Here is a 72089-nt window from a genome sequence, read left to right on the forward strand (position 1 = left end):
GCATAAGGTGGCTAGCGGGTGTCTGTCTCTCCCACTTTAGTCGGATCGGATTCGATGAAAAGGGTCCTTATGAAGGGTAAATAGCAATTGGCATATCGCGTTGTGGTTTTTGCGTAGGTAAGAAACGTTCTTGCTAGAAACCCATAGCAGCCACGTAAAACATGCAAACAACAATTAGAGGACGTCTAACTTGTTTTTGCAGGGTATGCTATGTGATGTGATATGGCCAGGAAGAATGTGATGAATGATATGTGATGTATGAGATTGATCATGTTCTTGTAATAGGAATCACGACTTGCATGTCAATGAGTATGACAACCGGCAGGAGCCATAGGAGTTGTCTTTATTTATTGTATGACCTGCGTGTCATTGAACAACGCCATGTAATTACTTTACTTTATTGCTAACCGGTAGCCATAGTAGTAGAAGTAATGAGTTGGCGAGGCAACTTCATGGAGACACGATGATGGAGATCATGATGATGGAGATCATGGTGTCATGCCGGTGACAAGATGATCATGGAGCCCCAAGATGGAGATCAAAGGAGCTATATGATATTGGCCATATCATGTCACTATTATTTGATTGCATGTGATGTTTATCATGTTTATGCATCTTATTTGCTTAGAACAACGGTAGTAAATAAGATGATCCCTCATTAAAATTTCAAGAAAGTGTTCCCCCTAACTGTGCACCGTTGCGACAGTTCGTTGTTTCGAAGCACCACGTGATGATCGGGTGTGATAGATTCTAACGTTCACATACAATGGGTGTAAGACAGATTTACACACGCGAAACACTTACGTTGACTTGACGAGCCTAGCATGTACAGACATGGCCTCGGAACACAAGAGACCGAAAGGTCGAGCATGAGTCGTATAGTAGATATGATCAACATGAAGATGTTCACCGATGATGACTAGTCCGTCTCACGTGATGATCGGACACGGCCTAGTTGACTCGGATCATGTAATCACTTAGATGATTAGAGGGATGTCTATCTGAGTGGGAGTTCATAAGATGAACTTAATTATCCTGAACGTAGTCAAAAGATCTTCGCAAATTATGTCGTAGCTCGCGCTTCAGTTCTACTGTTTAGATATGTTCCTAGAGAAAATTTAGTTGAAAGATGATAGTAGCAATTATGCGGACTAGGTCCGTAAACTGAGGATTGTCCTCATTGCTTCATATAAGGCTTATGTCCTTAATGCACCGCTCAGTGTGCTGAACCTCGAACGTCGTCTGTGGATGTTGCGAACATCTGACATACACATTTTGATAACTACGTGATAGTTCAGTTAAACGGTTTAGAGTTGAGGCACCGAAGACGTTTTGAAACGTCGCAAAACATATGAGATGTTTTGAGGGCTGAAATTGGGATTTCAGGCTCGTGCCCACGTCAAGAGGTATGAGACCTCCGACAATTTTCTTAGCCTACAAACTAAGGAGAAAAGCTCAATTGTTGAGCTTGTGCTCAGATTGTCTGAGTACAACAATCATTTGAATCGAGTGGGAGTTGATCTTCCAGATGAGATAGTGATGTTTCTCCGAAGTCATTACCACCAAGCTGCTAGAGCTTCGTGATGAACTATAATATATTAGGGACATATATGATGATCCTTGAGATATTCGCGATGTTTGACACCACAAAAGTAGAAATCAAGAAGGAGCGTCAATTGTTGATGGTTAGTGAAACCACTAGTTTCAAGAAGGGCAAGGGCAAGAAGGAATACTTCATGAAACGGCAAATCAGCTGCTGCTCTAGTGAAGAAACCCAAGGTTGAACCCAAACCTGAGACTAAGTGCTTCTGTAATAAAGGGAACAGCCACTGGAGCAGAATTACCCTAGATACTTGGTAGATAAGAAGGCTGGCAAGGTCGATAGAAGTATATTGGATATACATTATGTTAATGTGTACTTTACTACTACTCCTAGTAGCACCATGGTATTAGATACCGGTTCGGTTGCTAAGTGTTAGTAACTCGAAATAAAAGCTACGGAATAAACGGAGACTAGCTAAAGGTGAGATGACGATATGTGTTGGAAGTATTTCCAAGGTTGATCAAATATCGTACGCTCCCTCTACCATCAAGATTGGTGTTTGCATTGAGCATAGACATGATTGGATTATGTCTATCACAATACGGTTATTCATTTAAGGAGAATAATGGTTACTCTGTTTATTTGAATAATACCTTCAATGGTCTTGCACCTAAAATGAATGGTTTATTGAATCTCGATCGTAGTGATACACATGTTCATGCCAAAAGATATAAGATAGTAATGATAGTACCACCTACTTGTGGCACTGCCACGTAAGTCATATTGGTATAAAACGCATGAAGAAGCTCCATGTTGATGGATCTTTGGGCTCACTCGTTTTTGAAAAGTTTGAGACATGCGAACCATGTCTATTGGTGTATATGCATGAAGAAACTCCATGCAAATGGACCATTTGGACTCACTTGATTTTGAATCACTTGAGACATGCAAATCATACCACATGGGCAAGATGACTGAAAGCCTCGTTTCAGTAAAATGGAACTAGAAAGCAACTTGTTGGAAGTAATACATTTTGATGTGTGCAGTCCAATGAGTGCTCAGGCATGTAGTGGATATCGTTATGTTCTTACTTCACAGATGATTTGAGTAGATGTTGAGTATATTTACTTGATGAATCATGAGTCTGAATTATTGAAAGGTTCAAGTAATTTCAGGGTGAAGTTGAAAGATCATCGTGACAAGAGGATAAAAGATCTATGATATGATCATAGAGATGAATATCTGAATTACGAGTTTGGCACAGAATTAAGACATTGTGGAAATTGTTTCACAACTAATACAGCCTAAAACACCATAGTGTGATGGTGTGTCCGAACATCATAACTGCACCCTATTGGATATGATGCATACCATGATGTCTCTTATCGAATAACCACAATAGTTTATGGGTTAGGCATTAGAGATAACCACATTCATTTTAAATAGGGCACCACGTAATCCCGATGAGATGACACCGTATGAACTATGGTTTAGAGAAACCTAAGCTGTCATTTCTTAAAAGTTTGGGGCTGCGACGCTTATGTGGAAAAGTTTCAGGCTGATAAGCTCGAACCCAAAGCGGATAAATGCATCTTCATAGGACACCCAAAACAGTTGGGTATACCTCCTGTCTCAGAACCGAAAGCAATAAGGGATTGTTTCTAGAATCGGGTCCTTTCTCGAGGAAAAGTTTCTCTCGAAAGAATTGAGTGGGAGGATGGTGGAGACTTGATGAGGTTATTGAACCGTCTCTTCAACTAGTGTGTGGCAGGGCACAGGAAGTTGTTCCTGTGGCACCTACATCAATTGAAGTGGAAGCTTATGATAGTGATCATGAAACTTTAGATCAAGTCACTACCAAACCTCGTGGGATGACAAGGATGCGTACTACTTCAGAGTGGTACGTAATCCTGTCTTGGAAGTCATGTTGCTAGACAACAATGAACCTACGAGCTATGGAGAAGCGATGGTGGGCCCGGATTCCGATAAATGGCTCGAGGCCATAAAATCCGAGAGAGGATCCATGTATGAAAACAAAGTGTAGACTTTGGCAGAACGGCTCGATGGTCGTAAGGCTGTTGAGTACAGATGGATTTTAAAAGGAAGACGGACAATGATGGTAAGTATCACCATCAAGAAAACTTGACTTGTCGTTAAGATTTTTTTCGACAAGTTCAAGGAGTTGACTACGATGAGACTTTCTCACTCGTAGCGATGCTAAGAGTCTGTTGGAATTATATTAGCGATTACTGCATTGTTTATGAAATCTTGCAGATAGGATGTCAAAAACATTGTTTTCTCAACGATTTTCTTGAGGAAAGGTTGTATGTGATACAACCGGAAGGTTTTGTCAATCCTGAAAGATGCTAATAAGTATGCAAAGCTCCAGCAATCCTTCTAAGGATTGGAGTAAGCATCTCGGAGTTGGAATGTATGCTTTGATGAGATGATCAAAGATTTTGGGTGTATACAAAGTTTATGAGAAACTTGTATTTCCAAAGAAGTGAGTGGGAGCACTATAGAATTTCTGATGAATATATGTTGTTGACATGTTGTTGATCAGAAATGACGTAGAATTTCTGGAAAGCATATAGGGTTATTTGGAAAGTGTTTTTCAATGGAAAGCCTGGATTAAGATACTTGAACATTGAGCATCAAGATCTATAAGGATAGATCAAAATGCTTAATGGTACTTTCAAATGAGCACATACCTTGACATGATCTTGAAGGTGTTCAAGATGGATCGTCAAAGAAGGAGTTCTTGCCTGAGTTGTAAGGTATGAAGTTAAGACTTAAAGCTCGACCATGGCAGAAGAAAGAGGAAGGACGAAGGTCGTCCCCTATGCTTTTGTCATAGGCTCTATACGGTATGCCATGCTGAGTACCGCACCTGATGTGTGCCTTGCCACATATCTGGCAAGAGGGTACAAAGGTAATCTAGGAGTAGATCACCAGATAGCGGTCTAAATTATCCTTAGAGGAATAAGGATATGTTTCTCGGTTATGGAGGTGATAAAGAGTTCGACGTAAAGAGTTACGTCGATGCAAGCTTAACACCTATCCGGATAGCTCTGAGTAGAGATACCGGATACGTATAATGGAATAGCTCCAAGTAGAACGGTTATTTGAAATGGCTCCAAATATAGCATAGTAGCTGCATCCGCAAGATGACATACATACGAATCTGAATGTTGCAGACCCGTAGACTACAACCTCTCTCACAAGCATAACATGATCAAACCCAGAACTCTTTGGGTGTTAGTCACATGGGGATGTGACCTTGAGTGTTAATCACATATCGATGTGAACTGGATTATTGACTCTAGGGAAAGTGGGAGACTGTTGGAAATATGCCCTAGAGGCAATAATAAATTGGTTATTATTATATTTCCTTGTTCATGATAATCGTTTATTATCCATGCTATAATTGTATTGATAGGAAACTCAGATACATGTGTGGATACATAGACAACACCATGTCCCTAGTAAGCCTCTAGTTGACTAGCTCGTTGATCAATAGATAGTTACGGTTTCCTGACCATGGACATTGGATGTCGTTGATAACGGGATCACATCATTAGGAGAATGATGTGATGAGCAAGACCCAATCCTAAGCCTAGCACAAAGATCGTGTAGTTCGTAGCTAAAGCTTTTCTAATGTCAAGTATCATTTCCTTAGACCATGAGATTGTGCAACTCCCGGATACCGTAGGAATACTTTGGGTGTGCCAAACGTCACAAGTAACTGGGTGGCTATAAAGGTACACTACAGGTATCTCCGAAAGTGTCTGTTGGGTTGGCACGAATCGAGACTGGGATTTGTCACTCCGTGTGACGGAGAGGTATCTCTGGGCCCACTCGGTAGGACATCATCATAATGTGCACAATGTGATCAAGGAGTTGATCACGGGATGATGTGTTACGGAACGAGTAAAGAGACTTGCCGGTAACGAGATTGAACAAGGTATCGGGATACCGACGATCGAATCTCGGGCAAGTACAATACCGCTGGACAAAGGGAATTGTATACGGGATTGATCGAATCCTCGACATCGTGGTTCATCCGATGAGATCATCGTGGAACATGTGGGAACCAACATGGGTATCCAGATCCCGCTGTTGGTTATTGACCGGAGAACGTCTCGGTCATGTATGCATGGTTCCCGAACCCGTAGGGTCTACACACTTAAGGTTCGATGACGCTAGGGTTATATAGGAAGTTTGTATGTGGTTACCGAATGTTGTTCGGAGTCCCGGATGAGATCCCGGATGTCACGAGGAGTTCCGGAATGGTCCGGAGGTAAAGATTTATATATGGGAAGTCCTGTTTTGGTCACCAGAAAAGTTTCGGGTTTTATCGGTAACGTACCGGGACCACCGGGAGGGTCCCGGGGGTCCACCAAGTGGGGCCACCAGCCCCGGAGGCTTGCATGGGCCAAGAGTGGGAAGGGGCCAGCTCCTGAGTGGGCTGGTGCGCCTCCCACAAGGCCCAATGCGCAACTAGGAGGAGAAGGGGGAAACCCTAGGCGCAGATGGGCCTAAGGCCCACCCTAGGGCGCGCCCCCCTCTCCCCCTCTTGGCCGCCCCCCCTCCATCCCATCTAGGGCTGCCGCCCCCCTAGGGGTGGGAACCCTAGAGGGGGCGCACCCTCCTCCCCTTCTCCTATAAATAGTGGGGGTTTTGGGCTGCCCAAGACAGACGATTTGATCTCTCCCTGGCGCAGCCCTACCTCTCTCCTCCTCGTCTCTTGCGGTGCTTGGCGAAGCCCTGCTGGAGTACCACGCTCCTCCACCACCACCACGCCGTTGTGCTGCTGCTGGATGGAGTCTTCCTCAACCTCTCCCTCTCTCCTTGCTGGATCAAGGCATGGGAGACGTCACCGGGATGTACGTGTGTTGAACGCGGAGGTGCCGTCCGTTCGGCACTAGGATCTCCGGTGATTTGGATCACGACGAGTACGACTCCTTCAACCCCATTCTTTTGAACGCTTCCGCATAGCGATCTACAAGGGTATGTAGATGCACTCTCCTTCCTCTCGTTGCTGATTTCTCTATAGATAGATCTTGGTGACACGTAGGAAAATTTTGAATTTCTGCTACGTTACTCAACAGGTTTGAGGGGTTCAAAGCCGTAATATGCGCCGTATGACATGATTTACGTACATGTGCACCCTTGTTTTGTACAAAAAAGAGAAAGTGATAAGAGGTCACATGCCGCGGAGGTAGTGCAAATGTATCAACCTGGGGAGTCGTATGATTGTTCATTAAATACATTGTGTGCGTTCTTTGGTCTTCCAAGGCTTTAAGAGCATCTACAATCGGATTTCTTAAATCCGTCTCAAACGCTCAGACAGGCCGTCTAGCCATTGTCTGGTCATGATTTTTTGACCCAAACAAGTCTCTCATACGGTCCTCAAACACCCGGACTAGCCGGCACTCTCTATATCCAACCCAAATAAAAGGCAGATATGGGGCACCCGGGCGCATCCGGACACGCCCGCCACGTCGAACTAACGGAAGGGTCCCAGCCGAAAACGCCCACAAACCGGCGGTCCGAAACTCGTCTCCTTCTTCGGACCGGTGGCGCCGCGTGGTGCAGCTCCGGCGGGCCGTGTAGTGCATTGCCCGACTATTTAAGTCGACCAGCGGCACCGAAACCCTACCATCCATCCACATTTGTCTCCTCCTGTCCGCCGCCGCCCCCACTTTCCACTTCAACCGTCCACCTAATAGCCATGCCCCCACGCCGCCGGGTGAGGAGCGAGCCCTTTCTGACGCCGGAGCGCCGGCTCGAGCTCCTTGAGCAGATCCGGGCAAGGCGCGAAGCCCGGATCGCCGCGGGGCTACCTTCGGATGCAGTGGATCCGAAAGAGGAGTTGGAGGAGAAGGAGGAGGATGAGGAGGAGGTGGAGGTGGAGAAGGAGGAGGAGGAGGCGGAGGAGGAGGATGTGGGGACACTGGTGACGGGGATCTGCAGGCGGAGCAGCAGGCCATCCTCAATTCCCTCCGGTCAGAGTCCGGTGCGAAGTCAAGACGTCGTCGCCGGCAGGAGATGGAGGTGCAAGAGGCCGCGGACGAGGCGGAGATGTTCGCCTACATGGATGAGGTCGAGTAGAAGGAGGATGAGCCGGAGCCCTCCTACCCGCCCGTCCAGTCGGCGCCCGGCACCGTCGTCGTGGATATCTCCGACGACGAACAATGGCTAGGGTAGTACATAGATGTAGTATGTAGGATTACTTTGACATGTTTTATACTATGAATTTAGAAGGATGAAATATGAGAAAGACGGATGTAAAATGGTTCATTTGAGGTGCCCGCGCACGCGAGCCGGATTTGCAATGTCCGAGTGTAGATGCTCTAACGACAGCCATTACGCCACTGGCCTGCCCCTGCACAAACCGTTGCTGTCACGCGCACGGAGCGGCGCCGTATTTTGTGTCGCGGCGCACGCACGGAGAAGGTCGCCCGCCACCCCGGGGATTCGCCCTGCCGGCCACGCTTCCATGCATGCACTTCACAGCCGTGCGCCTCGACACTCCGTTACTGCGTGCACGTAACCAGTCTGTACATGTCCGCCTCCCCGACACCGGTTGACCATCGCCCAACTCATCCAGCCGAAACCCCGTCGATTTCGAGCTGGAGGTAGCCACTCCGATCAGGAAATATCTGGACAAGATCCTGATGTCAACTTCACCGCGTGACCCTATCCTGTCCGGCCCCGTCCGTTTGGGATAAAAGGGACAAAAAAAACGGTCCAGCGCGCGGGAGCAAACGGACTTTTGTCCGCTTTGTGTCCGCTTTCGATCCATCCCTGGCTCAAACCTGCGCCGGTTTTAGGGTGAAACGGACAACGCGCGGACGGGCGGGACGCGCGCGCTTGTCCTACCCTGGCCCGCCTGTCGGTGGGAGAAACCAAAAAACCCCCGACGGCCATTTGGCGCCATTTACCCTAAACCCTCCCACGTCCCTCCCCCCTCTCTCCCCCGTCCATGGCCGACGCCCCGCCGAGTTCCGGCGGCCTGGCCGTCGACCCGACCGCAAAGGTGAAGAAGAAGGCGCCAAGGAAGCCGCGGTCGGAGTACACGCGGGGGAGATCGCTAAGTTGGACGCGGAATCGACGAAGAGGAGGGAACGGAGAGCGGCCGTCAAGATGAATGCCGCTGCGGCCAAGTTCACCGCCCAGCGCGAGGAGCTGGAGGCCGCGCGGCGCAAGGCCGCTGCCGACGAGAAGGAGGACTTCGTCAACAAAGCGCACGCCATCCTCATGCTTGGCATGGGCCATCCGGCGGGGTTCCATGCAGCGGCCGTCGGCCCGGCGAGCACAGGCTCGTCGGTCGCCCGGCCTACGCACTGCCAGTCGCCGACGTCGCGCGCCGCGCCCATGTCGCCCGGCTTTCCTCCACCCAGGCACGACGGCCAGACCCGTTTCTCGGCGTCGCCGGACGTGGGCTTGTTCGCGCCGTCCACACCACGCCCCGCGGCCGTCATCGACCTCAACGTGGCGCCTGGCTCCAGCAGCGGCGGGCGGCCTTCCGTCGAGATGCAAATGGCCGTCGGGGCGTAGGCCGCTGGCTTTGTTGCCGGCGTGATGAACTCGGGTCGTGAACTGGGGCTTGGCATTTGAAATGTTTTTTTTTAAATAGACGCGGACAGGATGGGGCAAAAGAATGCGGCCGCGCGCTGGGCGCACGGCCACCGCATCCCAGGACAGGCCCGGATATGATTCTAAATCCTTATCTAAAGAGACAAAAATCAGGCAAAACGAATGTACGTTTGGGATCGCGCGGTGAAGTTGGCCTGAGGCGGAGCCCGACGTCGAGGCGAGGCGCACACCCCGACCCAACAAGCCCCACGAACTCCCACACGCAATCCCGCCAATCCCCACGCAACACGGAGGGGCGGCGCCGCAGCAGATTCCAGATCTACTCCACTTCGCACAGTACATGTTCCAGGGCCTGCCAGAGATTCCACCCCACGGACGGGAACGGGATCCAACGGAGAAAACAAAACGGAACGCATGAGCCCAGCCAGAGCCAGCACAAGACATCAATCATTACTCGTTGCATTCTTTAACAATGGAGCAGCAGCAGTACATTAATCTTACAGAAGAAAAAAGAATAAGTAGAGATTACAAAAATCAGCCCAGCCGAGGGAGCCGCCACGGCATCGCCACATGCACGCCAGCCTTACTATACATACAGTTCCACTCCATGGTGGGGGCAGGAGGCGGTAGTACCCTAAAATACTACGTGCTCCGCCGCTTATTATTGGCGTGGCGTGCCCCCGGTCCCTCCCTCCCCCTGCGTGCATGCATCCCTAGGGCTCACATTACACATTTAACTAGCCCTGGGAGCAACAATGGCTTATTTACTTACCATATTATAACAGTAGTAGTGGTGGTAATACACAATTAAGCATATTAATTTAATGTAATTAATCCAATCCCCATTTGAGAACCCAGCGCCTGCATCTGGAGCTACTTAATTAGTCGGCCATTTTTTGATTTTTAGGGTGCATTTTTCGGAGCAGGTTTTCAGGCGCGCCTTTTGGTGGGCGCGCCTGCCGCGACGCCGGCGTCGGCCTGGGCCTGGGCCTTGGCCTTGTGCGCGGCGGCCTTGGAGCCGCTCCAGTTCCGGCCCTTCCTCTTGGGGTGCGCGGAGCCGGGCGTGGACCGGGGGATGAAGACGCCGGTGCCCTTGCTGCCGCACTGTTGTTGCTGCTGCTGCTGAGGTTGCTGATGCTGCTGGTGCTGCCACGTTCTCCCGGCGTCGCCGGCGCTGTGGTTGGCGCCGTAGCTGGCGGCGTGGTGGAACAGCGTGTAGGCCGGTGGCGCCAACATCGACGGCACATGGGGCGCCATGGACATGGAGAAACCCTGGACGATTCCGAATCAAAATCGCATAGCTGTTAGTGTCGAGCTGCTGCACATGATGTGATGCGATGCGATCATGCCATCGTGCATGCATGTAGTGACTTACTTAAAAGAAAGTTAAGAAAAATCGGGCGTCCAATAGCTGTATAGCAGGAGGCGGCAACTAGCTCATTAAGGTCGCTACTAACTCATGGCAACTTGCGTGCATGCAAAGATTTCATCTCAGCGCTAGCTACTCGATCTTGTCACGTAGCAGGGATTTTATTCTATAAAAAAAGAAACGAAAAGTGCTTGAAACATCATATTTGTACGTAGAGAAAAGATTTTTTTTGTGTGTGTGTGAAAAAGGAGGCTTGCCCCCGGCCTACGTAGAGAAAAGAAAAGGGGAGGAAACAGCGAGCATGCAGTACGAGTCGCATGATGAAGGGTTTGTGTGCAAGCAATATGGAGTAGACAGATTGGAGGCTAAGCAAAAGTCCAAACTCCAAAGCAACATGGATGGATCACTTGGTCGTATGCAACATGATAAGTGTCTGGACGATCGATTCTACTCCTAATCCTACTGGTAGTTAAAAACAATTGATTCTTTGTCAATCATGCAGGGTGAGTGGTGACTGTGCTACTACTAATTCGCACCGTCTACGTATGGGCGACGGTAACTAAGTATTAGAGTAAACTGGTTACTTAACGAGGGGGTTAAAAGCTACTAGTAATCTTTGGAGCGGTAAAGTACGTGGTAATTACGCAGCGCATGGTAGAGAGAGGGACATGTGCGGCGACGACGCGGATCGTCTACAGCCATGCGTACGTGGGGTTGCGCGGGCGGGCGTGCCTTGCAAGCTTCTACTTGAGGAATGGCTAACGAGAGGGACATATGTTTCTTTCTCCGTGGTTCTCAACACGAATGAGTATCACTAAGTGCACTGCACATCAGGGGCTGGCCCTTTCCTAGCTAATTAGTTGGTCTCTACTCCTTCCTTACTGGTGATGCCAAGCTCACTTGAGAACTTGAAGCTTACTACTACAACACAACAACAAAGAGTGCCGCTCACACACAACTCTTTCAGAATTTCGGTGGATTAATGCAATCTAATCCAATCCAAGCCAAGCAGGCTCTTTATTACCAAAAATGCCAGACATACAAAAATTTACAAGCTTTTACAAGCTCTTTCCATCTAACAACCAATCACAAACTTCTCCTTCCCTGATTTTCAGGGGGTGGGCCGTCCTGCTCATTTGTTGATCAATAAAAACTAACCCATCTGTAAAAGCCTGTAAACTGTTTATTCGTGTAGCATTGCCGCTTTATTACTAGGCTTAAATAAAAAGGATTTGTCCGCCGTGGCAGAGGGCCCCACCCCCGGAGCAGGATTTGTGAACAGCAACTTACGAAAATGGTCAATTTCACAGAAAAGGTGTTTGGTTTCCTCTAAATGCACCGGCTGTCGTTCACTGACGTGCGCACGAAAGGTACATCCGTGCGCGCCCATGTAAACTCCTGGCTGGCTGATGGCAGATGCTTATCCATCAAAAATTCTGCGCGTGAACGAAATTCTGCGCGTACGCTCATGCAACTGGGCCAGCGACAGGCAGAGGCAGCCACTCCATCCCCGGATCCGCGCCACGACCATCTCAATCAATCAATCATCTAACTAACTACCACCGTAATTCACAGCGGGCGGCGTAAGAACAACACACACACATGGCGCCTGCGCACATGAGGATGCTAGGTAGGTATTTATTGGTGGGACAAGGCTGTTGCTTATGCCAACTGAAGAACTCTTGACATGGTTGGAGACCACGAAGGAGGGAGGAATGAACATGGCCGCTCATGCATGAGCTGCCTTGTCTTCTTCAGCTTCGGCTCTCCGCTTTTAATCGGGGCAACGGAAAAGTATGATGGTTTGGTGTGATTTGATTTGGTTTGGCCGTGTGTGCAAGCGCAGCCATGTCGTGTGGCCGTGCTAGCCGCAACTAATAACAGGTACCAAGTTGGTACTGGCGCCACCAACTAACTACCATACCAATCGAGGAGAGAAGAGAAGCCCCTAGCTAGCCAGCCAGCTGCAAGAACCTAACGGAAAGAAGCAGAGCTAACCAACCCGGTCGATGGATCGAGCAAGCGATCGAGCTCGGTAGCTCGGCGCACACGACATGCATGCCCAGTGGCGGGAGAAATGGCAAGACAGGAAGCAGGAAGCATGAAAGGGATGGAAGGGTGGAGGGCTCACCGGTGGGAGGTGGACGGCGGCGGGGAACTGCGAGGCGGCGAAGTCGGCCTCGTCGTCGTCGGTGATGAGGAGGGAAATCCGCTTGCTGAGCTCCGCGAAGAAGAGGTCGTCGTCCAGCTGCATCTCCACCTCCATCTTGCTCCTCTCTTTGGGCTGAGGTTGCTTGCCGGAGTTGGGGCGGTTGCTTGACAGCAGAGGACGGACGGGGAGGTGGAGCAGGGGAACAGAGAGGCTTGGTGAGCTCGGGCGCAGGGGGGCGCTTTAATAAGATTTTTCCAGGGCAAGGGCGAGCTCCCTCGGGGCTGGGCCGGGGTGGGGTGGGGCCGGTGGAGCAGTTGGCCAATCCCTAGTTGGAAAGGTGGTGGGCCCTACGAATGTGCGGGCGCCTGCCGCACACACAATCTGGTCTCTGCGGTGAGGTGCGCCCCACATCATCGCCCGAGACACACGGGGCCCCGCGCGTCAGTAGTATTTCTCTAGTACTCCCTCCGTTTTTATTTAGTTCGCATATTAGATTTGATCAAAGTCAAGCTTTACAAACTTTGACCAAGTTTATATAAAAAATATTAAGATACACAATAACAAATCAACAACATTAGATTTATTATTAAATCTATTTTCACATCGTATAGATTTATTATAATAAATTTCTATATTGTTTTCTATAAACTTAATCAAATTTTACGAAGTTTGATTTCAGTCAACTCTAATATGCAGAGTAAATAAAAACGGAGGGAGTACTACTAGTACATGCTCCGACCCCGAAGGAAAAAGGGAAAAGGAAAAGGAAAAGTGACCCTGCTCCAGGCACGAATTGCAGATGGAGGTGGCTGCGATCACGGTGACGACGAGCTGCTCGATCCACTCTATCCGTTTCTGTTTCTGGTCAGACAGGCGGACAGGGACGATGGTTGGATGATGGGTTGGATCTTGGATGGACGGCACTCCACGAATTCGAGCCGTGATCGTTCCAGGCACCGTTCGTTGTCGAGCGAACGGTTCCAACGCCGAATCCATCCGCACAGTGTTTTTATTGGATCTGGATCGTCGGAATCCCAGGAATGAAGCCTGGATCCGGTGACGCCCGCCAGGGCCGCCGGACGGGCGCAACCAATCCTGTGCGCGAGAGAAAGTGACGGGTTATTATTATTATTATTATTTAGTTATTATAAGCGCGGGATTATCTTTCTTCCTGGATGGAATGGAGGAGAGGATGAGGGGGCTCCGGCGCCGAGTAGGCCACCGAAGCCAGCCGCACCGCGAAACCCGGGCTTCACGACGGCACGCACCGCCGCAGCAGCACCGCATCGTCCGCTGGCTCTGCTTGCCCGCCTGCCCACATGGCCGCCAGGGTGGGGTGGGGGCGCACCACCGCTGCCGGCCGCCCGTCCTCTTCGGCCTGTCAGTCAGTCAGTCCCCGGACGGCGGGGCCCGCCTGCCCTCACCTTTTCTCTGCACCTGCGAACGAATGAATGAATGACCGCATCTGCATCAGCAGGCTGTACCGTGATGCGATGAGCCGAGGCCGAGCTGATCCAAACACAGCACGATTCCCGAAAGGCTGGCCATGTCGCGCCCCTCTATTCTCTCTCTAGCCGTCACGGCAACTCCTAATCAAGCGCATCGCATCGCACTAAACAAGGCATTTAAGTACTAAGTACACCGCCAAATCGCATTTAGGTCTGCAAAATAGTACTATTACTGTAGTACTGCTGCTGTTTTGCAGCCGAGGTGGTGGTGGTAATCATCGTCATCATGAGAGTGGAGAGGGAGATCCATTCCAGGAGTCTACAGGGCGGCAACAGTGGTTCCCATCATGGGCCTGGGCAGGGGTTGGCCGCTGCCCCTCGGTTCCTATCCGAAACCCCCGGCCCCGGGGGATTGGATTGGATCGGATTGGATGAACCACCTAGACCTAGCCAGCCAGCCAGCCACCGAACCGGCGCCGATCAAAGGCAGCGCGCGCTCCACGTCCTGCTCCTCCCACTGGGGCGGGACTGGGGCTGGGCTGGGTGGGGGCGGCCGCCCGAGGCCACTCGCTACGCATTCTGTTTCCATGTGCACGTTACGTTAACCCCACTTCCCTTCCGTCTGAGGAGGGCGCGTACGTACGGCCACGGGCGTACGGCGAGCCGTTTTTGGACGGGAGGAACGACTGGTGATGCCGCGCGCGTGCGCTTCTGTGGCTTGCCGCCGCCCTCCCGTTGGTCCGAGCCGACGTCCTTTGGATTGGATGGATGCTTGCGCGCCGGTGGCTCGTGTGGTGGAGTAACTTGCAGCGCCGCCGCGGGTGCCGACAGGCGACAAGTAGGGGGCTGGCCGGCCGGCAGCTGTGCACGTTGTGTGCAGGCTGTCAGTGACCAGCGACCAGCTTGGGAGAACGTGTGCCTGCGGGCTTGCGGCTTGGCTGGCACTGGCCGGCAAGTTGCAACACAGGATGCATGCGAGTACCTACCTGCAGCAACGGTGGGTCGGGATTGTGAGCATCCCTCGGCACGTTACCACGGCCCATGCATGAGCAGTCGGCAGAGTAGACGATTGCTGCCGTGCGTACGAGAGCAGTAGGGTTTCCCAGGTATTTCTGTCGGCACTGTTTTTTTCGAGAAAACAGCAAGAGGGCTGCCTTTGCATTAAGAAGAAGTGAATTGGCCAGTTTATAAGGAAAATTGGCCGAAAATCGATACATCGATACACACCAGCCCCGAGACTGCGTACCTAACGAGCCGACTTCCCTGTCGCCCAAACGACCAAAGTTGCCACTTCACCACACGACCTGGAGCCGCCACTCCAACTTACAAACGACATAAACTCACACACGTCGGCCCCGAGGCCGCACTCCACACGAGTCGACGACTCCGTCGTCCACACGACCAAAATCGACACTCCACAGCACAAAGGTGCTCTCTGGAGCCGCCGCTCCGACTTTCCCGCCGGCCCCGAGGCCGCGCTCCGCCTGAGCTAACGACGCTGCCGCCCACGCGACCAGATCCGACACTCCACAACATAGCTTTCCGGAGCCACCGCTCCGACATCCTCACCGGCCCCGAGGCCGCGCACACGCCTGGCCGACGATGAACCCGCAAAGCCACCCGAGCCACCGTGAACTGACGAAGGACCAGACCTCCAACGCGTCGCTCCCAAGAGGGAAGCGACAAGTATGCCGCCGACGCCCGCTCCGACCAAAGGTCGAAAACTTGGGTTTTCACCTGGAGAGCCCGAGACCAAGGCGACAATGGTGGTGAAGGGGCTCCACGACAACGCCTCCAAGGAGGGAACGACGTCCTAGGACGCCGTCGGCGTCGGCAACGACCGAGGTCGAGCTAGGCTTTCGCCCGGAGCTCACCAAATCCATTCTCACCGTAGTCTGCCCAGCAAGCCGTCTCCGACATCAAGCCGGCCGTCATCGTCCAAGCCACATGACCAAGCACGCAGAGCAGCACGCCGCCGCCAACCACCACCGGCTGCAGAAACCATTGCAGCCCATCTCCCTCCACAGCGGTGTCGCGGATCTGGGCCATCCGCACAACAACACAACCATGGAGTCCCCCGCCAGCTGCCGCCGAGGCCACCTGCGGCCGCCCAGCACGCAGGGCAGCACCATCGCTGCCTTGACCCCACGCACCTCCCCGCCACCCCCGTCGACCAGAGCCGGTGCGCCTCTGCCGGACCGCCGCCACAGGCCGACGGTCCGCCTCATCACCAGATCCGGGCGCTAGGGCCCCGGATCCGCCACCTCACGGGCTGCCACCGGACGACCTCCGCGGGGGAGGAGCACGTCGACACCGCCACGTCCTGGGGCCGCCGCTCCAGCGTTCCATCGCCGACGAGCAAGTCGCAGGCAACCCCGCGATCGCCGGCCACCTCCACGGGGCGTCGCGCCCAGCCGCCGCCGCGCCAGATCTAGCCGCGGCCGGCCAGATCCGCCCCCACGCACCTTCTGCAGCCACGCCGGCCGTCACCACGAGCCAAGGCCACCGGACGGACGCCAGCCGTGGCGAGTCCCCTTGCTCGCACGGTAACCGGCCGCCGGAAGAACATGGCCCGCCGCCGCTGTCTCCGCACGGGCTTTGCCCGACGAAGGCCGCCGGCGGCGGCGAGGAGGAGGCGGCGAGGGGAGGGAGCGGCCGCTCTGGCCGGATCTGGGGTCGCCGCCCGAGTCGCCCCAGGGAGAGAGCGACGCGGGGGCCTTTCGTGAGACAGCGATGCCCAGGGTGTCGAGTCCGTCCAACAAATTCACAGGCAACGAATACATCATATTAATCTCAGTCCTCTTGCTCAATCTCCCGATCAGCCAGCCGAGCTTCTCCAGGATAAATAATAAGTGCATGTGATCAAAACAGGTTGCCGACACAAGTAGTAGCAGCAAAAAATCCACACCAATATGTACACGGATTCACAGGCTTTAGATGCTTTTACATGTTTGGGTATGCCCAATCTCCGCCACAGCTTTACATTTGTACTGTACAATTCATACTCGTAATTCTCCAAAGACTTTGCTCGCTAAGCAGAAACACAAAGAAACTCAGGGAGCTGATGAAGCCCCATACACCATCATTTCAGCTTATTATTCACACATCCTCAGCATGGAGAGCAAACTGTCAAGCAGAAACAAACAACATTACACATTGTAAAAAACAATTACATGGATATAATTTTCAAAGACAGTTTAAATTCATTCGGTGTCTCTACAACTTCGGTTTCTTGGACTAGAACTTTGGTGTATCAGTATAGATAGGGAATGCAAAATGATGTTATAATTTTGACGCTACCAAGTAATTTGCTTTGTCAAGCCCTTCTGACCCCCTAACTGGCACAGTAAAAGATCCACCCCTAATATATAGTTTCGAGTTCAGATCCACCAAATTGAAGGAAACAAAGGTATTTCCCTGCAGTGAAAGAATGTTGTATGTACAAAGAGGTGAGCAAAAACTTACGGCCAAGCAAAGAATTAGGTCTTTCATGCATTTGTACCCACTCAGGAAAGGACTCTCTAGATTCATAGCTTCGTATCAGTAAATGCAGCAATGGTGGGTCTGTAAGTTCGTATGGAAGACATCCCATCTTATTTGTTGAATTTTATATGAAGTACTAACACCTACATCTCCTTAATGTGTATCATCATCTACTAAGTTGACATTCATCGCAAAACTGATGCGTCAAATCAAGTCCATATAAAATGACCATAAAGCGTTTAAGCTGGTTCAAGCCCGCTAGTGAGCTTTAATCATCTTTCACCACATTAACCTCAGCAAGGCTCTGACACTAAGCAGCGAACCATGCCTTTTTTCCATGGCTAACAAGAACAGGGTACAGTTGGGTTGCAGTATGCCACTTACAAATTCCAAAAAATAGAGGTACACCACACAATTAACCATGCCTACAATTATACAAACCCAGTAACTGTGCTTTAATTTATGTGCTAAGCTTAAAAAATTTAGTAGGCTATTCTACCATATATATTGGGAGAAACTTAGCCAGAGCAAGTCTAGTGTATTACAGAACTATAAAGTTAACTCCACACAGAAAAGATGTGCAATGTTGTAAATCTACTCAATAAAAGGCATGTTACAAAACTTTGATGAGGGTTGGTTTCGACGAACCATGTCCTAGTTAATAGCTTACCTAGAAAACTACCAGAAACATCAAACACACATAGTTCAAGTGTCAAAATGATAGTGTTAATATTCATTACTACTCCCTCCGTTCCAAAATAGATGATCCAACTTTGTACTAACTTTAGTACAAAGTTGGGTCATCTATTTTAGAACGGAGGGAGTAGATCGCAACCAACAACATAACTACAGAAAACAGAATAAACGACAATAAACAACAGAATGCAGAAACAACCATACCAGCATACTCTTCCTTATGGCTCAGCACTCCTAACTTTGATCTCCATTAGTTTCTCAACAGGCTGTCTGCATATGGGGCATTTATTTGATTGGAGCCTTAGAGCTTGTGCACATTCACTGCACATACACTGTACAACATAGGACCAATCAGATAACAACATTAAGTAATGTAAGTGAGATCTGAGAAAGCAAAAGTATAACTGCAGGCTACAATTAGTTATCTTACCAAATGCCTGCAAGGAAAAACAGCAGTGTCCCTTGGCTCTGTCAGGCAGATAACACATTCTTTCCCCATGCCATCATCATCAGCATCAGGAACATCAGCTTCCGTGGAGTTGACAATCCCATATATTTCTTTCAGCTCATAGCGCACACCATTAATCCACAATATTTGCTTGACAACTTTGACTTGAAGATCGTCGTTATGTTTCTCTATAACAGCAAGTGTAATTTGTGCCCGTGTGGGGTTTACTGTTTGACCACCTTCCTCTGGAGATGGAGAAGCTTCCGCATAAACTACCAGTGGGTATACTTCCTCTGAAGGATTTGAAAGCTCATCCAGAGAAAAGAAACCCAGATCAATTCCAGATCCAGAGGGCTGGACATAATTTTGAGCCAATCCTTTTTGGAAAGGTATCTTTGTTGGTGTCTGCAAGTCTGGGTACACTGAAGAAAAATTGCAATCTTTTCCTTCCTTGGCAAAGTAATGTATAACTAAACTGCAATACACAAAAATAAGTATAAATATGGTCATTAAACATTAAAGAAAGCTGGAATATTAACCAGACTTGGATTTTATAATTTTAAACAGGCTTGAATGTGATCAAAACGACCAGATAAAATTTCACCTAGTAAAATGGATTTTACAACTTCTATAACGAGTCAATATGTCATGTACCCACGAGAACTAATGTAAAATATGTTACACCTATGCTGCAGAAGTTCAAAAGGAACTACAATTGCAGGTGATGTACAAACCCCGCATACAACATTTTTTAACATCTTATAAATTTTAAATAACCCCTCCCTTTAGAGGGTTTCAGTTCAGATTAAGTACACTAATCGAGCAATGCCTGTAACTCCATCTTTTCTAATCTATCCTTCACGTTTGATACAAAGGTGAATAAGAAGTCAGTAATTCATGAGATTGAAAAGCTACCCTTCACTGCTCAAAGATTAAGAGCCTGTTTGGGACTGCTCTACTCCTTAAATTCCAGCTCCACTCTCAAAACCACAATCCAAACAGGGTAGCTCCATGATGTCCCACTCTGCAAAAAAAAACTCAAATCTGGGGGACAGCTCCGTATTTTTCGTGTAGCTCTTCAGGAGGTGCTCCAAAAACTCTAGTTTCAGGAGTCCTCATGGAGTTGGGACACTGCCATTGGTAAGTGGATAACGGGTTGTTTCTTTTTGAGGACCGGTACCCCACACGCACGCAACCCCTCCTTATCCGTGTATCCCTTCATTCTCCTCCACATCACGAACAGGGCGCTGCTCCACACCCCTAGCACCGCCACCGCCACGACGACAACGCTAGAGAGACGACCACCGGAATGGATAGATCCAATGGCCCTCTTCCTCCCACCCCCGGTTTCTCAGCCCCCCTCGAGCCTCCGAGCCACGGCCCAGCGAGGAGGGCCATGGCTGCCCAAGCTTCGGCTTCGGCCGGGCACATCACCGGCTTGGTCAGCAACGACCAGACCGCCGCCCCGGCAAAACCTGGGGCACGATCTTTCCCACCAAAATTTCGCATTCTTGAAGCTGGAGCTAGCTAGAAGCCAAACTCTATGGTGGAGCTGCAACTCCTGGGTGGAACTACTTCAAAGTGGATTTGGTGGAGTGGAACTGATTTTGGAAGGATGGAGCAGTCCCAAACAGGCTCTAAGCTTCACATAGGTCAATTTTGTAGTATCCAAATTCCAACAAGAGTTTTAGCCTAAAATATGTGCTGTAGGCTGTAGCCACCCCTAGGAGAACAAAACCCTGCTATACAGGTCAGCAAGTAGGCAGTAGCTACACAATTTAGACCAGGCAAAACAAATCTAGTCCTGATCTCAGCGTTGGAGACAGCCAATTCTCACCTGCCGTCGGTGACCGCGTCGAAGGTGAAGGAGACGAGGCGGCGGTCAGGGTCGGCGGCGTCGGGCACGAGGCGGATGGTGTCCTTGCGCAGGTTGATGTCGTTCTTCACCTTGAGCGCCTGCTGGTGGCCGACGAACTCGGGCGGGGGCCCGGTGAGCGCGGGCATCTGCGACGGCGGCGGCTGGGGCGCGGGGTGCCACGGGCCGTGGTACGCGTGCGGGGGCGGCGGGTGGTGGTGGTTGTAGTAGTACGCGGCGGCGGAGGAGGAGGGCCCGTGGTGCGGCGGCGGCGGGGGAGGCGGGTGGTGGGGGTGGTGGTGGTGCGGCGGCGGGGGAGGCGGGTGGTGGTGTTGGGGGTGGTGCGGCGGCGGCGGCGGGGGCGGCGGGTAGTTGGAGTAGTGGTGTAGGGGCGGCGGCGGGGGCGGGTAGTAGTCGTCCCGCCGGCGGCGGCTGGAGGAGGAACCGCCCATAGCCTCCGGGTGCGGGTCCGGGGAGGTGGGAGGAGCGGGAGGAGGAGGCGAGGCTGAGCCGGGGTTGGGGCGGTGGATTTGAGGAGGAGGAGGAGGTTGCTTAGGCCGCGTGGGAGTGCGGGCGTACGGCGGAGTTGACGCGAGTGGGGAGAGGACTCCGATTGACTTTTTCTGGCGAGGTGAGGGTTTTTTTTTTCACGCGGGGAGATCCCGCGGTGGATGGAAGGAGCTGTCGCTGGCAGCGGCGACTAGCTCTGCCCTGCTCTCGCTCGGCCTGCTTCCGTTGTCACCGTCGGCGCACAGTTAAACGGACCGGGACGGGAAGGGTGCGGGTGGTACATCTTCTCTTTCCCCAAATAGAAGCGTGCTAGTCCGTACCCAAACCGCCCAAGAGGAGAGGGAGGGTAACGTGATCCCACCGAAACGCGTTCTGTCGTTAATAGTAGAATCCGAATTTGTACCCTAAAAAAAAGAATCCGAATTTGAGCCCATGGATACTTGAATTCATGTGATGTGATGGGATTGCATATTCAAACCCATGGCTTCGTCAACCTTAGAGAAACTCTAATTCATCCCAAACAACAGTTTCTAAAAAACGCCACTCTAACACGTCAGATTTTTAGCGTTTCCGAGCAACACCCTTGGGAAGTCGGATCCTGCGCATGAACCCTAGAGCGTTCGCTCGGCCCTTTGGTTCAAAAAGTCCTCGTCCACCCGAAAATTGAGATGCTTTGCTCTCTCTTGATCTTTAATTCCAGCTTTTTCTACGGGATGAAGTTCCACTTCCCAACGGCCACATATCCTCGTTGTCATAGACGCAGGCGACGACATCTCTAGAGTAGTATTCGTCGCAACGCTGTTGGCTTCGGCGAGCTATCTCGGCCCATTCCTAATTCAATTGATGCCTCTGTCCATCTCTCGAGCCTCTTCCTGTCGCTACCACCTTGCAGCCAAAGTTCGCGGTTGCCGCCATGCAGCACCTGGCCACCATCCGGCCCACAAGGCTCGCGGTTGGCTCCCATGCCAACGTCACGCTGACCACCGCGATCTCAATTGCCGATGAGGCCAGAAATCGGATTATGGCTCCTCTTCGCCTGCTCAAAGTGTTCACGATGAGCTCTCGTCGGCAACCACGCTCATTTTGGTGACACACACAAGGTGTTTGATGAAAAGGCTGATAGAGAGAGAACATTTCCCTTGTTTCATGTAATAGTGTCAAATATAACTAAATTGGATTATTATTTTATGCAAAAGAGGTGTCAATTACAAGAAAATATTGGGAGTCAAGTTTATTTCCAGTGTAGAGGATTTTTGTGGGATTAAGTTTTGAGAGTGGATTTTTCGAACACATTACAAAACATCTCGTGCTGAACAAACATCACCGGAAATCTTGAAATAAATCCAGAAAAATACCCTGGTCGACTGATTCCACCACAAAGAATCTACCCATCTAAGCTAGGCTCAATTCCCGGGATGTGTTAAGAGTTAGAGAATGCAATCACCAGCACTAGTTTTGATGTAGTATCTCCCTAAGCGCAAAATAAGCTCACTAAGTTAATACGTATCGGGTGATATTCACATGCTTTCCTAATCCAATTTTTTGAAAAGTCACATTTAAATGTTTCAAAACGTTCAAAAAAATTGTGAATATTCACAAGACATGTGCCTACAAACCATAAAAATTCAAAACAAAGATTGAGAAACAAAAAAAAAATCCAGATGCTTTGTCTTCTTTTGATATTATTCATGCTAGATTTGTCTTCTTTTGACACCATTTATGCTAGATATGTCCTTTTTTTTCCAACATGTATTTTGAATTTTGGTCTGAAACTTTTAGATGTTATAGACACTTGTTTTGTGAACATTAACAAAAAAATTACTTATTTTTTAGAAACATTCAAATGTGACTTCAAAATTTGGAGGGAAGCATGTGAAGGGTGGTATCACCTTATATCTGCCCCATCAGACTAGTAGCAAGAGAGGGCACCGAGCAGTAGTAATCACGGTAGCACCTTCCGCAGCTGGACCAGACGGCCATGTTCTCCTCAGCCGTGGAGATCGGAGGAGCAGGTGAGTAGAAATGGTGACAATGAAGTTAAAGACAATGGGAAGTGACTAGGATCAGAGACAAGATAATAAAGTCACTATAAAAAGAAAGATGATAACGGCTACCAATAACATACTGACTGTAAAAGCAACAAATAGCACACATTCGCAAATGATGTGCTTAACCCACGATTTCTCAGAAGTTGAAGTATATCTTATTAAATTCTCAGATTGTTGAGTAGAGTGGCGAATCCCGTGACCAACCAAAAACAGTATTTTCTCTCCCATGGCAACCAGTTGAAATTTCGGTTGCCGTTTACCTGCGGATCCATTAGGCCGAACCCAAACTATATGCAAGTTGTCATCTTCACAGTAAGTTATCCTTACGAATTACTGGTGGTTCTTATCGAGGTCTGCCAAGAGGGAAGCAAGAATGGCCGTCTTGCCTTCTGATCTATACATGCCGCACTGCTACGGAGTAACTGAGATACTCAAAGTTCCTGCCTGAACTGGAATACCCATCTCAACACGCAAAAAAGTCATCAAGTGTGTTCCCGACTAATGCCGTGCTTCTTCTTCATCATCTTCATTGTTTTCCTCGGCTTGAGACGCCAGCTTCACGATGTCTTCCACACGGATCTTTCCTTCTGCACACACAAGAAATCGTCAGAAACAGTGGGGAGAACTGGACATGTGGTATCATGAGCAGAAAAGAATGTCACAAGCACAAGGACCTTTGTCTTTAGAAAGCTTGCTGATAAGCTCTTGGACGCCTTCTTTCCCTATGGTGTCCTTGAGATAAGCTGCTGCCGCTGCTACTTCTTCAGGAGTCACTTTGCCATCATGATCCCTGCAAATTAGGTACGAACGATATCAGCATGTTGACAAAACATGCTCCAAGTACAGCCAAACATTTTCGTCTACAAAAGAGTACTCCCTCCAATCCATATTAATTGTCGGTAAAACGGATGTATCTAGACAAGCGACAACTAATATGGATCGTAGGGCGTACTATATACTGCATTGAATAGCAATCTTTATCATGTCACATAAGCAAGCACAGGGGCAACTCATGGAGTATCCGAGTAACTAAATTGTAGAATGAATCTGAGATAGGAATATTTCTCACACATCTTCCAGAAGTTGAGCCATATAAATTAGCTCACCAATTAATTTTGACTTGCCACACAGACTATAAATGTCTGTATCAGCAATAATATATCTGAGTTAAAATCATTTATGTGAACATGGTAGATAAATGCTGCACCAATACTTTCGCCAAAAAAAAAGTTACACCGATACTTCACATGGTCGTTACACAGCCAATGAGCACGGAGCACGAAAAGGAGATTCGGAGGATTAAACAACAAAGAAAAACATGATCGATACAGCAGCAGTTCACCCCCCAACTAAAATAAGGGCAAGTTAACCTTCCCCGTGCAGGCCATGTTACACCCCTCTCGCACCCTCAGGGACAACCACCTATTAGCGTTAGTGGAGAGTAGGGACAGTTTTTTACTTGTCTCTGTTATCAGTCACGGTAACGGGGTAATTACTGAGAAAAGTAGAGTCCATTATTCTACATCTGCTTCTGTTAGTTATTGCTTAAAAGTAGTTAGTTGTATATTGTAAAATCAGCATTTTTCTGAGGAAAGGTAAATCCCTGGATCAGTGTAGGGGCAATAAAGTGTCGACATATCTGGACCAGAGCAGCATATAAATCATAAGAACAGATATCGAAGAATGGCGATTGACAACTAAACTACCACTTAGGGGTAGGTGGTACACAGTGATCACTGATACAGCTCAATTCCTACAGATTGGCAGGAAACTCAGTACTACCGAAACAACCGCTTCCAGTTTGATCGGATTAGGTCGTAGCCCTCCCTACCTAAACAAACCCTAATGAAGGTCCAACTCCTAGAGGAAATTCACCAGCAGCACAATGCACTAGCTGACTGGCATGCAATTTGAAACGACTTTGATACACATGCAATTGACGTACCTATCAAGCAGTTGCCAGCGGTTTCCGATTTGTGCATCCACGTCATCAATCTCCTTTTCTAACTCCTGAAGCATAGCATCAACCTAAAACAGAGCAAAAAGTATATGTCAACAACTAACCCCATAAATTATTGAAAAAAATGTATAGATGACCAACATCAATGGTAGCTCCACCAAAAAAATCTCTCCAACTAACAGACTTGGGGGATGGCTAATGTAGGTATAGAGATCAGTCATAAAGCCACACGGTGTAACTTTGTTAACAAGAGCAACCAGGACCCTTATACTTCTAATGCTGACATGCTATATTTCAATTATTCTTTTTTTGGCTAAAGAGAGAATTTGCTGCATTAAGAAAGAATTGTCAGTCATTTTGACATAAAGAACAGAAGTTGTGCCAGCGACCAGGCATAAGTGCCTAGAGCTAACTTGTGAGGAACTCTCAATCGTATACTTCAATGTAAACTAACACAGTACCCTTGTAGTATAACTCTGTTGATGCTAGTTCACCATTTTGTTCCAAATGAACACGTAACATAAAGGTGGAAATGCAATCAAGCAGGTGTCAACAGTATATGCAGGCAGGACCTAGTGAAAGTTGACTAATTCAGGATGCAGTTTGTGATGAAGAGATCCATTCATACTGTCTAATTTAGGATACAGTTTATGATTAAGAAATCCGTTTGTTCTGTTTAGTATCTCCAACTAACAATGGAATGAAACTAAACTAGGTCTAGTATACTACTAGGCCGAAAACTGGTACCACATACTGTCACCGGGTTACCGGAAAAACTGGGTATAAGGTCTGTATAAGGTCGAATACAAGGCCAATTAACCCATATACTCGCTGCAAAGTAACCCATGGGTAACAGTTACCTTGTATCACATAACTTGCCAACAGCAGGCAATCAAACACTTATTTCTATAAATGTTGAGAAAAGTATTTAAGATGTTCCCATACCCTAAGAACTAAGGAAAAGAAGTAAATCATTATCTGACAAAATTGTGCCCAAGTAATTTAACCGTTTCAGCTTCTCAAGCTACTCATCGGTAGCCGACAGAAGTCAGGGAAAAAGCGATCACCTTAAACAGCGAACCAGAGAAATATATAGTATACCAATAGAAGCAGAGTGTTACGAGCTTTGACTTTTCATGCATGGAAGAAATACATACCTTGTCAATCAGCGCTGACGAGACCTTTTCCTCTGAAGCAACCTCTGTGGTGTCGTCTGACTCCTCTCTAGCAGCCATATATGCCTTCTTAGCTTCTTCTGCCCCCTCTGTGTCTTCTCTTTCAAGCATGGAGTTATATAGTTTTATCTGCATTCCTCAAAAATTAAGTCCTACTGAGCCTCCACGGTAAAACAGTGCATACATGCAACAAACAAACAAAATGCTGTATGGTAATTGTCCTTCTGATCCCACTTCAAAAATTCACATCGTACCTCCTTGTTGACAAGGCTCAGGAACTCTTGACGCTCCTTGCTAACAGACTGCAATGTAAGTAATTATGGCACTGTCACTAAGAGTCTGCAAAGTACTGACAGAAAAACACAGATTGACTAGGATCATACCGATGCAGATGCCAGCACAGCCAATGCTCGACTGATATTACAGAGCTGTTCCTTGTCATGTTGTTTTGCTTCTATCAGTTCTTCTTCCCTAGCAGTAGGCTCAGTCATTTCCTTTAAAGCCAAATCTTCTTCAGCAGCCTCCTGTTCTGTGAGATTTGCCTTTTCTTCCTTCTTTTGTTTTGCCTTCTCTTCTTTCTCTTTCTTCTTCTCTTCCTCCTGAATATATTCATACAAAGCATTAAAATAACTGACTACATGTTCAGTAGCAGCATTACGCTAAGTTAAAATAAACAGGTAACAGCTGAGTGTTAGCAGCAATACAGCACTATGCCGAAAATAACATACTTGGATAAGAGTGCTATGCTAAAACAATTGGGTAACAGTTCAATGTTAGCAGCACCAACGCTGGCTTCCCCACCGCCGTATTACGCAAAGCTGATCGGGCGGTGCTTTCACGGCTTTGGTACCCACCCTTTCTCAATTCATATAGTTGCCCACGCATATTTATTAATGCTTTAAATTGCTCCATTTTGTTTAATATATCTGAATTTTCTATTAGATGAAATGCTTGAAAACAGGTCATTTGGCTACACTGTCTGAGAAACTAGTGATGATTATTAAATGAGCATAATTATAGACTAATCAGCAGAAATTAAGTGATTCTCTTTAATCAGTAGAATTTGAATCATCACAATCTTACACAACCAACGTTAGATCAGCATATAAACAGACTCTCAGAACCTTGGGTGCATCTTAGACATTCTCACACACAGCCACAGCTCTTACTGCTACTTTGCCAAATGACCCTACAACTCCCTGACAGCTTTTCCAGCAGAGCCAAACCACAGGCGCTTTTAGACAAGCCCCAGCCCAATCGAACAGGACACACCTTTTCTCATAAGGCGTGTCTCTAGAAGTTGTTCATATGATATGATATGTTCACAGTTGACACTACACTACATGGCCTTAAGTAACAAATAAAGGGATATCAAGAGTTCAGACAATTTTATTTCCAGTGACATTTTAGCTATATGCCCTTTCTACTAGATATATTCTAGTTTTACTATGGAATAGCACAAACCATGTATAGCTTCTTAATACATATATTGCATACAAGGAGGACATGAATAAGCAAGACTCTTGAGGTTCAATTATGAGAAGAAGGGCGTGACAGGATATTAGACACCTTCCAAAATCTGAGGCAATGCAGGGTACATATGTTACCATGGGGTGTCAGAAAAAAGAGTACATCAAATAAATGAGTTTTTGAATTAACAAGAGATAAACAAACTAATAAAATAAGGAGCCAGTCCGTGCCCACTCCGCTAAAAGTACAAATATGAAGCATGGGTTCAAAGAGAGCATTCATGTGTTAGCTTATCACACGTACTATCAGTGTGGGTTTCATACTTATGCCAAGTATCATGGTTGCATTGACAAACAATGTAAAGTAGTACGCAATTTTTTTGTATCGATAACCTATATATATAAAAAATAATACAATCTATGTGTTACACACCTTGATAAGTTCTTCCTGCATCTCAAGGAATTCCAGTTTTCTCCTCCTCTCAGAAACTGAATCTTCAGATGGCAATGCTGTCCCAATTGTATCCACAACTTCATCTGGCAAAGAAGACAATGTTGCTACTACAGCATCCTCGGGTTTCATTCTCCCAGCCAGGGTAAAAGCTCTGACAGCATTAGCAAAGATGAATAAGGACGCAAGCCCAAACAGAACTGTTCTAGCCACTAGCCAGTGGGAAATACATCAACCAAATTTACCTTGAAAGTATGAGAAGAGAAGATGGCACAGCATGATTAAGTGATAGATCCAACCAGTCTCGTAGCTGGGCAGAAAATAAAATTGCAAGGAATTACTACAAAAGTTTAATATCCATTTACAAGGTAGCAGTTTAAAAAATTGAACACAAAGAAGTAGTGGTGAAAGGCAGTGCAATCCAACTTCAGATATGCTTAATTCTAAGTGGATGCTGAGGCAATGGATGTTGTTTTCCTTCAACAGTGCATCAGGATAAACTAACATAATGAGAGCAAGAAAAACTGAGAACTAATAAATAAACTACACCAAGAACATGGTAACTACTAGGATAATACGAAATCATGGCACTGGCACATTGATGTACAGTCCGAAAAAGCTACAAAACAAACAGGTATTCTTCGTTAATTGTGAGTATTGCAGGAATGATGCTGGCAAACCTGTTTACGCATTTCTTCTGTTGACCGCAGACCAAGGTGACCGCGATCACGGCAGGCTTGCCGGAGCTCCTCTTCAGAAAGAGAATCAACACCCTCAGCTTGAATCATTTTATCATCATTCTTAATGCTGCATACGCATTAGCAAGAAATGACAGATATTTTATATTTTTACACCACAATTCTAAACATAAATGCCAGATTGCATTGAAATAAATGTCAAAAACAGTAAGACAAAGGGCAAATCCAGTAAATGAAGAGTTATCAGTACTATCTTATAACTACAGTAAATAAACATATATGGTGAACGTTATGTGCAGTTTGAGTCAAGCACATGTTAGATCCATTCAAATGCAGAGTCAATTGTAGATAAATTTGACATTGTCTCTGATGTCTACTAAGCTTCCACGTCCAGCAAACTACTATGTGTTTTCTCTTCGTGTATGAACTAACATAAAGTGTTGTATAATATCCTCTGAATAACTTCATTTATTTTACTAGAAGTCATATACATAATTTACCCTTTCTGTGCTAATGTCATAATACATACTGCTATGTTTACAGGATTAGATTACCCACTTGAAATTCTAATCTGAATGATTGTCTGGTAAGCTCTGAAAAATGATAGCAGAACCTAGTGTCTCAATCATGGGCTTATCTCCAAAATTGGTGGTTCCAGTTATACATGCGCATAACACAAAATAGTGCTTCAGAGCAACAGATCCAAGCTAACTAACACTTCAATTACAAGTTTCATATTTGCAAACATGTTCACTTCTACTTCACAAATTGCAGAGTGTACCCTTTACTTTTCTCTATAAATACTTACTCTCGTAGTTTTTTCCGAAGCATGAATCTCAAGTAATGATCTGTACCAAAAGGTCGAATACCCATATATTTGCACATATTCACCAAGCGTGCTCTGCAGGAAAACATTGATCAGTTCTGGTACAATTTTGATCCTGTACTTACAAGGGTGTACAAAACTGAAATAATGGGTAACCTGCTCATGTTATCCAAGGTCAATTCATCATTAAAAAGCTTCGCGAAGCTCAAGATTTCATCATTGGATACACGTTCACCTTTCCTAACCTGATTGCAGTTTAATTTAATGTAAATTATGCAACAAAATATAAGGAAATTCATAATATACATTTAAAAGGAATTGACAATCTCAAATACAGGAGAGCTGGTAGCGATACCTTGTTTAAAAATTCGTCCAGATCTTCAGCTGTCTGTTTTGTTTCTCCACTACGTGATGTTTGAACTTCCTTTGCCATTTCTTTTGCAGTATCTTGCAGAAACTTTGCATACTCCATCCTTGCTTTCAGTTTCCTTTTCAACGCTTCCTGCACATGAAAATGGGCTACATTCGTGAGACAATCAATATGCAAAGTAGTTATGTTGGTAGTTCCTATACAAATGGAACTAGGAGGACGATTCAAAATATGATACACTAAATCTGACGTATCAGCAGAAAATGGAATACAACAGGGTAAACGAGCCATGCAATCATAATGATACTGCACTGCACATCAACCGGCGAGAGAACAGGGCAAAGAACATGTGTGTCGTAGGTTCTGACATACATACACTATTAGTAGCATGACAGCATGCTGAAAACTATCAATGGACAGTATAATGATACTAAGACATTTAGTAATTCAAGTGGTTACGTCACAAACCTCTTCTTTCATCTTGTCTTGGAAAGTTGATGGCAGCATATTTGGAAACAATTTAAGAAACACTGGTAGTAGGAATTCCATGAATGGGACAACAATGAACACAGCAACAGGTACCAGCCTGAAGATATCTGCTGTTGTACGGGTGAGCTGTTGCCTCTCTCTTCTTGAGAGGCTCTTTCCACCAGCAAGTTTCACCAGCAATCTTGATGAAATCCTAACATCTGCCCAGAGTAGCTTTGTTCCTAGCCAGTAATGCTGCAGTGTGGAAATAAATTCATCTTTCCCATGCTTCAGTTTTGCAGCCCAATCAGCTCTGCACAAACAAACAAAACAAGGTAAATTTATATGTTAAAAGAGTACAGGAAATGGGGCAGCAAAGAAATATCTTGTCTTAAGATATAGGTTTGAGACAAATACAAAGAATTTAGACCTGCTCATTGAAGCAACAGCTCGAAGAGCCGGACCAATACCCAGAAGCCTTGCCCAGAACTTCTTTACGATTGACTGGTCAGCCTTTAGCGAATCTTGCACCTGCTTAGCTTTGGCTTTAGCTTTTGCCGTGCTTAGCCCTTCCACAGCCTGATCACATTCTTCTGGGGATGCCTCTTTTTTCCTTTTATTCTGGTTTTCATCACCCTTTTCTTCAATATCCAATTTAGGTTGCCCAGCAGTTGCAGTTGATGCTTTGCGAACTGACTGCAACAAACCTCTAGCTCCGAAAGGCAATGTGAACTCATTCCTTCCAATTCCATAGCCATAGTGAGAAATCACGTGAGCTGGACGTCGCAGAAGCCCGTTATCAGGACCTAGCAGACCCCCCTTTGTCAAATCGACACTATATTGCTCCTTCTCCTTCTCAGACTTCGAGTCCCCTAAGCTTTGCTCAAGAAATGGTTGTGCTATTCTTGGCTCAGGCTTGAAACCAAATGTTCCATGGCGGAATGAAGAGGAGGAAGACGAGAGGATAGGTGTGCTAACATGATCCAAGAGATAGTTTCTTCTCCTAATGATCGCCCTTGACGCCATCCTTGGTTGCTACTCACCTTCCCAATGTGGAGGCCTAGGTCATGTCTTTTCAGATAGAGCCCTGAAGTGATCCGATTTGAGCATAAGCAGAAATGCACATTGACAAATAAAGGGGGTTAGTAAGAAGACATAACAAAGAAACAATGTATGTAGAGAAAATAATATTCAACAACAACAATAGCGAATTACAACACACAACCGCAGGCACTATTTCATTTCAAGGCATCTTAGATAGTTGCTCTGACCTAACCAAAAAGTAGCCAGTTCTCCAGAATTTCCTCAAATCTGATGTTCGGGATATTCCAGTACAGTGGGCAATACATCGAATTTAAATAATACATAGAATCCTAAATGAATAGCAAATAACAGTAATAGTGTGGTCATCAAAGTGAGTATGGCCGAGCTGTAAGAGAATCAACTCTAATCCAAGTGTTCAAGCAAGCTTAGCATTAGTCCAATGAATAATCAGCACAACAAATAAGTCTAGCAAGTTTGCTAGCTGCAAAAGGTCCATAAATATAAAGCAGCAAGAGTTTAGTTCAACAAGTTTGCTATCAGCAGCAGTTCACTTAAAGCAACAGGCTCAACAGTATAATAGCAACAGGTGGAGTCCACACACAAAAAACTGAAACATACGCACCGTTGCTGTTCGTGTTAGGTTTAAGTTCAATGAATTAATAATGGCAGAATATGATGTGGTGCGTAAATTGAGCAGATGTGGCTTGCAATGCCAAAACCTATGGTTGCACCCCCAACTACAAGAAGGGTCATGGTAACTAGTTCCTCAACAGAGCTATGAAGATTGTCCTGCAGCAATAATCAATTGAGGAAAAGGTGACAATCTAAGAAGTGGGCAATTTGTATTATTGCCTAATTAGAGTGGTTACGAAACATAGGTTTGGAATTCTACATGTCTCTCCGAACTATTGCACCATAAGTGAATGGGTAGTTCTGTCCCTTCTAAAGATCATGGCCATGAAAGCATGTATATTTGCCACGACACACTGCAGCCCATACTAGCAGCATTTTGGGTCCGGCCAAAGTCATCCATCTATACAAAATTAAGGCATATGAACCAAAAGTAAATGATGCTGCTGCTATTAAAATGGTTGAATTCATGGAAATGAACCCAGCCCATAACATGACAAGGCTGCCATATCAGAACGATGCTCCTCCGGTGTCATGCGATCATTGACCATATGACCCTACACCTAATGCTCCGCAACAGATGTTGTGCTAACATATACCCAATCATTGTATTGCAAAGTTAAGTGGCAACAGGAAACACCAAAATTTTAATGTAAACATCATTTGCACCTCACACTAATTTGGCGAGAAAGAGGTGGACTCAGATCATTTATGCGAGCAGTGCAAAGACCTGAGTAATTTACAGCTAAGAAGTGCATTGAATGGGTCATCGTCACACTGCTGTATCAAATTCAACATGGCATCAAATATTTCAACCAACAAAACCAATCTTAGGCCAATTAAAGCTAGTAAGGTGCATGAGAAACAGGATTCCACGTTTCCCATACCAACAAAACCACCATAGGCCAACAACTAAGGAGGTGCATTAGGTTTACCATGGCATCATACATAACGTACAACTGAAATTACCAACAGAAGACATCATCCTAGGCCATCATTAACAAGCAAAGAGGTGCGTCCGTGTTAACACGGCAAGATTTTTCACATAGCATCCTTTTCAACGCGGCCTAAGCATAAATAAATCACACAAGCAGTCCGGAACAGAAGCCATCACGAGAAAATAATCATGGACAAGCCGAGCGCAAGCAAACCGAGCATCATAGTAAGAACTAGGCATCTGCAAAAATCACACCCGCACGAGCGAGTTCACGAACATCGTCAGAACCCTACACCTCCAACAGTCCGCGTCTCAGATTTTACCCTCGCAGGCATGGGTACGAACACGGCCCGAACCCTAGACTCTAACCCCCCACAAATCAGCGGCCGAAGTAACCGTGGCGTCTCAGATTGGTCGCACAAATTTGAAGAAAACCAAGGCGAAACGCGACCATGAACGGAACCATGGCGAGGAGGATGGAAGGGGAAGGAGGGGGCGGGGCGGGGAGGAGGTCCTTTACCTCCACGGACAAAGGGGAGCTCCGCCGCCCGTCTGCCGGTGCTACAGTCCTACCTGCGTCCGTCCTTGGGGAGGGAAGGGGATGGGAGGAAAGGGGCCGGGAGTTCGCACGAAAGAGAGGTGAGAGAGAGCGGCGGCGGAAGGAAACGAGAATGCGCTGTGCAGGCCAGGTTACGTCGCGCGGGCCGGACTGGGGTTTGTCCTGGGCCTGGCCCATGTAGCCGTGCAGTACAACCCCTCGCAAAAAAAAAATATCCGTGCAGTATAGTACATACAAAAGCGTTCGGTTTTTTAGGTAATATACGTGTCTGATTCGTATGATAAAGATCAAAGTATAAGTGACGTAAAAACAGATATGACAAAACTGAAAAGATAGCAAAACATCTTGAAGTTTGACACCAACGTCCATCACCTGCCTCCAGCACCACCACAACAGACGAATACAAAAAGATCAGAAATGTTCATTCGTCTTCTCCACCTGATGATGACGAAGTGCCCGGTCTCAAATGTAAGTGCTTAGCCGCCTAAAAAGTACACAAAAAAAATCAAAGAAATGGATATTTAGAGCCACTTTAGAGCTTTGGCACCACTCCATTCGACCTATCAGCTCCCCAATGCTTAACCGGACGGATTGATTCTATAGTTTTGTTTTAGTAGAAACTTGATTGATTAGTTTCTGTATAAATAGCTAAAGGAAAGGCTTCTGATCACACACTTGTCATCTAGGGACCGCCCACATTCATTCATTTCATTCATTCATTGTTCTGTTGCGGATTCGAACCACTAGCACAAATTTGATTTCGATTCAAAGGGCGCTTTTTAGGATTTCCACTCCTTTTATCTTTCAGAACCTCTCTTTCTAAGTTATGTTTTTTTATTGTTGTCAATTTCCAATCGTTTAGTACGAGATCGCTTCACACCTCGCGGTGCTTACACCAAAGAATAGAATGACGGATCACCTCCTCATCCGAGCTCGACATGACTCCATCGCTGATATGCTGCTTTATGGACCTCTAAGGCGGCTTCCCAAAAGTGAAGCCATTGTCGTTGAACGAATCAGACTGGGGCAACACCTCGCACACGCCATCGAACTTCAGATCTGGCACCCCACCACGACTAAGACGCCGAAGGAGAAAATCACACCTGCCATCCATCAATCATGAACCCAGCACACATTCCATCTTTCAGATGTCGTTGATGCATACCACAATATGCATCCGTTCCTGGACTACCTCCCAAGCTCCGCGTCGACACTGGAGCAAACGTCGTCGCAATGGCGGAGCCCAAGGACACATGTCCACCACGAGGATGTCGCCGCCACACCATCCTTGCTTGAACAGACTGGATTCCAAATCCATTCCCAACGATAGGACCAACCGTCTCATCAGAGTAGGATCTGAAGAAATTTGATTCAGCGCCGCCATAATCGCCGTCGAAACCAAGACGATGAATAGCCTAAAAACAAACTACATTGGCCTAAAACTATACACACGCGTGAATCCGGCGACCCTCCTCGCCGCCGGAGAACGGCAGCGGAGCGGGAGTCCCTGGCGGCGAAAAGCTAGATCGATTTTCTTGTCTTCGGAGGGGGGGGGAGATAGGAAAACGATATGTGACACAAAAGCGTTTGGTTGTTGATCTCAAATATTGCCTACTCCCTCCATTCCAAATTACTCATCGGAGAAATGGATGTATCTAGAACTAAAATACATCTAGATACATGCATACCTGCGACAAGTAATTCAAAACGGAGGGAGTACATGTGTATTTGCAAACGGGCACCCCCATGGGGATCAAACCAGCGACGTCCACACTAAAATACATTGCAGTAACCACCACTCGACCGGCGAACCAATCTGTAGTTGGATGGTTAGAGGGACTGTGGTATCCCCAACCCACGAGGGTTCAAGTCCTGATGCTCGCATTTATTCCTAGATTTATTTTAGAATTTTCGGCAATGCACATTCAGTAGAAGGAGACGTTCCCGTCGACAACGAGGTGCCTACGGTGACTCGTAAATTTCAAGATGATATGCCGGCTCAGTCTTTCGGAGGTGCTCATAGGAGTAGGGTGTTGAAAGCACAAGTGCTCCCTGGGTGGTTTTGGTAATCAATGCCAACATATCTCTTGTTGAACTAATGTTTTTATCTAGTATATTTTAGATAAGTTCAACAAATGGAGTGGCATGGACAAAAGGATGTGGAACCCCTGCAAGATGCTAAGAACAAAGGATTGGCAAAAGCTCAAAAGATCAAGACTCTGCTTTTTCATTTTAGTGGTCCAAGATCACATTGAGTCCATAGGAAAGCCAATACTATTAAAAGGGGATGAGGTGTTGCTTAATGTCTTGGTTGCTCAAAGTGCTTAGTGATATGCTCCAAAGCCCTCAACCACTTTCTCATATCCACATATGTCCCAAACCAAAAGTCAAACTCGGCCCCACCGATTTGATCTATCCGACGCCATCGAGTTCATTTGATATAGCCACTGCCAGAAACCCTAATCAGTTCGATCTCACCGATGGGATCTCGGTCTCATCGAGATGGGCTTGCAAACTCTCTATTACCTGTTGCAACTATTTCGGTCTCACCGTGATATGCAATCGGTCACACCGAGTTTGCTCGACCAACTCTCTTTTTTGCTTATTACCAAAATCGGTCCCACCGAGTTTGTGTAATCGGTCAAACTGAGTTAAGGTTTTACCCTAACCCTAGCACATCGGTCCCACCGAGTTGATCATATCATTCCCATCGAAATGACTAACGGTCACATTTTAAACTAAATCGGTTTGACCGAGTTTCATGATTCGGTCCCACCGAGTTTGATGATTTGTGTGTAACGGTTAGATTTTATGTGGAGGCTATATATACCCATCCACCCTTCCTTCATTAGGAAGCGAGCCATCAGAACGTGCCTACACTTCCAGCATTCATTTTCTAAGAGAGAACCACCTACTCATGTGTTGAGACCAAAATATTCCATTCCAACCATATGAATCTTGATCTCTAGCCTTCCCCAAGTTACTTTCCACTCAAATCATCTTTCCACCAAATCCAAATCGGTGAGAGAGAGTTGAGTGTTGGGGATACTATCATTTGAAGCACAAGAGCGAGGAGTTCATCATCAATACACCATCTATTACCTTTTGGAGAGTGGTGTCTCCTAGATTGGTTAGGTGTCACTTGGGAGCCTCCGACAAGATTGTGGAGTTTAACCAAGGAGTTTGTACAAGCAAGGAGATCGCCTACTTCGTGAAGATCTACCCTAGTGAGGCAAGTCCTTCGTGGGCGATGGCCATGGTGGGATAGACAAGGTTGCTTCTTCATGGACCCTTCGTGGGTGGAGCCCTCCGTGGACTCGTGCAACCGTTACCCTTCGTGGGTTGAAGTATCCATCAACATGGATGTATGATAGCACCACCTATCGGAACCACGCCAAAAATCTTCGTGTCTCCAATTGCGTTTGCACACTCCAATCCCATCCCTTTACTTTCTTGCAACTTGCATGCTTTACTTTCCGCTACTCATATACTCTTGTCATGCTTGCTTGAAATGTATTGTGAATGTTTAAACTTGTGCTAAAACTCCACCTCAACTTAAAGGAATTAAAAACAGCTATTTTTCTTTGTTGAGGGTCTAATCACCCATCCTCTGGACACCTCTTCTCGATCCTTTCAATTGGTATCAGAGCATTGGTCTCCATTGCTTTGGTTTAAACACCTTTGGAGGAAGATGGATGAGTCTATGTTGGGGAGTCTTAGACGTAGAGTTCCTATACTTGATGGAGAGTTCTTTCATGAGTGGAAAATTGAGATGCTTGAAATTTTCAATGAATATCACTTGAACAAGTACATTACCACTCCTTGTGTGCGCCTTGTTAACCCCTTGCATCCTACCCTTGATGAATCTATTGACATGATCCGTAATCTCAGAACCATCAATTTAATCACTAGAGGATTACCTAGAAACGTGATTGCTAGCTTGCCTGCTCTTGATTGTGCTTACACCATATGGAGATTTCTTGAGAAACGGTTTCCAAACTACTCCTTGCGAAACTTAGATGAAATTCTTCATAAGTCTATTGCCTTGAGTAAGATGAATTCCAATGATCCTAAGTTTGGTGATTGTCTATTTGAGCTTACCAATCTCATATGCGCCAAAGGAGATGTTGGAATCATTAGCAATATCATCTCCGAAGCCGTTAGAATTCATAAAGATGATTATTGTGATGACCATTTATCTAATGAATTACCCTCTCTAGGAATTGATCCATCACAAGACGATGTTGAACATGGATACTATGATGAGGATGATGATAGTGACTTTGATCTCGACGAGTCTATGAGACACTTTGGTCTTATGGCAAATCTTCGCGGCTACATGGCTGGAGGAAAGGAATGGGTTCTTGATAGTGGATGTACCGATCACATGACCGGAGATAAGGATATGTTTTGTGAGCTCGCTGAAAACGACGGCCCTCGAAAGTATGTCACTTTTGGTGACAACTCAAAGCGTAAGGTGGTTGGCCTTGGTAAGGTGGTCATCTCACATGATAGCTCCATACAAAATGTTATGCTCATTGAATCCCTTGGCTATAATTTACTTTCCGTATATAGACTTGCTGACTTTGGTTTCAATGTCCTATTTACCGAAGTAGATTGCCAAGTATTTCGTAGAGATAATCATAAAATGGTCTTTACCGGTTTACGTAGAGGTGATCTTTACATTGTAGATTTCACTAAAAAGGCTCAACCTAGAACTTGCTTAATTGCTAAATCTTCTAAAGGTTGGTAGTGGCATAGAAGGTTAGGTCGCGTGGGCATGCGGAATCTTGATAAGCTTATTAAAGGTGATCATATCTTTGGAGTGAAATATGTTATATTTGACAAGGATAGATTGTACAGTGCTTGTCAAGCAGGAAAACAAGTTGGAGGAAGTCACCCCATGAAGAACATTATGACCACGAGAAGACTGCTCGAGCTACTTCACATGGATCTCTTTGGTCCCAATGTCTACAAAAGTCTCGGTGGAAACTCATTTGGTCTAGTTATAGTTGATGATTTTTCAAGATTTACGTGGGTGTTCTTTCTTGATGATAAATCGCAGGTCCAAAAGATCTTCAAGAACTTCGCTAGGAAGGCCCAAAATCAATTTGAAGTGAAGATCAAGAAGGTTCGAAGCGACAATGGAGCGGAGTTCAAGAACGCAAATGTGGATACCTTTCTTGACGAAGAAGGGATTTCACACGAGTTTTCGGCTACGTACACACCTCAAAAAAATGGAGTTGTTGAGAGGAAGAACAGCTCTTATTGAGATGGCGAGAACGATGCTTGACGAGTACAAGACGCCAAAACACTTTTGGGCGGAAGCGGTTGAGACAGCTTGTCATGCAACAAATCGCTTGTATCTTCACAAACTACTCGGCAAAATGACATATGAGCTTCTCACCGGTAACAAACCCCAAGTTGGATACTTTCGAGTATTCGGCTCAAAGTGCTACATTCTTGATAAGCATCGTCATTCTAAATTTGCTCCTAAATCTCATGAGGGTTTCCTACTTGGTTATGGCTCAAACTCTCACACTTACCGTGTCTACAACAATTTCACATGAAAGGTTGAAGAGACGGTAGATGTGAAGTTTGATGAATCCAACGGCTCGCAAGTAGAGCAATTGCCAATTGATGTAGGAGATAAAGACCCTTCAGAAGCAATCCAAGACTTGTCTATTGGCAAGATTCGTCCAACGGAGGTGAAGGAGAGTACCTCGTCCGTCCAAGTGGAAGCTTCTACCTCACGACAAGGTGAACCAAGAGTTGACATGGAAGCATCCACAAGTGGGACACGCCAAGATGAAGAAAACGAGGAAGTACACCAAGATGAACCTCATAAATCTCCTTCTCCACCTCGACAAGAGAACGACAACGTCAACAACGAAGAAGGCCAAGAAGAAGAACGAGATGATGAAGAAGATGCTCCACCCTGACCCAAACAAAATCTCCCACGAGTTCGAGCAAGGGTTTCACAAGACCATCCCGTTGAACAAATCTTCAAAGATATTCAAACCGGGAGAATCACTCGCTCTAAAACTCGTTTGGCTAATTTTTGTGAACATTATTCATTCATCTCTAGCATTGAACCTATGAAGGTTTAAGAAGCATTGGAAGATCCAGATTGGATAAATGCCATGCACGAAGAGCTACACAACTTTGAGAGAAACCAAGTGTGGACATTGGTCGAGAAGCCCGACAACAACCACAACATCATCGGTACCAAATGGGTGTTTCGCAACAAGCAAGACGAAGATGGACAAGTCGTTCGCAACAAAGCACGTCTCGTCGCCCAAGGCTACACTCAAGTCGAAGTTATGGACTATGGTGAGACTTATGCCCCCGTTGCTAGACTTGAGTCCATCCGCATCTTACTTTGCTATGCTAATTGATACGTCCATTTTGCATCATGCTTTTATATCGATATTTATTGCATTATGGGTTGTTATTACACATTATGTCACAATACTTATGCCTATTCTCTCTTATTTTACAAGGTTTACATAAAGAGGGAGAATGCCGGCAGTTGGGATTCTGGGCTGGAAAAGGAGCAAATATTAGAGACCTATTCTGCACAGATCCAAAAGTCCTGGAACTTCACGGAAGATGTTTTCAGAATATATAAAAAATACTGAGCGCAAGAAGTTCACCAGGGGAGCCACACCCTGCCCACGAGGGTGGGGGCGCGCCCTACCCCCTGGGCGAGCCCCCTATCTTGTGGGCCCCTTGGTGGCCCTCCAATGACCATCTTCTGCTATATGAAGTCTTTCGATGAGGAAAAAATCATAAGCCATCTTCTTAGACGAAACTCCACCGCCACGAGGAGGAACCTTGGCGGAACCAATCTATGGTTCTGCGGAGCTGTTCTGCCGGGGAAACTTCCCTCCGAAAGGGGGAAATCATCGCCATCGTCATCACCAACGCTCCTCTCATCGAGAGAGGGCAACCTCCATCAACATCTTCACCAGCACCATCTCCTCTCAAAACCCTAGTTCATCTCTTGTATCCAATTCTTTTCTCCAAGTTCGGGGTTGGTACCTGTGGGTTGCTAGTAGTGTTAATTACTCCTTGTAGTTGATGCTAGTTGGTTTATTTGGTGGAAGATCATATGTTCAGATCCTATATGCATATTAATACCCCTCTGATTATGAACATGAATATGCTTTGTGAGTAGTTACGTTTGTTCCTGAGGACATGGGAGAAGTCTTGCTATTAGTAGTCATGTGAATTTGGTATTCGTTCGATATTTTGATGAGATGTATGTTGTCTCTCCTCTAGTGGTGTTATGTGAACGCCGAATACATAGCACTCACCATTATTTGGGCCTAGAGGAAGGCATTGGGAAGTAATAAGTAGATGATGGGTTGCTAGAGTGACAGAAGCTTAAACCCTAGTTTATGCGTTGCTTCGTAAGGGGCTGATTTGGATCCATATGTTTCATGCTATGGTTAGGTTTACCTTAATACTTTTGTTGTAGTTGCGGATGCTTGCAATAGAGGTTAATCATAAGTGGGATGCTTGTCCAAGTAAGGACAGCACCCAAGCACCGGTCCACCCACATATCAGATTATCAAAGTACCCAACACGAATCATATGAACGTGATGAAAACTAGCTTGACGATATTCCCATGTGTCCTCGGGAGCGCTTTTCTCTATATAAGAGTTTGTCCAGGCTTATCCTTTGCTACAAAAAGGATTGGGCCACCTTGCTGCACTTTATTTACTTTTGTTACTTGTTGCTCGTACAAATTATCCTATCACAAAACTATCTGTTACCATTTATCTCAGTACTTGCAGAGAATACCTTGCTGGAAACCGCTTATGATTTCCTTCTGCTCCTCGTTGGGTTCGACATTCTTACTTATCGAAAGGACTACGATAGATCCCCTATACTTGTGGGTTATCAAGACTCTTTTCTGGCTCCGTTGCCGTGGAGTGAAGCGCCTTTGGTAGATGGAATTTGGTAAGGAAAAATTTATATAGTGTGCTGAAATTTACTGTCACTTGTTACTATGGAAAGTAATCCTCTGAGGGGCTTGTTTGGGGTATCTTCACCCCAACCATTAGAGCAAAGAGTTGCTCCTCAACCTACTAAACCTACTGAAAATGAAAATTAAAATGAAAATGTCTACTTTGAAATTCCTTCGGGTATGATAGAAAAACTGCTAGCTAATCCTTTTGCAAGAGATGGAACAATGCATCCTGATGATCACCTAATATATGTTGATGAAGTATGTGGATTATTTAATCTTGCAGGTGTACCCGGAGATGTTGTTAAGAAGAAGGTCTTCCCTTTATCTTTAAGGAAGATGCATTGACATAGTATAGGCTATGTGATGATACGGGGTCATGGAACTACAAACGATTGAAATTGGAATTTTATCAGAAGTTTTATCCTATGCATCTTGTTCATCGTGATCGCAATTATATATATAATTTTTGGCCTCGCGAAGGAGAAAGCATCGCTCAAGCTTGGGGGAGGCTTAAATCAATGTTATATTCATGCCCCAATCATGAGCTCTCAAGAGAAATTATTATTCAAAATTTATATGCTCGGCTTTCTGATAACAATCGCACCATGCTCGATACTTCTTGTGCTGGCTCTTTTATGACGAAGACTATTGAATTCAAATGGGATTTATTGGAAAGAATTAAACGCAACTCTGAAGATTGGGACCTCGACAAAGGTAAGGAGCCAGGTATGACACCTAAGTTTGATTGTGTTAAATCTTTTATGGATACCAATGTTTTCCGTAAATTTAGCACTAAATTTGGACTTGACTCTGAGATAGTAGCTTCTTTCTGTGAATCTTTTGCTACTTATGTTGATCTCCCCAAGGAGAAGTGGTTTAAATATCATCCTCCCATAGAAGTAAAAGTAGCTGCACCTATTAAAGTTGAAGAAAAGACTATCACTTATAATGATCCTATTGTTCCTACTTCTTATGTTGAGAAACCACCTTTCCCTGTTAGGATAAAGGATCATGCTAAAGCTTTAACTGTGGTTCGTAAAAGCAATATTAGAACATATACACCTCCTGAGCAAGTTAAAGTTGAACCTAATATTGCTATTGTTAAAGATCTTTTGGCTGATAATATTGATGGGCATGTTATCTATTTCTATGATGAAACTGCTAGAATTGCTAAACCTTGTGCTAAAGATAAACCTAGACCTGTGGTAGGCATGCCTGTTATTTCTGTTAAAATAGGAGATCATTGTTATCATGGCTTATGTGATATGGGTGCCAGTGCTAGTGCAATACCTATTGACCTATATAGAGAAATTATGCATGATATTGCACCTGTTGAGCTAGAAGATATTAATGTCACGATTAAACTTGCCAATAGAGATACTATTTCACCAATGGGAATTGTTAGAGATGTTGAAGTCTTGTGTGGGAAAACTAAATATCCTGCTGATTTTCTTGTTCTTGGTTCCTCACAAGATAGCTTTTGTCCCATTATATTTGGTAGACCCTTCTTAAACACTGTTAATGCTAAGATAGATTGCAAAAAGGATGTTGTTACTATCGGTTTAGATGATATGACTCATGAATTTAATTTCTCTAAATTTAGTAGACAACACCGTGAAGAAGAATTACCTAGTAAGGATGAAATTATCGGTCTTGCTTCTATTGTCGTACCTCCTAGTGATCCTTTAGAACAATATTTGCTAGACCATGAAAATGATATGTTTATGAATGAAAGAAGGGAAATAGATGAAGTATTATTTAAACAGGAACCTATTCTGAAACACAATTTGCCTGTTGAAATCTTAGGGATCCTCCTCCACCCAAGGGTGATCCCATGTTTGAGCTTAAACAATTGCCTGATACTCTTAAATATGCTTATCTTGATGAGAAAAAGATATATCCTGTTATTATTAGTGCTAACCTTTCAAAGCATGAGGAAGAGAGATTATTGAAAACTCTGAAGAAGCACCGTGCTGCTATTGGGTATACTCTTGATGATCTTAAGGGCATTAGTCCCACTCTATGTCAACATAAAATAAATTTGGAAGAAGATGCTAAACCAGTTTGTGATCATCAACGATGGCCGAATCCTAAAATGAAAAAGTGGTAAGAAAGGAAATACTAAAGCTCCTTGAGGCAGGTATAATCTATCCCGTTGCTGATAGTCAGTGGGTAAGTCATGTCCATTGTGTCCCTAAGAAGGGAGGTATTATTGTCGTTCCTAATGATAAAGATGAATTGATTCCTCAAAGAATTATTATAGGCTATAGGATGGTAATTGATTTCCGCAAATTAAATAAGGCCACTAAAAAAGATCATTACCCCTCACCTTTTATCGATCAAATGCTAGAAAGATTATCCAAACATACACATTTTTGCTTTCTAGATGGTTATTCTGGTTTCTCTCAAATACCTGTGTCAGCCAAGGATCAATCAAAAACTACTTTTACTTGCCCTTTTGGTACTTTTGCTTATAGACGTATGCCTTTTGGTTTATGTAATGCACCTGCTACCTTTCAAAGATGCATGATGGCTATATTCTCTGACTTTTGTGAAAAGATTTGTGAGATTTTCATGGACGATTTCTCTGTCTATGGATCTTCTTTTGATGATTGCTTGAGCAACCTTGATTGAGTTTTGCAGAGATGTGAAGAAACTAATCTTGTCTTGAATTGGGAAAAGTGCCACTTTATGGTTAATGAAGGTATTGTCTTGGGGCATAAAGTTTCTGAAAGAGGTATTGAAGTTGATAAAGCCAAGGTTGATGCTATCGAAAAGATGCCATGCCCCAAAGACATCAAAGGTATAAGAAGTTTCCTTGGTCATGCCGGATTTTATAGGAGGTTCATTAAGGACTTCTCAAAAATTTCTCGGCCTCTGACTAATTTATTACAAAAAGATATACCATTTGCCTTTGATGATGATTGTGTAGAAGCATTTGAAATACTTAAGAAAGCATTGATCTCTGGACCTATTGTTCAGCCACCTGATTGGAATTTACCTGTTGAAATTATGTGTGATGCTAGTGATTATGCTGTAGGTGTTGTTCTAGGGCAAAGAGTTGATAAGAAATTAAACGTTATTCAATATGCTAGTAAAACCCTAGACAATGCTCAAAGAAATTATACTACTACTGAAAAAGAATTCTTAGCAGTTGTATTTGCTTGTGATAAGTTCAGGCCTTATATTGTTGATTCTAAAGTAACTATTCACACTGATCATGCTGCTATTAAATATCTTATGGAAAAGAAAGATGCTAAACCTAGACTTATTAGATGGGTTCTCTTGCTACAAGAATTTGATTTACATATTGTTGATAGAAAGGGAGCTGAGAACCCCATTGCAGACAGCTTGTCTAGGTTAGAAAATGTGCTTGATGACCCACTACCTATTGATGATAGCTTTCCTGATGAGCAATTAAATGTCATAAATGCTTCTCATACTGCTCCATGGTATGCTGATTATGCTAATTACATTGTTGTCAAATTCATACCACCTAGTTTCACATACCAACAAAAGAAAAGGTTCTTCTATGATTTGAGACATTACTTTTGGGATGACCCACATCTTTATAAAGGAGTAGATGGTGTTATTAGACGTTGTGTACATGAGCATGAACAGGAACATATCCTATGCAAGTGTCACTCCGAAGCTTATGGAGGACACCATGCTGGAGATAGAATTGCACACAAGGTATTGCAATCCGGTTTTTATTGGCCTACTCTCTTCAAAGATGCCCGTAAGTTTGTCTTATCTTGTGATGAATGTCAAAGAATTGGTAATATTAGTAGATGTCAAGAAATGCCTATGAATTATTCACTTGTTATTGAACCATTTGATGTTTGGGGCTTTGACTATATGGGACCTTTTCCTGCCTCTAATGGTTATACACATATTTTAGTTGCTGTTGATTACGTTACTAAGTGGGTAGAAGCTATTCCAACTAGTAGTGCCGATCATAACACTTCTATTAAAATGCTTAAAGAAGTTATTTTTCCAAGATTTGGAGTCCCTAGATATTTAATGGTTGATGGTGGTTCACATTTTATTCATGGTGCTTTCCGTAAAATGCTTGATAAATATGATGTTAATCATAGGATTGCATCTCCTTATCACCCACAGTCTAGTGGTCAAGTAGAATTAAGTAATAGAGAGCTCAAATTAATTTTGCAAAAGACTGTCAATAGGTCTAGAAAGAATTGGTCCAAGAAACTTGATGATGCGCTATGGGCCTATAGAACTGCATATAAAAATCCTATGGGCATGTCTCCGTATAAAATGGTTTATGGAAAAGCATGTCACTTACCTCTCGAACTAGAAGACAAAGCATATTAGGCTATTAAAGAGCTCAATTATGATTTTAAACTTGCCTGTGAGAAGAGGTTATTTGATATTAGCTCACTCGATGAATGGAGAACCCAAGCCTACGAAAATGCCAAGTTGTTTAAAGAAAAATTTAAAAGATGGCATGATAAAAGGATACAAAAGCGTGAGTTTAATGTAGGTGATTATGTATTGCTATACAACTCTCGTTTAAGATTTTTTGCAAGAAAACTTCTCTCTAAATGGGAAGGTCCTACATTATCGAGGAGGTCTATCGTTCCGGTGCCATAAAAAACAACAACTTCGAAGGCACAAATCCGAAGGTGGTGAACGATCAAAAAAATCAAACATTATATCTCAGGTAATCCCATAAATGTTGAAACCAATGTTATTGAAACTGTAACTCCGGAGGAATACATAAGGGACACTTTCCGGAACGTTTCAGACTCTGAAAAGGAATAGGTATGTGGTACGGTAAGTAAACTGACTCCAAAACAGTTTTTAAGGCAATATTTCTCCGTTTAGTAATAATTAGAAAAATAGAAAAATAAGAAGCAGTCCGGGAAGGACACGAGGCCTCCATGAGGGTGGAGGGCGCGCCCTACCCCCTGGGCGCGCCCCCTACCTCGTGGGCACCTCGTGTGCTTTACGGACTCCGTTTTCTTACACGACACGTATTTTGCTCGGTAAAAATTCATTATATAATCTCCCGGAGGTTTTGACTCCCGTATCACACAAAAATCTCCTGTCTTTGTTTCGAGCTGTTTTTCTGACAGATCCAGGTCATCATGTCGTCTTCAAGTGCCCCCAAGGACCAGTTCTTCGAGAAGGTCATCAACCCCTACCTCGCGGAGGTGCTGCAACACCCTCAAACCATTGAGATGCGTGAGGGGTTGTTGCACATCCGCGATGTTGAGGGACCAAGGAAGACCGGAAGCACAGAGGCAAGGCTCGAGGCATTGGAGTAAGAAGTTTTCAAGTGTCAGGAGATGGTGGAGCATGGACTCGATTCCAATCACATTATGACCACGGAGTTCACCAACAACCACAAGATGGACGTCAAGGACATTGGGGAGGCCATGTTCAAGCTTCATGAGAAAAACGAGCACCTCCAAGCCCAGATCTATGACCTGCAAAATCAAAACTATGAGTATGAATATAGATTCAAGAGGATGAGTTTGGCTGCAGATTTGAGGTTTCAGGAGACTCGATCATCCTTCTATGATGGTGAGCCTATGCCTTGGAAGAAGGACGACAAGCCTACGCCATCAACAAAACCATCACCTTCTTCACCAACAAAGAAGAATTGAGTATCTGGTATCGGCACTCCCCTTGGCAACTGCCAAGCTTGGGGGAGTGCCCCGGTATCGCATCACCATCAATTTGATCTTTACTGTTTTTCTTAGTTCGATCCTTTTGGTAATATCTTGATCTAGTAGAATAAAAGTTCTTAGTATGATCTAGTTGTGAGTTTTGCTTTATGATCCTTCTATGTAATCGAGTCCGTGAGCTATATATAATAAAGATTAGTGTTGAGTCAAGGGCATGATTATTTTGCCATGATCCTAAGTGAATAAAAGAAAAAGAGAAAGAAATAAAAAGAATAAAAGAGATCATATGGATCTTATAGAGAGTAATGACTTCACATAGAAAAAGTATGATGAATAAAAGTTGTTGAGAGTTGACAAACATAGTTTTGGTCATCATTGCAATTAATAGGAAGTAATAAAGAAAGAGAGATCTTCACATATAATATACTATCTTGGACATCTTTTATGATTGTGAGCACTCATTAAAATATGACATGCTAAAGAGTTTACGTTGGACAAGGAAGACAACGTAATGGGTTATGTTTTCTTACATCTGAGATAAATTATATTGTCATGGATCATCCAACATGGCTGAGCTTGCCTTTCCCCCTCATGCTAGCCAAATTCATCGCACCAAGTAGAGATACTACTTGTGCTTCCAAATACCCTTAAACCAGTTTTGCCATGAGAGTCCACCATACCTACCTATGGATTGAGTAAGATCCTCCAAGTAAGTTGTCATCAATGCAAGCAATAAAAATTTCTCTCTAAATATGTATGACTTATTAGTGTCGGAGAAAATAAGCTTTATACGATCGTGTGATATGGAAGAAATAAAAGCGACGAACTGCATAATAAAGGTCCATATCACAAGTGGCAATATAAAGTGACGTTCTTTCGCATTAAGATTTTGTGCATCCAACCATAAAAGCGCATGACAACCTCTGCTTCCCTCTGTGAAGGGCCTATCTTTTACTTTTATCTCCTACCTTGCATAAGATTCATGGTGATCTTCACCCTTCCTTTTTACATTTTATCCTTTGGCAAGCACAGTATGTTGGAAAGATCCTGGTATATATGGCTAATTGGATGTGAGTTTTCATGAACTATTATTGTTGACATTACCCTTGAGGTAAAACATTGGGAGGCAAAACTATAAGCCCCTATCTTTCTCTGTGTCCGATTAAAACTCCATACCCATAAGTATTGCGTGAGTGTCAGCAATTGTGAAAGACTATATGATAGTTGAGTATGCGGACTTGCTGAAAAGATCTTATATATTGACTCTTTCCTATGTTATTATAAATTGCAATTGCTCCAATGACTGAGATTATAGTTTGTTAGTTTTCAATGAAGTTTACGATTCATACTTGAAATTGTGATTGGATTATTACTCTAGCATAAGAAATCATATGAAAAGAATTATATTAGTTGTTGTTCTAAGAATGATCATGATGCCCTCATGTCCGTATTTTATTTTTATCGACACCTCTATCTCTAAACATGTGGACATATTTTTCGATTTCGGCTTTCACTTGAGGACAAGCGAGGTCTAAGCTTGGGGGAGTTGATACGTCCATTTTGCATCATGCTTTTATATCGATATTTATTTTGCATTATGGGCTGTTATTACACATTATGTCACAATACTTATGCCTATTCTCTCTTATTTTAGAAGGTTTACATAAAGAGGGAGAATGCCGGCAGCTGGGATTCTGGGCTGGAAAAGGAGCAAATATTAGAGACCTATTCTGCACAGCTCCAAAAGTCCTGAAACTTCACAGAAGATGTTTTCAGAATATATAAAAAATACTGAGCGCAAGAAGTTCACCGGGGGGGCCACACCCTGCCCACGAGGGTGGGGGCGCGCCCTACCCCCCTGGGCGCGCCCTCCTATCTCGTGGGCCCCCTGGTGGCCCTCCGATGACCATCTTCTGCTATATGAAGTCTTTCGATGAGGAAAAAATCATAAGCCATCTTCTCGGACGAAACTCCACCGCCACGAGGCGGAACCTTGGCGGAACCAATCTAGGGTTCTGCGGAGCTGTTCTGCCAGGGAAACTTCCCTCCGGGAGGGGGAAATCATCGCCATCGTCATCACCAACGCTCCTCTCACCGGGAGAGGGCAATATCCATCAACATCTTCACCAGCACCATCTCCTCTCAAAACCCTAGTTCATCTCTTGTATCCAATTCTTGTCTCCAAGTCCGGGATTGGTACCTGTGGGTTGCTAGTAGTGTTAATTACTCCTTGTAGTTGATGCTAGTTGGTTTATTTGGTGGAAGATCATAGGTTCAGATCCTATATGCATATTAATACCCCTCTGATTATGAACATGAATATGCTTTGTGAGTAGTTACGTTTGTTCCTGAGGACATGGGAGAAGTCTTGCTATTAGTAGTCATGTGAATTTGGTATTCGTTCGATATTTTAATGAGATGTATGTTGTCTCTCCTCTAGTGGTGTTATGTGACGTCGACTACATAACACTTCACCATTATTTGGGCCTAGAGGAAGGCATTGGGAAGTAATAAGTAGATGATGGGTTGCTAGAGTGACAGAAGCTTAAACCCTAGTTTATGCGTTGCTTCGTAAGGGGCTGATTTGGATCCATATGTTTCATGCTATGGTTAGGTTTACCTTAATACTTTTGTTGTAGTTGCGGATGCTTGCAATAGAGGTTAATCATAAGTGGGATGCTTGTCCAAGTAAGGACAGCACCCAAGCATCGGTCCACCCACATATCATATTATCAAAGTACCGAACGCGAATCATATGAACGTGATGAAAACTAGCTTGACGATATTCACATGTGTCCTCGGGAGCGCTTTTCTCTATATAAGAGTTTTTCCAGGCTTATCCTTTGCTACAAAAAGGATTGGGACACCTTGCTTCACTTTATTATGGGACACCTTGCTTCACTTTATTTACTTTTGTTACTTGTTGCTTGTTACAAATTATCCTATCACAAAACTATCTGTTACCATTTATTTCAGTACTTGCAGAGAATACCTTGCTGGAAACCGCTTATGATTTCCTTCTGCTCCTCGTTGGGTTCGACACTCTTACTTATCGAAAGGACTACGGTAGATCCCCTATACTTGTGGGTCATCACTAATCACCATGATATCACCTTGTACCAAATGGACATTAAAAGTGTGTTTCTAAATGGAGAAATTGAGGATGAAGTTTATGTTAAACAACCTCCCAGCTTTGTTAATCCTAAGAAACCCGATCATGTTTACAAACTCCACAAAGCTCTCTATGGTCTTAAACAAGCTCCTAGAGCGTGGTATAAATGCTTGACCAAGTTCTTTATTGAAAAAGGCTTTGAGATTGGAAAGATTGACTCTACTCTTTTTACTAAAATGGTTAATGGTGAATTATTTGTGTGCCAAATTTATGTTGATGATGTCATATTTGGTTCAACTAACCCCCATTTTAGTGAAAAGTTTGGAAAGCTAATGTCGAAGAAGTTTGAGATGTCTATGATGAGCGAACTCAAGTTCTTTCTTGGTTTGCAAATCAAGCAAACTAAGGAAGGCACCTTTGTCTCTCAGACAAATTACACCAAGGACTTACTCAAAAAGTTCAACATGCAAGAAAGCAAAGGTATGAAAACTCCCATGCCTACTAGTGGACATCTTGACTTGACCAAGGATGGCAAACTGGTTGACCAAGAAGTGTATCACTCTATGATTGGTTCATTGTTATATCTATGTTTCTCCCATCCCAATATTATGCTAAGTGTGTGCATGTGTGCACGATATCAAGCGACCCCCAAAGAATGTCATCTTAAGGCTGTGAAAAGGATAGTGAGATACCTAATTCATACACCAAATTTTGGCATTTGGTATCCTAAGAGGTCTTCTTTTGATCTTGTTGGCTATTCCGACTCGGACTATGCCGGTGAAAAGGTTGATAGAAAGTCCACTTCGGGTACTTGTCAATTTCTTGGTAGATCTCTTGTGTCTTGGTCGTCCAAGAAACAAAACTAGGTATTGCTACCTCTTGAGCACTGCGTTGGATTTTCCCGAAGAGGAAGGGATGATGCAGCAAAGTAGCGTAAGTATTTCCCTCAGTTTTTGAGAACCAAGGTATCAATCCAGTAGGAGGCTACGCACAAGTCCCTTGTACCTACACAAAAAAAAAGCTCAACGCAACCAACGCGCTTAGGGGTTGTCAATCCCTTCACGGTCACTTACAAAAGTGAGATCTGATAGAGATGATAAATAATATTTTTGGTATTTTTGGTATAGAGATGCAAAGTAAAAGTAAAAGCAAAGTAAAAGCAACGCAATAATAAAGTGATGGAGATTGATATAATGAGAAAGAGACACGGGGGCCATAGGTTTCACTAGTGGCTTCTCTCATGAGCATAAGTATTCTACGGTGGGTGAACAAATTACTGTTGAGCAATTGACAGAATTGACCTTAGTTATGAGAATATCTAGGTATGATCATGTATATAGGCATCACGTCTGAGACAAGTAGACCGAAACGATTCTGCATCTACTACTATTACTCCACTCATCGACCGCTATCCAGCATGCATCTAGAGTATTAAGTTAAAAACAGAGTAACGCCTTAAGCAAGATGACATGATGTAGAGGGATAGTTTCATGCAATATGATGAAAAACCATCTTGTTATCCTCGATGGCAACGATACAATACGTGCCTTGCTCCCCCTTCTGTCACTGGGAAAGGACACCACAAGATCGAACCCAAAGCTAAGCACTTCTCCCATGGCAAGAACAACCAATCTAGTAGGCCAAACCAAACTGATAATTCGAAGAGACTTGCAAAGATAACCAATCATACATAAAAGAATTCAGAGAAGATTCAAATATTATTCATAGAGAGACTTGATCATAAACCCACAATTCATCGGTCTCATCAAACACACTGCAAAAAGAAGATTACATCGAATAGATCTCCATGAGAGAGGGGGAGAACATTGTATTGAGATCCAAAAAGAGAGAAGAAGTCATCTAGCTACTAGCTATGGACCCGTAGGTCTGAAGTAAACTACTCACACTTCATCGGAGAGGCTTGGATGATGATGTAGAAGCCCTCCGTGATCGATGCCCCCTCCGGCGGAGCTCCGGAACAGGCCCCAAGATGGGATCTCGCTGATACAGAAAGTTGCGGCGATGGAATTAGGTTTTTGGCTCCGTCTCTGATCGTTTGGGGGTACGTGGGTATATATAGGAGGAAGAAGTACGTCGGTGGAGCTTCGAGGGGCCCACGAGGCAGGGGGCGCGCCCTAGGGTGGCGCCCTCCACCCTCGTGACCGCCTCGTGGCTTTCTTGATGGAGGGTCCAAGTCTCCTGGATCTTATCAGATGAGAAAATCACGTTTCCGAAGGTTTCATTCCGTTTGGACTCCGTTTGATATTCCTTTTCTTCGAAACCCTAAAATAGGCAAAAACAACAATTCTGGGCTGGGCCTCCGGTTAATAGGTTAGTCCCAAAAATAATATAAAAGTGGATAATAAAGCCCAATAATGTCCAAAACAGTAGATAATATAGCATGGAGCAATCAAAAAATATAGATACGTTGGAGATGTATCAAGCATCCCCAAGCTTAATTCCTGCTCGTCCTCGAGTAGGTAAATGATAAACACAGAATTTTTGATGCGGAGTGCTACTTGGCATAATTTCAATGTAAATCTTCTTAATTGTGGTATGAATATTCAGATTCAAAAGATTCAAGACAAAAGTTCATGTTGACATAAAAATAATAATACTTCAAGCATACTAACAAAGCAATTATGTCTTCTCAAAATAACATGGCCAAAGAAAGCTATCCCTACAAAATCATATAGTCTGGCTATGCTCTATCTTCACCAGACAAAGTATTTAAATCATGCACAACCCCGATGACAAGACAAGCAATTGTTTCATACTTTTGACATTTTCAAAACCTTTTGGATCTTCACGCAATACATGAGCGTGAGCCATGGATATAGCACTATATGTGGAATAGAATGGTGGTTGTGGAGAAGACAAAAAGGGAGAAGATAGTCTCACATCAACTAGGCGTATCAGCGGGCTATGGAGATGCCCATCAATAGATATCAATGTGAGTGAGTAGGGATTGCCATGCAACGGATGCACTAGAGCTATAAGTATATGAAAGCTCAAAAGAAACTAAGTGGGTGTGCATCCAACTCGCTTGCTCACGAAGACCTAGGGCATTTTGAGGAAGCCCATCATTGGAATATACAAGCCAAGCTTTATAATGAAAAATTCCCACTAGTATATGAAAGTGACATAATGAGAGACTCTCTATCATGAAGATCATGGTGCTACTTTGAAGCACAAGTGTGGTAAAAGGATAGTAACATTGTCCCTTCTCTCTTTTCTCTCTCATTTTTTTCATTTGGGCCTTCTCTTTTTTTATGGCCTCTTTTTTTTATTTTTTGTCCGGAGTCTCATCCCGACTTGTGGGGGAATCATAGTCTCCATCATCCTTTCCTCACTTGGGACAATGCTCTAAAAATGATGATCATCACACTTTTATTTTTCTTACAACTCAACAATTACAACTTGATACTTACAACAAAATATGACTCTATATGAATGCCTCCGGTGGTGTACCGGGATATGCAATGAATCAAGAGTGACATGTATGAAAGAATTATGACGGTGGCTTTGCCACAAATACGATGTCAACTTCATGATCATGCTAGCAATATGACAATGATGGAGCGTGTCATAATGAACGGAATGGTGGAAAGTTGCATGGCAATATATCTCAGAATGGCTATGGAAATGCCATGATAGGTAGGTATGGTGGCTGTTTTGAGGAAGGTATTTGGTGGGTGTATGATACCGGCGAAAAGTATGCGGTATTAGAGAGGCTAGCAAAGGTGGAAGGGTGAGAGTGCGTATAATCCATGGACTCAACATTAGTCATAAAGAATGCATATACTTATTGCAAAAATCTAGAAGTTATCAAAGCAAAGTATTACGCGCATGCTCGTAGGGGGATAGATTGGTAGGAAAAGACCATCGCTCGTCCCCGACCGCCACTCATAAGGAAGACAATCAATAAATAAATCATGCTCTGACTTCATCACATAACGGTTCACCATACGTGCATGCTACGGGAATCACAAACTTTAATACAAGCATTTCTCAAATTCACAACTACTCAACTAGCATGACTCTAATATCACCATCCTCATATCTCAAAACAATTATTAAGCATCAATTTTTTTCTTAGTATCCAACGCACTCAAAAGAAAGTTTTACAAATCTTGAATACCAAACATATTATTATTAAGCAAATTACCATGTTATTAAGACTCTCAAAATAATCTAAGTTAAGCATGAGAGATCAATAGTTTCTATAAAACAAATCCACCACCATGCTCTAAAAGATATAAGTGAAGCACTAGAGCAAAATTATATAACTCAAAAGATATAAGTGAATCATATAGAGTATTCTATCAAATTCCAAATTATGTATGGCTCTCTCAAAAGGTGTGTACAGCAAGGATGATTGTGGTAAACTAATAAGCAAAGACTCAAATCATAAAAGACGCTCCAAGCAAAACACATATCATGCGGTGAATAAAAATATAGCTCCAAGTAAAGTTACCGATAGAAGTAGACGAAAAAGAGGGGATGCCTTCCGGGGCATCCCCAAGCTTTGTCTTTTAGGTGTCCTTAGATTATCTTGGGGGTGCCATGGGCATCCCCAAGCTTAGTCTCTTGCCACTCCTTGTTCCATAATCCATCAAATCTTTACCCAAAACTTGGAAACTTCACAAAACTTAAAGTAGAAAACTCGTGAGCTCCGTTAGCGAAAGAAAATAAAAGACCACTTCAAGGTACTGTAATTAACTCATTCTTTATTTATATGGGTGTTATACCTACTGTATTCCAACTTCTCTATGGATTATAAACTATTTTACTAGCCATAGATTCATCAAATAAGCAAACAACACACGAAAAACAGAATCTGTCAAAAACAGAACAGTCTGTAGTAATCTGTAGCTAGCGCAAGATCTGGAACCCCCAAAATTCTAAAATAAATTGCTGGACGTGAGGAATTTATATATTAATCATCTTCAAAAAGAATTAACTAAATATCACTCTTCAAATAAAAATGACAGCAGTTCTCGTGAGTGCTAAAGTTTCTGTTTTTTACAGCAAGTTCAATAAGACTTTCCCCAAGTCTTCCCAACGGTTCTACTTGGCACAAACACTAATTAAACACAAAAAAATACAACCAAAGCAGAGGCTAAATAATTTATTTATTAAATAACAGCAAGGAAAAATATTGGGTTGTCTCCCAACAAGCGCTTTTCTTTAAAGCCTTATAGCTAGGCATTGATAATTTTAATGATGCTCACATGAAAGACACGAATTGAAGCACAAAAGGAGCATCATAAAGCATGTGACAAACACATCTAAGTCTAACATACTTCCTATGCATAGGCATCTTATAGGCAAACAAATTATCAAGGCAAGCAAAAACTAGCATATGCAAGGAAGAGGAAAGAAGCAATAGCAATCTCAACATAACGAGAGGTAATTTAGTAACATGAAAATTTCTACAACCATATTTTCCTCTCTCATAGTAATTACATGTAGGATCATAAGCAAATTCAATAGTATAGCTATCACATAAAATATTCTCAACATGATCCACATGCATGCAAAGTTGGCACTTTTCCGAAATAGTGGGATTAACATTAACTAAAGTCATGACCTTCCCAAACACACTTTTATCAAAAACTTCATAAGATTGAACATTCTCTAAATATGTGGGATCTAAAGTTGACATTCTTCCAAACCCACTTTCAATATTATTGCAAACATAATAATCAATCTCATATTCATCATGGGGTTTAAATAAATTTTCAAGATCAAAAGAAGAATCACCCCAATCATGATCATTGCAACAAGTAGAGGACATAACAAAACTAGCATCCCCAAGCTTAGGGTTTTGCATATTATTAGCAAAATTGTCATTAATAGAATTTATAATAACATCATTGCAATCATGCTTTTTATTCGAAGATCTATCGTGAATCACTTCATAACATACTTCATCGCAATTTTCAGATTCATGAATTTCAAGCAAAACTTCATAGAGATAATCTAGTGCACAAAACTCACTAGCAATTGGTTCAACATAACTGGATCTCTTAAAAAGATTAGCAAGCGGATGAGGATCCATAAATCTTAGGTTCTCTGTTTAGTAATAAATAAATGACTATTCCAACCATACGAGCAAACAAAAAGCAAACAAGCCAGAAGAGGCGAAAAGAGAGAGAGGGAGGATAGAGAGAGAGGGCGAATAAAACGTCAAGGGTGAATTGGGGGGAGAGGAAAACAAGAGGCAAATGGCAAATAATGTAATGCGGGAGATAGGAATTGTGATGGGTACTTGGTATGTTGACTTTTGCGCAGACCTCCCCGGCAACGGCGCCATAAATTCTTCTTGCTACCTCTTGAGCACCGCGTTGGATTTCCCCGAAGAGGAAGGGATGATGCAGCAAAGTAGCGTAAGTATTTCCCTCAGTTTTTGAGAACCAAGGTATCAATCCAGTAGGAGGCTATGCACAAGTCCCTTGTACCTACACAAAAACAATAGCTCAACGCAACCAACGCGCTTAGGGGTTGTCAATCCCTTCACGGTCACTTATGAAAGTGAGATCTGATAGAGATGATAAATAATATTTTTGGTATTTTTGGTATAGAGATGCAAAGTAAAAGTAAAAGCAAAGCAATAATAAAGTGATGGAGATTGATATAATGAGAAAGAGACCCGGGGGCCATAGGTTTCACTAGTGGCTTCTCTCATGAGCATAAGTATTCTACGGTGGGTGAACAAATTACTATTGAGAAATTGACAGAATTGAGCTTAGTTATGAGAATATCTAGGTATGATCATGTATATAGGCATCACGTCCGAGACAAGTAGACCGAAACGATTCTGCATCTACTACTATTACTCCACTCATCGACCGCTATCCAGCATGCATCTAGAGTATTAAGTTAAAAGTAGAGTAACGCCTTAAACAAGATGACATGATATAGAGGGATAGTTTCATGCAATATGATAAAAAACCATCTTGTTATCCTCGATGGCAACGATACAATACGTGCCTTGCTTCCCCTTCTGTCACTGGGAAAGGACACCACAAGATTGAACCCAAAGCTAAGCACTTCTCCCATGGCAAGAACAACCAATCTAGTAGGCCAAACCAAACTGATAATTCGAAGAGACTTGCAAAGATAACCAATCATACATAAAAGAATTCAGAGAAGATTCAAATATTATTCATAGAGAGACTTGATCATAAACCCACAATTCATCGGTCTCAACAAACACACCGCAAAAAGAAGATTACATCGAATAGATCTCCATGAGAGAGGGGGAGAACATTGTATTGAGATCCAAAAAGAGAGAAGAAGTCATCTAGCTACTAGCTATGGACCCGTAGGTCTGAAGTAAACTACTGACACTTCATCGGAGAGGCTTGGATGATGATGTAGAAGCCCTCCGTGATTGATGCCCCCTCCGGCGGAGCTCCGGAACAGGCCCCAAGATGGGATCTCGTGGATACAGAAAGTTGCGGCGATGGAATTAGGTTTTTGGCTCCGTCTCTGATCGTTTGGGGGTACGTGGGTATATATAGGAGGAAGAAGTACGTCGGTGGAGCTTCGAGGGGCCCACGAGGCAAGGGGCGCGCCCTCCACCCTCGTGACCGCCTCGTGGCTTTCTTGATGGAGGGTCCAAGTCTCCTGGATCTTATCTGATGAGAAAATCACGTTTCTGAAGGTTTCATTCCATTTGGACTCCGTTTGATATTCCTTTTCTTCGAAATCCTAAAACGGGCAAAAAACAACAATTCTGGGCTGGGCCTCCGGTTAATAGGTTAGTCCCAAAAATAATATAAAAGTGGATAATAAAGCCCAATAATGTCCAAAACAGTAGATAATGTAGCATGGAGCAATCAAAAATTATAGATACGTTGGAGACGTATCAGGTATCCTTATCCACCGCCAAAGCAGAATACATTGCCGCTAGTTCATGTGCTCAATTACTTTGGATGACCCAAACTCTTAAAGATTATGGGATCTATGTGAAACATGTTCCATTGCTTTGTGATAATGAAAGTGCTATTAAGATCGCTCACAATCCCGTGCAACATTCTTGAACTAAGCATATTGAAGTCCGTCATCATTTCATTCGAGATCATGTTGCTAAAGGGGACATTGATCTTAAGCATGTTTGTACCAATAAGCAATTGGCGGATATATTCACCAAACCGCTTGATGAGAAAGTATTTTGCCGTTTGAGAGGTGAATTGAACATCATTGATGCTTTAAACTTGGAGTAGAAACTCCATTTGGATACATGCAAGGCATGAGCCTTTGACTAATCCTTAATGTTTCTCTTATGATGATGATTATATGTCTTTGATATATTTGCACCCTTGCATGCTATCTAACCCTTATAGGTATTTGGATGAATCAAAATCTATGAGATTGCAAATCACTCACATCTTGAGCAATCTCCACATCACCAAGTCTCTACAATATGGTGGTTGAAGACAAGGAAGCATGCAACCCTTCAACATATCCTTTGACCATTTCTATATATCAAATTTCACTTGGTATCAAATTCATGACTGTAATTTTGGATACACAAGTGCTCTTCCTTGCTAGACTAACCCATGTAGGTAGATGAACTCAAACTACAAGTGATGCTCCCAATCATTGATGAGCTATATCAACCTTGAGCATCCCACACAAGTTCAACTACATGATCAAGTTCAACACCACCACCCAAGGTATTTTATTCCATCTTAGAGAAGCTTTACCCCAAGTCATGGGTCAAAGCAACTCAACAAGATGCGAATACATCAAATGCTTAAACGAAAAATGGTAACCCCATTTTGAGCTTAAACGATGAGTATGACCTACGATCAAGTGTTCCCACTTGACTCCTCAGTCAATATACTCTAACATAGGTGACTTTATGGCCGACCAATTCTAGATGAAGTTCTCTAGTGTCTCTCCGTGTTCTTGCATTTGTATCTTGCATATTTGTTCCTCTTCTTTTTCCAAAAAAAAACTTCATCTAATTCTTATTTTCTTTGTTTTGTTCTGCATTCCCTGCATCCAATTCATTGCAAATCCTTTAGTTAATTCCTTGCAAATCTTTGTGAGATCTTATCTGCCTAGTGAGCTGAGGTGACAAAATGTTGTCTCCGTGTTGAACTCGGACACACCGGATTGCTTCTTTCGGTCAAACCGAGCCATTTCGGTGCTACCGAAGTAAACAACTCAGTGTTACCGATTTCAGTGCTGAGCAGACACTTTTTCACATGCATCCCGCATATTTGCTCCAGCTCCACTCAATGATTCTTGTCCTCTACCTGGATCACATTCTATATGCTGCTTTGCTCCGTGACTCAAGGACCAAACCTATTTTGACTCACACTCTAGAAGATCCCTTCTTGGAAATTGATGTCAAAGGGGGGGGAGAGATCACATCAAATCTTAATCACTTCAATAGGCGGAGAATACTCCAAAGGGGGAGAATGCTTAATCACATCAAAGAGCCCCATATGCTTGGTATTCAAGAGGAGAGAAGTCCCATGTCTTTAAGAGGGGAAAGACATGTTAGTATGTGTTATGTTTGTTTTGTGCTGATTTTCTTATTTTTGCTCTGATTTTCTTGTCCCTACCTTCTCCTAGTATCCCATATAAGATTCAGGGGGAGAAAGACATCTAAAGGAAGGAAATCTTTGAACTTATTGCATATCTTTACCTTTGGGGACATGTCTATATCTAATAGAGTACCTAGTACTCACTTACTACATGTCATCCCAATCTTAGTACTCTTGTGGTTTACTGTTTGCCTTGTCTACTAGACGTGTCTGTGTTATCTAACATTGTTTACTCAGGTTCATATCTTCCTAAGCCAGCTCAAGACCACAAGGTTAGTATATGCATCACATTCATGTGCATGATGATCTCTTGTTGATGTACATGTTGTTTGCAAGAAGGACTCATGAACATGAAGGTAAAATTTCTATATCCACATCATTTGCTCTGATGCATATAGCCAAGATACATGTAACGCTTTGCCTGCTCTGTCATGCTCATGCATTCACATGCTCTCATATTCCATAGTTACATGGATGCATACATGTAGGGGGATCCTATGCATGTTACATGTTTTTCCAAAGCTTTACTTGCTAATCTTTATATCTTTATCTAAAGCTTTGATGTATGCTGTCATCAATTACCAAAAAGGGGGAGATTGAAAGCACAAGTGCTCCCTGGGTGGTTTTGGTAATCAATGCCAACATATCTCTTGTTGGACTAATGTTTTTATCTAGTATATTTCAGATAAGTTTAACAAATGGAGTGGCGTGGACAAGAGGATGTGGAACCCCTGCAAGATGCTAAGAACAAAGGATTGGCAAAAGCTCAAAAGCTCAAGACTCTGCTTTTTCATTTTAGTGGTCCAAGATCACATTGAGTCCATAGGAAAGCCAATACTATTAAAAGGGGATGAGGTGTTGCTTAATGGCTTGGTTGCTCAAAGTGCTTAGTGATATGCTCCAAAGCCCTCAACCACTTTCTCATGTCCACATATGTCCCAAACCAAAAGTCAAACTCGGCCCCACCGATTTGATCTATCTGACGCCACTGAGTTCATTTGGCATAGCCACTGCCATAAACCCTAATCAGTTCGGTATCACTGATGGGATCTCGGTCTCACCGAGATGGCTTGCAGACTCTCTGTTACCTGTTGCAACTATTTCGGTCTCACCGAGATATGCAATCGGTCCCACCAAGTTTGCTCGACCAACTCTCTATTTTGCTTATTACCAAAATTAATCCCACCGAGTTTGTGTAATCGGCCAAACCGAGTTAAGGTTTTACCCTAACCCTAGCACATCGGTCCCATCGAGTTGATCATATCAGTCCCACCGAAATGCCTAACGGTCACATTTTGAACTAAATCGGTTTGACCGAGTTTCATGATTCGGTCCCACCGAGTTTGGTGATTTGTGTGTAACGGTTATATTTTGTGTGGAGGCTATAGATACCCCTCCACCCTTCCTTCATTAGTAAGGAGAGCCATCAGAATGTGCCTACACTTCCAGCATTCATTTTCTGAGAGAGAACCACCTACTCATGTGTTGAGACCAAGATATTCCATTCCAACCATATGAATCTTGATCTCTAGCCTTCCCCAAGTTACTTTCCACTCAAATCATCTTTCCACCAAATTCTAATCTGTGTGAGAGAGTTGAGTGTTGGGGGGACTATCATTTGAAGCACAAGAGCAAGGAGTTCATCATCAACACACCATCTATTACCTTTTGGAGAGTGGTGTCTCCTAGATTGGTTAGGTGTCACTTGGGAGCCTCCGACAAGATTGTGGAGTTGAACCAAGGACTTTGTACGGGCAAGGAGATCGCCTACTTCGTGAAGATCTACCCTAGTGAGGCAAGTCCTTCGTGGGTGATGGCCATGGTGGGATAGAGAACGTTGCTTCTTCGTGGACCCTTCGTGGGTGGAGCCCTCCGTGGACTCGCGCAACCGTTACCCTTTGTGGGTTGAAGTCTCCATCAACGTGGATGTATGATAGAACCACCTATCGGAACCACGCCAAAATCTCCGTGTCTCCAATTGCATTTGCACACTCCAGTCCCATCCCTTTATTTTCTTGCAACTTGCATGCTTTACTTTCCGCTGCTCATATACTCTTGTCATGCTTGCTTGAAATGTATTGTGAATGTTTAAACTTGTGCTAAAACTCCACCTCAACTTAAAGAAATTAAAAACTGCTACCTTTCTTTGTTGAGGGTCTAATCACCCATCCTCTAGACACCTCTTCTCGATCCTTTTAGGTGTGCGTGTTGATACTTCTCCAATGTATCTACTTTTCCAAACACTTTTGCCCTTGTTTTGGACTCTAACTTGCATGATTTGAATGGAACTAACCCGGACTGATGCTGTTTTCAGCAGAATTGCCATGGTGTTATTTTTGTGCAGAAATAAAAGTTCTTGGAATGACCCGAAAATCAACAGAGAATATTTTTGGAATATATAAAAAATACTGGCGAAAGAATCAAGGCCAGGGGGCCCAGACCCTGTCCACGAGGGTGGGGGGCACGCCCCTGCCTCGTGGGCCCCCTGGTGCTCCACCGACCTCAACTCCAACTCCATATATTCACGTTCGCGGAGAAAAAAATAGGAGAGAGGGATTCATCGTGTTTTATGATATGGAGCCGCCGCCAAGCCCTAATCTCTCCCGGGAGGGCTGATTTGGAGTCCGTTCGGGGCTCCAGAGAGGGGAATCCATTGCCATCGTCATCATCAACCTTCCTCCATCACCAATTTCATGATGCTCACCGCCGTGCGTGAGTAATTCCATCGTAGGCTTGCTGGACGGTGATGGGTTGGATGAGAGTTATCATGTAATCGAGTTAGTTTTTTTAGGGTTTGATCCCTAGTATCCACTATGTTCTGAGATTGATGTTGCTATGACTTTGCTATGCTTAATGCTTGTCACTAGGGCCCGAGTGCCATGATTTCAGATCTGAACCTATTATGTTTTCATGAATATATGTGAGTTCTTGATTCTATCTTGCAAGTCTATAGTCACCTATTATGTGTTATGATCCGTTAACCCCGAAGTGACAATAATCGGGATACTTACCGGTGATGACCGTAGTTTGAGGAGTTCATGTATTCACTATGTGTTAATGCTTTGGTCTGGTACTCTATTAAAAGGAGCCCTTAATATCCCTTAGTTTCCAATACGACCCCGCTGCCACGGGAGGGTAGGACAAAAGATGTCATGCAAGTTCTTTTCCATAAGCATGTATGACTATATTCGGAATACATGCCCACATTACATTCATGAACTGGAGCTAGTTCTGTGTCACTCTATGTTATAAATATTGCATGAGGAATCGCATCCGACATAATTATCCATCACTGATCCATTGCCTACGAGCTTTTCACATATTGTTCTTCGCTTATTTACTTTTCCGTTGCTACTGTTACAATCACTATAAAACCAAAACTGTTACCGTCACTTTTGCCACCGTTGCCACTACTATCATATTACTTTGCTACTAAATACTTTGCTGCAGATATTAAGTTTCTAGGTGTGGTTGAATTGACAATTCAGCTGCTAATACTTGAGAATATTCTTTGGCTCCCCTTGTGTCGAATCAATAAATTTGGGTTGAATACTCTACCCTCGAAAACTATTGCGATCCCCTATACTTGTGGGTTATCAAGACTATTTTCTGGCGCCGTTGCCGGGGAGCATAGCTCTATTCTTTGAGTCACTTGGGATTTATATCTGCTGATCACTATGAAGAACTTGAAAGATAAAAGAACCAAGATTTTTCCCTCAACTACGAGGGGAGGTAAGGAACTGCCATCTAGCTCTGCACTTGATTCACCTTTTCTTTTGAGTAAACTTGCGACACCTACTCCTGCTATTCATTCTGATATGTCGCATGTTATTGATGATGCCACTTCTGCTTTGCATGATACTTATGATGAAACTACGTCTATGCTTGATAATACTGTGCCACTAGGTGAATTTCTTGATGAACAACTTGCTAGGGTTAGAGAGAATGAAATTATTGAAACTGATAATATTGATGAAAGTGATGACGAAGATTCTCCCCCTAGATATGAATTGCCTATTATGCCTAACGGTTATGTTATGGATGAGGAAACTGCTAGAGACTTCTTAGCTTGCAATGATAGATCTGATCTTAAGAAATTATTACCTAAGCTTAAAGAAAATTCTTTGAATGCTAGAATGAAATATGACCATGCTTTTGTTACTTCACCTATCTTTATTTCCGATAAGGATTATGATTTCTCTGTCGACCCTGAGTTAATTACTTTGGTTGAATCTGATCCTTTTTATGGCTATGAATCTGAAACTGTTGTGGCACATCTTACTAAATTAAATGATATAGCCACCCTGTTCACTAATGGCGAGAAAACTCGCTATTACTTTATCCTTAAGTTATTTCCATTCTCATTAAAGGGTGATGCTAAAACATGGTTTAATTCTCTTGATCCTGGTTGTGTACGTAGTCCCCAGGATATGATTTATTACTTCTCTACTAAATATTTCCCCGCTCATAAGAAACAAGCTGCTTTAAGGGAAATATATAATTTTGTGCAAATTGAAGAAGAGAGTCTCCCACAAGCTTGGGGGAGGCTTCTCCAATTACTTAATGTTTTGCCTGATCATCCTCTTAAGAAAAATGAAATACTTGATATCTTTTATAATGGACTAACCGATGCTTCCAGAGACCACCTGGATAGTTGTGCTGGTTGTGTTTTCAGGGAAAGAACTGTTGATCAAGCTGAATTGCTATTAAATAATATGTTGAGTAATGAAAATGATTGGACACTTCCTGAACTAACTCCTAAGCCGGTATTCTATTTCTCAGTCCTGAAGATATGCAAGAGGCAAAGAAATCTATGAAAGAAAAAGTTATTAAAGCTGAAGATGTTAAGAATTTACCACCTATTGAAGAAATTCACGGTCTTGATAACCCGACACAGGTAGTAAAGGTAAATTCTCTATAGGTTTGATGAAGGTGATATTCCTCGTTATAAGTCTGCTAGCCAATGCTTGGATGAGTTTGATAATTTTATTGTTAAACAAGAAAATTCCAATGCTTATGTTGGTAGACAATTGAAATGCAATGCTGATATGCGTGAACACTTGAGTGATTATATGTCTGGAGTAAAAGGTGAACTTAAATTTATTAGTAAACATGCTTCTATGGTTACCACTCAAGTAGAACAAGTACTTAAAGCTCAGAATGATTTGCTCAATGAATTAAACAATAAGAAAAATGATAATGCTGTTAGAGTTATGACTAGAGGGGGTAAAATGACTCAGGAACCTTTGTATCCTGAGGGCCACCCTAAGAGAATTGAGCAAGATTCTCAGAGAACTAATGTTGATGCACCTAGTTCTTCTAAGAAGAAGAAAAAGAAAAATGATAGGACTTTGCAGGCTTCTAGTGAACCTGTTATTGACACACCTTATAAATAGGGCTGAGGACCCCTTTCCTTTTCTTTTCGTTGCTTTTTCATCTCTTCTTCCTCCTTGCGATGCCCCTGCACCCGAGCGCCGCCGCCGTCGTCGAGCTTCGCCTCTGCCTCGCCGTTGGCCGCTGCATCAACCTGATCGCACCAGAGATACGCGGCGCACCTCCGCTGTAAGTCTTTCCCTTCTCTCCTCTGTAGATCCACTTAGGGTTCATACGGGTTCATGGTGCTCTCTTCGTGTTCTTCGTCAGTCCATAGATAGCAGACCTCGAGCTTGACGCATTCTGTGCAGTAGCTATGGTAGTCCTTATCTCGGCCATCAAGCCAAGCTTTAAACACATAAGAACTTGATCTGGACCTTTTGTGAACTGCTTCAGGACCAAACTTTTTTAGGTTAATTTTTTTCTTTTCCTGACTTGTGGTAGATCCAAAATTGCAATGCAATCTTGTGAAACCTGTTTTCCTCACTTAGTCATTTTTACCTTAGATTTGCACCTTCCTTATCTGCGTAGGCGGTTTATCCTTGTAGAAAGTAATCTGTCATATGCCATTAGTCCCCTTGTAAACCGCTCATCACTTTACCATGTATAACTGCATCAGCCTCCGGTTTAACAATTTTACATGCTTAAATTCCCTTTTTATTAACCTGTTGTGCTTTACGCATTGTCATTCATGAATCGTAAACTGGCAGTATCTTTTCTAGCTCTTCACTTGCAATGGCCAAGCAATTCTATTCCTGTAACTGGGTCCCTTCCCGGGTTACTGAGGAGCAACTGGATGCATGTGTCAAAATTGGCACCTTACCGAAGAAGAATGAAATCCAGTGGCGAGTTCCCGGTCTAGAAAACCCTCCTACCCCCAAAGATGGCGAAGTAGTAGTGTTTGCTGATCACATGGGCCGTGGTTTTAAACCGCCTGGATCCAAGTTTTTCCATGATGTACTGGCCAGCTTTCAGATCCACCCTCAAGATATTGGACCCAACTATGTATCCAATATCTGCAACTTTCAGGTGTTTTGTGAAGCCTACCTTCAAGAAGAACCGACTGTCAAGCAGTTCCAGGATTTCTTCCACTTAAACTGTCGCACTGAATTCGTAGACGGGCCCAATACTGAACTTGGTGGCGTCTCCATTCAGAAAAGGAAGGACGTTAGCTTTCCTCACGCCAAACTTCATAGTCACCCAAAGGATTGGAATCAGACTTGGTTCTATTGTAAGGATACTTCTCCTGAAGATGAGAACCCTTTGCTGGGTTACTATTGGGGATATTACTACCGGAGGTAAACCGGCCTTGGGTAGCCGGGTTAACTCTTTGAAGATTAGAAGCCCATGAAGATGTAAAGATGCTAGCGCTTTATGGAGGGCCCAAAGGCGAGTTACAGTATGTAAATGTAAACCGGCCCAGTCATGTAACTTGTATAATAAGATAGAAAGAGAGAGGCCGAACCGGATACATTTATAAACCGGCTTCGGGACTCTGTAGCCCGGCGGGCGTCAACCTATGTATATAAAGGGACGACCCGGCCGTGGTTTAGAGACAAACGACAACAACTCGAAAGCCAGACAAAGTGGATTCCCTCCCTGGCCTTCGAAACCCCAGCAATACCAATCACAACTAGACGTAGGCTTTTACCTTCATCGAAGGGGCCGAACTAGTATACACTCCCGTGTCCCCTTGTCCGGTTTAACCCCTTTAAGCTAACCCGTTGCGATGGCTCCACAACTAAGTCCTTTCACGAGGACATCTGCCGTGACAAACCCACGATAGTTGGCGCCCACCGTGGGGCTATCGCACGATGGTTTCGAGTTCTTGAAGGGCAGCTTCGATGGACTTAAGGGATACGCTGTGGGCCGAATGACGAAGAGTTGCCGCGGCAAGCTCTACATCGACAATGCAGGATGGGGTCCCGAGGCCGATTCAATCGAATACGGGTAACGGGTCCCCTTTGGTGGGATTCACGTCTTCATCGGCAAGATCGGCGAACCGGTCCCCGAGCCGGACATCTGCACCGACATCATTGAAACGGCTCGGCGTGCAAGTCCTTCGCCGGTTCAGCCCGAGGTAAGGCATGTTTTCGTAGGTGTCGTCCATGGATCAGGGCACGAGGACGGACCGGTGTCCGAAGGAGAAACCGCAGTCTGCTCTGAGGAGGATCCGAGTCTTTTGGAGGATCCGAGTCTTTTGGAGAAACCGAATCGCTTTACCAGTTGCAGGACGGCCGAATTGAGGGAGGATCCGAGGGCAACCGTATTCCGGATTCCCCCGGTCTGCCAAACCGGACCGCCATCTTCATGGCCGGCACACAATCGGCGCCTCATTCATCTACCGCCGCAGCAATGCTCTCCGGTTCAACAACGGCCACACTAGCAGGGGCAGGAAGCTCGGCGCCACCTCCGGCCCAAGTCTTATCTGATTTGTTCGACGCTCTGGCAACATTGATGTCTGCGGAGGTAGACGCAGCAGCCAGGGATCAGCACGATGCGGAGATTGCAAAGGTGAAAGATCAGATAGCCCATGCCAAGGCGGACCTGGCAGCAGAGAACGCCAGGATGGCTACGGAGCGGGCCGAGTTGGAAGCACAGGCTTACCGGATTAGACTGGACCATAATGCTTCAGAGGAAGTCATGAGAAGAAGGTATCGATCACGTCTCCCGTCGGTTTATGAGCCGCAGAATCTTTTCAACACGCCAGGCGCAGGAGCTGGTAACCAGGCGGGGGCGCCGGGAGCAGGAGCGTCGGTTCAGCCGCGCATGACGGACCTGCCTCGCCAGAACAACATTGTACCATCAACGCTGCCCGGGCATTATTCCAACCCGTTGGACAACATTGTGGCCGCTGCGTCATGCCTGGCGGCCCTCCCAACCGACGGCGAGTCACCAGTGGCAGTGGAAGCACGCCGGGCCAGGGATCTCCTTCAGACAGCACTAAATCAACAGCAAGGATATTCACACAGCCGTGAGAGGATTCACTCCACTCCCCGCCCAAGCCGGAGTTATAGCAGACACGTGGAAGACGAACTGGCCGTGTCCAGTAGTGCACGCCGCCGAAATTTGCCACGAGGGAACAACCCGGCTGGGGGAGGTGCCAATGCACAAGATGTTGTGGATCATGGCCGCACACGTCGAGAGGCCGAGTTGACAGCTCGACACGAGGCACGACAGCATACTCCGGTTCACCCCACTGCCTCCATGGAGCTAGGGGCGATGTTCAGTTCCTTAGGGGTACCGTGCTTATCTCCTACTTTGCGTAATGTGCGACTACCCAAGGATTTCAAGGGACCTCGTAAGGTACCAAATTATACCGCTGATTTGCAGCCAGAGGCATGGGTGGAGAGCTATGAGATGGCAATGGAGATGTTAGATGTGGACGAGGCGGTGTGTGCTAAATATTTCACCATGATGTTGGAAGGAACAACTCGCACTTGGTTGAAGATCTTGCCGACCAACTCTATTGGATCATGGGCCGAATTGAAGCACCGGTTTATCCAGAACTTCAAGGATACGTGTAAGCAGCCAACGTCAATTGTAGATCTAGCCGCTTGTGTCCAAGAGGAAGGGGAGTCCACGACCCATTGGGTCAAAAGGGTCTCGGCGATTTTGCATTCGTCAAATCATATCAACGCAGACACCGCAGTGTTAACGTTAGAGGGTAATTGCGGTTTCAAACCGTTGAAACAGAATTTGGGAAGGCTCAAACGTCACTGCAACGACATGTCAACACTCATGGCTGCTTTGGTTAAATACGTCGATTCAGATAATACCAAGGATCCCGATTCAGAGGAGGACAAACCGGAGAAGGGTAAGAAGACCGGCAATGCCAAAGGCCAACAACACAATCCGGTAGGCCATGGAAACGCTGGTAAGTGCAAGGCCGACAGTGGTTTGGATTTTGTCGCAAATACCAACTCATAGGAGAATGGCCAACGCCGTAAAGGCAAGCAGCCCCAGAGGGGTGGAGGGCTAGGCAACAATTTGGAGTGTTTGTTAAATCAGCCCTGTCCAAAGCATGGATCAAAGGAGAAACCGGCATCACATCTCTGGAAATATTGTTATATCATGCGGGATTTCAAGAATTCCAATATATACCAATATGACAACGGCCCACCCGGCGGTTCAGGAGGAGGCTTCCACGGGCCGGGTTACGGAGGCGGTGGTTCCGGTTCAGGGTTTCCAGGCAATCAAACCGGACACGTCAATCAAGGACACCAAGGCAACCAGGGAGGTTACAACCATCAGGTGAGTCAACAGCAGCAGCAGCAGTCGGGTTATCAGAGCAATCCCAAACAGCTGAACAGCGGGCAATATCATGTCTTCACTACTAGTTTGTGCAAACGTGATCAGAAGCTTCACAAAAGGGTAGTCAACTCTATTGAACCGACAGTACCTCAGTATTTACACTGGTTGGAGCAACCTATTTTGTGGAGCAGAGAGGATCACCCGCCCCGGGTTGATAATCCAGGTCACTTGGCCTTGGTGGTAGCCCCTCAAGTTGGGGGATACAAGTTCACTAAAGTGCTCATGGATGGGGGAAGTAGTATCAATATTTTGTATTATGATACATTCCGCCGTATGGGGTTGACAGATAAGGATCTTAAACCGTCGAATACGGTATTTCATGGTGTGGTGCCTGGTAAGTCTGCATATCCTGTTGGTAAGATAGCTTTGGAGGTATGTTTTGGAGATGACTACGATTCAAGGTCAGAAACAGTGACATTTGAGGTGGTAAAGATCAAAAGTCCGTACCACGCTCTATTCGGGCGGCCGGTTTATGACAAGGCCATGTTATGTTTACCTGCAACTTAAAATGCCAGGTCATAAGGGGACTATCACAGTACATGGAAGTAGAAAGATTACTTTGGAGTGTGAAGAAGGCGATGCGGCTTATGCTGAGTCGGTTTGTGCCACGGAGGAGTTAACATTCTATAAGGTGCAAGTTGATTCGGCAGACATGACCTCCTTAAAAAAGCCAACCACGGAACATGATCCAGCATTGAAGTTCAAATCAGCTACAGACACTAAGATGGTTGACTTTGTCCCTGGCGATTCCTCCAAACAGTTCAACATCAGCGCTAACCTGGATCCCAAATAGGAAAGCGCGCTCATCGAGTTCATCCGTGAGAATCGGGACATCTTTGCATGGAAACCTTCTGACATGCCAGGTGTACCGAGAGAACTCACTGAGCACACACTCAACATTGATCCGAAATTCAAACCGGTCTGACAGTTCCTCCGCCGCTTCAATGAGGAAAGGCGCAAGGCTATAGGTGAAGAGGTCGCCCATTTGTTGGCTGCTGGGTTTATTGTTGAAGTTTTTCATCCAGAGTGGTTAGTCAATCCGGTGCTGGTTCTTAAGAAAAACGGCACTTGGCGCATGTGTGTGGACTATACAGATTTAAACAAGGCTTGCCCTGCAGACCCCTTTGCTCTCCCTCGCATTGATCAGATAGTTGATGCCACGGCGGGTTGTGACCGTTTGTGTTTTTTGGATGCTTACTCTGGTTATCATCAGATCAAAATGGCAGTTAAGGACCAGGAGAAGACAGCCTTTATAACTCCCTTTGGAGCCTTCTGCTATGTTTCCATGCCCTTTGGACTCAAGAGTGCCCAGGAAACTTACCAGCGATGTGTTCAAAATTGCCTTCATAAGCAAATTGGGCGCAATGTCCATGCGTATGTAGATGATATTGTGGTCAAATCCAGAAAGGAGGAGACGTTGATAGATGATCTACGGGAAACTTTTGACAATCTCCAGGTCTACAAGATGATGCTCAATCTGGAGAAGTGTGTTTTCGGTGTCCCGACAGGCAAGCTCTTAGGCTTTCTGGTTTCAAACGGAGGCATTGAGGCTAATCCGGAAAAGATTGCAGCGATTACGTCCTTGGCTAAACCGGCGTGTATTAACGATGTGCAACGTCTGGCCGGCCGGATTACAGCCTTGAGCCAGTTTATCAGCTGCCTTGGAGAGAAGGCCATTCCCTTATATCAGATGCTCAAGAAAACGGATAACTTTGTCTGGAGTGAAGCAGCTGATAAGGCGTTTGAAGATCTGAAGAAACGGCTCATGGAACTGCCCGTACTGGCAGCACCGATCGATAAAGAACCCTTATTATTATATGTGGCTGCTAATGCCCGGGCTGTCAGCGTAGCCATTGTGGTAGAGTGCAAAGAGCCTGGCAAAGAGTATCCGGTTCAACGACTGGTTTATTATATCAGTGAGGTGCTCATTGAGTCAAAGCAGAGGTATCCGCATTGGCAGAAACTGGTGTATGTGGTGTTTATGGCAAGCCGGAAGCTCAAACACTATTTTCAGGGCCATCCTACCATAGTAGTCAGTTCAGCTCCTCTGGGTGACATCATTCAAAACAGAGAGGCAACTGGCCGGATTGCCAAGTGGGCCATTGAGCTTGGACCCCACAGGCTCAGATATATACCTCGCACGGCGATCAAGTCCCAGGCACTCATAGATTTCATCAACGATTGGACGGAGTTACAGGAACCTGAGGAGAAACCAGATAATACATATTGGACTATTCATTTTGATGGGTCCAGACAACTAGAGGGTTCGGGGGCTGGAGTCATATTAACCTCCCCACGAGGTGATAAGTTTTGTTATGTCCTCCGTTTAATGTTCCCTTGTACTAAC

The 72089-nt window shown here is 44.5% G+C and overlaps 3 protein-coding genes across 4 annotated transcripts; all 3 read right to left on the reverse strand.

The window, feature by feature from the left end:
• Nucleotides 1-9583: 9583 nt before the first annotated feature.
• On the reverse strand, nt 9584-12903 carry LOC125517018 (uncharacterized). The gene is made up of 2 exons (XM_048682252.2): nt 12646-12903; nt 9584-10417 (listed from the first exon to the last, which is right to left on the reverse strand). Exons 1-2 carry the CDS (start codon nt 12778-12780, stop codon nt 10076-10078), a joined length of 477 nt encoding a protein of 158 aa, XP_048538209.2. The 5' UTR covers nt 12781-12903; the 3' UTR covers nt 9584-10075.
• Nucleotides 12904-16896: 3993 nt separating this feature from the next.
• On the reverse strand, nt 16897-21311 carry LUL4 (RING/U-box superfamily protein). 2 transcript variants are annotated; one of them, XR_007287416.2, is made up of 5 exons: nt 20579-21311; nt 18724-19216; nt 18498-18625; nt 17415-17531; nt 16897-17240 (listed from the first exon to the last, which is right to left on the reverse strand). XR_007287416.2 is itself a non-coding variant. In XM_048682257.2 (4 exons), exons 1-3 carry the CDS (start codon nt 21046-21048, stop codon nt 18512-18514), a joined length of 1077 nt encoding a protein of 358 aa, XP_048538214.2. In that variant the 5' UTR covers nt 21049-21307; the 3' UTR covers nt 16897-17240; nt 18498-18511. The 2 variants fall into 2 exon arrangements, 1 of the variants encoding a protein (XP_048538214.2); XM_048682257.2 differs by lacking the exon at nt 17415-17531 and having other exon boundaries at nt 20579-21307.
• Nucleotides 21312-23174: 1863 nt separating this feature from the next.
• On the reverse strand, nt 23175-33855 carry LOC125517042 (uncharacterized). The gene is made up of 15 exons (XM_048682265.2): nt 33703-33855; nt 31002-31658; nt 30572-30884; nt 30089-30235; nt 29890-29978; nt 29716-29808; nt 28890-29016; nt 28455-28519; nt 28192-28363; nt 26673-26888; nt 26544-26591; nt 26272-26418; nt 25100-25182; nt 23829-23944; nt 23175-23741 (listed from the first exon to the last, which is right to left on the reverse strand). Exons 2-15 carry the CDS (start codon nt 31595-31597, stop codon nt 23653-23655), a joined length of 2301 nt encoding a protein of 766 aa, XP_048538222.2. The 5' UTR covers nt 31598-31658; nt 33703-33855; the 3' UTR covers nt 23175-23652.
• Between the last annotated feature and the right edge of the window lie 38234 nt (nt 33856-72089).

The sequence above is a fragment of the Triticum urartu genome, chromosome 1A (assembly GCF_056163025.1).
Source record: "Triticum urartu cultivar PI428250 chromosome 1A, HENAU_Tu73, whole genome shotgun sequence".
Classification (NCBI taxonomy): Eukaryota; Viridiplantae; Streptophyta; class Magnoliopsida; order Poales; family Poaceae; genus Triticum; species Triticum urartu.

Excerpts from the sequence above, each read along its gene's own strand:
- LUL4 (XM_048682257.2), bottom strand. The coding sequence starts at position 21,048 with ATGGGCGGTTCCTCCTCCAGCCGCCGCCGGCGGGACGACTACTACCCG. Across the intron at positions 19,217-20,578 it reads GACGCGGTCACCGACGGCAG|TTTAGTTATACATTACTTTG; the intron begins GTGAGAATTGGC and ends TGTGTATTGCAG. Across the intron at positions 18,626-18,723 it reads TTTTTCCTTGCAGGCATTTG|TGTATGTGCAGTGAATGTGC; the intron begins GTAAGATAACTA and ends TATGTTGTACAG.
- LOC125517042 (XM_048682265.2), bottom strand. The coding sequence starts at position 31,597 with ATGGCGTCAAGGGCGATCATTAGGAGAAGAAACTATCTCTTGGATCAT. Across the intron at positions 26,592-26,672 it reads CTGTGCTGGCATCTGCATCG|TCTGTTAGCAAGGAGCGTCA; the intron begins GTATGATCCTAG and ends CTTACATTGCAG. Across the intron at positions 26,419-26,543 it reads TGAGCCTTGTCAACAAGGAG|ATAAAACTATATAACTCCAT; the intron begins GTACGATGTGAA and ends TGAGGAATGCAG.
- LOC125517018 (XM_048682252.2), bottom strand. The coding sequence starts at position 12,780 with ATGGAGGTGGAGATGCAGCTGGACGACGACCTCTTCTTCGCGGAGCTC. Across the intron at positions 10,418-12,645 it reads CCGCCGTCCACCTCCCACCG|GGTTTCTCCATGTCCATGGC; the intron begins GTGAGCCCTCCA and ends GGAATCGTCCAG.